This window comes from Primulina eburnea, chromosome 14, assembly GCF_022965805.1.
Source record: "Primulina eburnea isolate SZY01 chromosome 14, ASM2296580v1, whole genome shotgun sequence".
NCBI lineage: Eukaryota > Viridiplantae > Streptophyta > Magnoliopsida > Lamiales > Gesneriaceae > Primulina > Primulina eburnea.
In genome coordinates, this window is record NC_133114.1 from 18,555,801 (window position 1) to 18,627,889 (window position 72,089).

At 37.1% G+C, this 72,089-nt stretch overlaps 2 protein-coding genes across 5 annotated transcripts; one reads left to right on the forward strand and one right to left on the reverse strand.

Moving 5' to 3' along the window:
- Window positions 1-19,477: 19,477 nt before the first annotated feature.
- LOC140812859 (polyamine oxidase 1-like) lies at window positions 19,478-24,503 on the forward strand. The gene is made up of 10 exons (XM_073171226.1): window positions 19,478-19,666; window positions 19,821-20,070; window positions 20,609-20,725; window positions 20,857-20,918; window positions 21,006-21,160; window positions 21,956-22,099; window positions 22,883-23,032; window positions 23,231-23,485; window positions 23,650-23,731; window positions 23,839-24,503. The coding sequence occupies exons 1-10, from the start codon at window positions 19,615-19,617 to the stop codon at window positions 24,066-24,068; spliced, it is 1,497 nt and encodes a 498-aa protein (XP_073027327.1). The 5' UTR covers window positions 19,478-19,614; the 3' UTR covers window positions 24,069-24,503.
- Window positions 24,504-42,861: 18,358 nt separating this feature from the next.
- Window positions 42,862-54,302, reverse strand: LOC140812787 (monothiol glutaredoxin-S15, mitochondrial-like). 4 transcript variants are annotated; one of them, XM_073171143.1, is made up of 9 exons: window positions 54,164-54,301; window positions 53,163-53,225; window positions 52,821-52,921; window positions 52,498-52,626; window positions 52,222-52,321; window positions 51,584-51,650; window positions 50,870-50,948; window positions 43,081-43,152; window positions 42,862-42,956 (listed from the first exon to the last, which is right to left on the reverse strand). In XM_073171143.1, the coding sequence occupies exons 3-8, from the start codon at window positions 52,884-52,886 to the stop codon at window positions 43,129-43,131; spliced, it is 465 nt and encodes a 154-aa protein (XP_073027244.1). In that variant the 5' UTR covers window positions 52,887-52,921; window positions 53,163-53,225; window positions 54,164-54,301; the 3' UTR covers window positions 42,862-42,956; window positions 43,081-43,128. The 4 variants fall into 4 exon arrangements, with proteins under 4 accessions (XP_073027244.1, XP_073027246.1, XP_073027243.1 ...); XM_073171145.1 differs by having other exon boundaries at window positions 42,862-43,152; window positions 53,163-53,190; window positions 54,164-54,302; XM_073171142.1 differs by having other exon boundaries at window positions 42,862-43,152.
- Between the last annotated feature and the right edge of the window lie 17,787 nt (window positions 54,303-72,089).

A 72,089-nucleotide genomic window follows, 5' to 3' on the forward strand; every position in this document is an offset into this window, starting at 1 on the left:
CCGCATAATCATAATCTGGACATAAATCATTTCATGAAAACATGCTGTTAAAATATTTCATGCTTTAAACGAAATGCGTAAACGTAAAACTTACAGACCGAAGACGTGACTTCATGAGCTTCTCGAGATCAGTAGTAGTACAACTCTTTACAAGAACATAGGCTCTGATACCAACTGTAGAGGCCCGTATTTCGTATTTGAAAATTTGCGGAATAATTTAAAATTTTTCTCTTTAAATAAATAACATACCTCCTTCATAAAATAAATTGATAAAAAGATTTAATGTTTAAAGTAGCAGCGGAAGTAAATAATGTTTTCAAAACCACAACTTAAAATAATTCTTCAAGGTAAAAACTGAGTTCGAACATAAATAGCAAATGATAAAAATGAGGTCCTCAGGTTCCTACTACTGCCAACCCAAGCTAGCTCACTGGTCCCCGCCCTCGGCCTCGACCTCATCAGTACCTACAAAAATCAAGTCTAGTGAGTCTAAAGACTCATCATGCATATATCGTGAATAAAAAGTAAAATATATCATAAAATTTCATGCCGTGCAAAGATATCATATCGTAAAGCGTAACGTGAAAATCGTGTCATGAATAATTATAAATACGTGCATATCTGAAAAATCGTACGTAAAATGTTTGCTCGATAGAGCCCTGTCATAAAATAGCATATCAAAATTTTCTGTTGAGATAATGTTCTACGTGAGTGGCCCATAACATAACATAACATAACATGCGCGTCTGATCAGACTAAACCACAGTATACTGGGCGGTAGAGATCATCACAGCCCTTGGATTGGATATCCGAACCCAAACATGAACATGAACCGGTCGTAAGTCACCGGGTGAAGCAATAATCCCATAAGCGTGAGGTGGCCACAAGACATATTGCATATATCTCAAAAAATAAACATTTTATATTTTTATGATCGTAATATAATTATATTCCTGCTTTTACCAAATGGGTTGGATCATTCCTAGGCTCGCTGCGACCTAATTCTAACATGAGAAACATGCAACTATCTCAACTTGATCAACACTTCATAATCAAACCGCAAACGAGACGATTATGCCCAATAAACTTAGCATTCAACCATGGCTCCGTACCAACCCGAACCAACATTAAACCATCATTTATCCATGATTAAAATACACCTAAAATGATGAAATAATGTTCATAGTAACTGAAATGCACGAAAATGGTGAATGGAGGCCAAAATCGAAAAACGCTCTTTCGAGAGTCACTTTGGCACATTGCACCGTAAATTCTCGTACGACCTCTAAACTTAACCAAGTCACAAACGGCCAAAAACATGACCTTCCTAACTCATTTAGGCACTGTCTAGTCCAAGGCCATAGGCTAAAAGCCAACCAAGAACTCGAAACAAGCCCCTGAACCGAAGCTCAAACTGCTGTCAAAAAATGCAGCAGCGGCACTTGCTTGCATCGATTCGATTACGAGGCTATTGGCCATTGGGGCTTGAACCATCGACCAGAGCCTCTTCCCAACATCCTAATGGTTGTCTTGAACCATGGCTAAGGGCCCTAGGCCAACCACAATCAAGCAACTACCCAAGACAACCGAAACTTGAAACCGAGAACACTAAGAAAAAATTCGGTACCATGCGATTGTTTGGAACGCTTGCTATCATGTGTCGTTCCAGTGGTCATATGATCTACCATGGCTCAATCTAGACATCATGATATATTGCATGAACCATGGCTAAGGGCTAAAAAGAAAACCAAGATCCACCCAAACCCCCTATATTCGAAACTCACTCACGCAGAAAAAGAAAAGGGATCGAAGGGGCACTTGTCTTGTTTGTTTTAAAAACCGATGGGACCATGAACCAGGCCATGAAAGGTCATCTTGGTCACGTCCTAGACATGCTATGGAAGTGTTCAAACCATGGTTATAGGCCCAAAAGACAACCAAGATTCGAACCTCCTTGAACAATCAAAAATCCGAACACCAAGACTCAACTCGCAACGATTGAAGAAGTTGCTGTCAAATCCTTTCGTTGGGGGTGAATGGACTGCAACCAATGGACCAACATGATCCAAACTCACCCTAGTACATGCTAGATGCAGCCTTGGGAGCCTAGGAGCCGAACCAACCTACAAATCAACAAAAACCACGCAACCCAAGAAGCATGCAAATCGGCCGAGAAAATCTGTGCAATTTTTCGAAATAGTTGTTGTCTTGATTTCGGTTTTTGCCTTTTAAATCATGTAAATGTGATGTTTAAAAATCATTATATGGCTTGATTGAAGAGAAAGGAAACGTATATAAATGCCTGGATTTTGTTTGAAAATAAAACAAATTAATGCGACGACATGGCGCGGCAGAGACGGAGTTTTCTTCTCTTGTTTTTCTCTCTTGTTTATCCTTGAAGAACTCACGATTTTTCTGAAGTTTTTTACTCTGAAATTTCGAGAATTAGGAGAGGAGAGAAGGATAGGACATGAATGGGAAGTTTGCAAGATAAAAGGGAGGAAATAAATCTTGCTATCCTTTGAGTTTGTGAGATAAGGAATGATAATGATATCAAGGGATTTGAGGGATATTTATGAGGTGAATGGCCGATTTCATGCTTAACAAAATAAGGGAGAATATTGCTTAATTGTTAATTATTGGTGATTAAAATTGATAGAATTATCTTCCAAGAAAAGATAAGGAAATGAATTACGAATGGTGAGTTGAAAAACTTAATTAAATCTACAAGGTAATGGCCGAATTCTTGAAGTAAAATGGAAGGAAATATTTCTTAAATCTTGTATTTTAAATCTTTAAATTTTTATCTACCCATTAAGTATTTTAGTGAATTAAATAATTAATTAGTTTAGGTTAGTAATTATCTTGCATGCATGGCTAATTCTTTAAAATAAATTACTACCATGTTAAGTTGGAATTTCTTAATTAAAATAGGCCTAGATTAATTTATCACAATTGGTTACACAATTTAATTTAGGCTTTTAATTAAACTATTGGACATAAAGGAACTTATTTACTACTTATCTCTAATTAATTAAATAAATCCTTAAACTTTCTTTTACATTAAAATAAATTATTCTTTATCTTGAATAAATTCTATGAATATTTTCTTATTATTAAATTTTATCTTCATACTCCAACTCCAGTCCGGCCTTGCTTATTTAACTGAAAAGACAAAACTAAACTACTGCGTAAAATAACTCAACAAATTTAAAGAAAAGAATTTAAATCCTCATGCATAAAAATAATTTTAATTTAAATAATAGTAATTATGCATGGCTTATACGTAGTCTGATTTAACGGATTCTGCATTTCCACTCGATAAATGAGAATCACTTGAAAAGTCATTTATGGAGTGTTGTTCATTGTACTCTACAAGGAGCACCTATCTGCATGCTCGTACATTACAATGTCCCCTACCAATGAAACATGGTACTCACATCGTAGATAATAGTCTCAAACTCAAACGACATTTATCCTTCTTAGCAGTGGTTGAATCGACCAGGTAATGTTTAGAATATACAGTATTTCAAATATGAGTTTCATGGTACTCATTATATGAGCAACTCATATTTTATCTACTATTTGTGTATTCAAGTACTTTATATATGCAACTAGCATGGTTATACAGGTAAAGATGTGCCAAAAAAGAATTTTGAATATAATTAAAATAAATATTGTTTATACATAGAGTTTCAATGTGAACCTTCAGTCAACACTTGGCTCGACGAGCACCTACTCTAACATAACTGTGGTACTCGATGGCGGGGATATCAGCGACAGTTTTACCGTCCACTGAGTCTTTGCCTTACAAGTTCATATTCGTATTAGTCACAACCAACTCACCTCCTTCAAAATCATATGATCGCATTCATCACTTGTAAAATTCATGCATATACATGCATTTCTTGAAACCAAGCATGCAACGTATTTTCCAGCATCAACATAAAAATCCATATTCAATATCAACATATACATTTTAAATGAGCAATATTAGTTGTCAGAAAACTGCTAGGACTGCTAACCTAACTTAGGTGCTCAATGACCATTTTCCATTCAAACTTATCGTACACCTTAAAAACATGCTTTTAAACATTTTTTAGACGTAAAATCAAGCCCACGCTTGAACTTCTATAATTCTTTTAAAACTTAGACCGGAGTACCAATTTTAACCCAAATAAACTCGAAACTTAACCATAGTTCAGAGAGTCCTAACCAAACCCCGTATGACCCAATTAAACCATCAAAAACCTCGGACACATTGACATACCAACACACAAAACGAGACATGCTCACCAAAATCATTAACCCTCAAGTACAGGACTAGCGCGTAGGCACTGGCTGTGTCGCACTGCGGCGTTTGGTAAGCGCCTAGGCGCCATGCACAGTGGTGTGGCGCTCTAAGGGCCGAAGCTCAAACCTTGTGGCACCAAATTGGCAGCGCCGCAGCGCCACACCACACCTGCGCACAAAAACCCTAAATTTCCACCAAACCATCCTACGCCCACTCGGCCCGTACCAGGCTTGAACCAACCTATCCTATACCACAACTGACCCTTTCTGAACTGCCCTAGCCATGGCCCTCAGTCCCATGCTCTCAAATACACGTGAACCACCCGAACTCCCCTAAACCGAGCCACTACAAGAAATTCGATCGGCTACCAAGAAAACTTGCTCCAGATTCAATCTCGGCACTTAAGAAACATAAAAATCTGTTGTAAATCACGCCTCAACATCACAATCGGCAGCCACTTCGAACCGTGCATAAACCGTGAGCCATATGCATGTTTTTCAAAAGAATTTCATGTAAAAACCATGTATAATCCATTCATATCAGTAGATCTATATTACATCATGCTAATACAATCAAAATACATATAGACGGTGTGAAAGACAAGAAAAGAAAGGAATCGGGCGTGCCTTAGTATATAAGCGCTCAAAATTTCCAACCGACGAAGCGAGGTACGAGCGCCGAAGGGACGGGACAGTTTTCCTACCAAAATCTCCTTGCAAAATGTGTTGCTGCTATTCTTGAGAGGTGGGTGGCTGAGAGGTGAAGGGAGAGTGCTAAGGTTTTTGTGGTGAAAAATAAAGGGAAAATATAATACAAGAGGGGCCTATTTTTTTTTTTACCATAGCAACTTAGGCCCATCAACAAGCTATAACAGCCCATTAACGAGTAGGTAAAATATTTTATTTTGGTATGTTTTCAAAAATATTACCCGAGCCCTCAAAAAATCCTTCTTTTTGCTAGAAATCGCCTACCGATTAAAAGATGGTTCAACGTGTAAAAATATCTTAAAAATGTCCATTATCGAAAACTCATAATAAATACATCATATATTAATTAATTAAATATAATTATTTAATAAAACATTTTTCTTAATTGTCCCCAGTTTCTATTCCTCGTTCGAGCGTGAAATACTGCTAAAAACCTTATGTTATGCAATCAAGTAAAACATGCCATAAAATCATGAAATCTTGTCATAACCATGCACTAAATGCATTTAAAAATAATTAAATAAAAATCGTAATAATCCCTAGATTTGCATGCAGTCTGGTTACTTCGTTCAAATTTCTAGATCTTACAATTCCTCCTCTCCTTAAATTGAATTTCGTCCTCGAAATTTAAAACTTACCGAAAAGCTTTGGGTAGCGACTCCTCATCTCAGTCTCGGTTTCCCAAGTGGCCTCCTCCTCGGAATGATTGTGCTACTTAACCTTGACCATTTGAATCACTTTGTTCATGAGTCTTCTTTTCTGTCTATCCAGAAACTGGGTAGGTCTTTCCTCGAAAGACATGTTCGGCGTCAACTGCAGAGGCTCATAGTTCATCACATGTGAAGGATTCGACATGTACTTCCGCAGCATCGAGACGTGGAAGACATTATGAACTCCCGCCAGATTCGGCAGCAATGCAGCTCTGTAGACTAGTGTTCCAACTCTCTCGAGAGTCTCGAAGGGTTCTATGAATCTAGGACTGAGTTTGTCTTTCTTCTCAAATCTCATCACACCCTTCATATATGCCACTGTCACAAAATGTGGTCGCCCGCTGCAAACTCTATATCTTTGTGCCGCTTATCTGCATAACTCTTCTGTCGTCTCTGAGTAGTCTTTATTCTATCCCGGATCTTGACTACTAGCTCTGCAGTCTGTCTAACAATGTCTGAGCCCAACTTTGCTCTTTCACCTACCTTATCCCAATAGATCGGTGACCTATACTTTCTCCCATGAAGTGCCTCGTAAGGAGCCATACCTATCGATGCTTGATAATTGTTGTTGTATGTGAAATTCACGAGAGGTAAATCTATCTTTGAAAGTCGTCTTGTGCACATCCGTGTCTTTTACTCTCAGCTGGTGATATCCAGACCGTAAATCTATATTTGATAATACCGAAGCACCATGTAATTGATCAATAAAATCTCCGATTTAGGCGTAATGGATACTTATTCTTTACTGTCACTCTATTCAGCTCTCTGTAATCGATGCACAGTCTCATGCTCACATCTTTTTTCTTCACAAATAGTACTGGCGAGCCCCATGGAGAGAAACTAGGGCGAATAAATCTCTTGTCTAGCAGCTCTTGAATTTGATCTTTTAATTCTTTCATTTCAGCAGGTGCTAGGCGATACGGTGCCTTAGAGTTCGGCATAGTACCAGGCATCAATTCAATAGAAAATTACACCTCTCGCTCGAGTGGGATACCAGAAATATCATCAGGGAACACGTCTGGAAAGTCCTTGACAACCTCCAGATCCTCGATCGATCGACTATCAGTAGTGGTTACAAATATAATACTAGAAAGAAAACCTTGACAACAACAAATGTATGAAATGATGTGCGGAATTTGATTGTTTTGTGCAGCCTCAAAGATGAATGTTTTCCCATTGGGCGGTCTAATAGATACTGACCTCAACCGAAAATCAATAGTAGCCCCATTCAGTGTGAGCCAATTCATGCCGAAAATAATATCGAACACGGGCATTGGTAATACAATAAGGTCTGCCCGTATAAAATTCTTTAGCAATTTGAGTTCCGCATCCTTAACCATGCTTGTAGAGACCATATGTTCGTCAGAAGGCATTGTAACTCGGAATCTTGACTCTACGTCCACTGGTAAGATTCCCAATTTCTTCACGAATGATTCAGATATGAAAGAATACGTAGCTCCAGAATCTAGCAAAGCATAAGTAGCTACCCCCGCGAACAAAATTTGTCATGTGATAAGGGTAGTTTCTGGCTCCGCTTACTCAACGTACATCACATAGGCCCTTCTAGTCGTGGGTTCCCTAAGCTTTGGGCAATCAGCAGTCTTATGCCTCATTCCTCCGCACTTAAAGCACTTGTAGGTGCCCCACATGCACTTGCCATAGTGATGGTGATTGCACTCCTTGCAGAGTGGACTTTCCTCAGTCTTTGGGACGTTTTCTTTAGGTGGTTGTCCTTGTGGTTTGTATTGTCCTGGCCGCTTCGGTGGTCTCGTAATGTCCTTCAGTGATTGATCGGCTCGAAAGGCTTTAGCAATGAAAGTGGTATAGTCAATAGGATCAGTCAGCAGCACATCTCGACAGATAATCGACCTCAATCCATCCAAGAAATATCGTAACTTCTTCGCGGCATCATTGGCAATCAAGGGCATAAAATGACAACCCCTATCAAATTTCTAAACAAACTCAGCAACAGCAAAGTTCCCCTAGCAGAGACTCATAAACTCTCTCTCCAACCTCGAACGAACGTTGCCAGTGAAATATTTATCATAAAATATCCCCTTGAAATCTTCCCAAGATAGAGTCGCTAGATTCACCCCTCGCTCCGCTCCCTGCCACCATAAGAAAGCATCGTCTTTCAATAGATAGATTGTACAAAAAACTCGATCAGCGTCCGCCATATCCATATACCTAAGGATTACCTCTAAATATCTAATTCATCCGTCAACCACGAATGGATCAGTAGTGCTAGAAAAATCTGAGGGATCCATCATCCTAAATCTCTCATAGACAGTTTCAGGTCGGACCCTCGCACCATTTCTCACGTGCTGCTCTCGTAAAATAGCATTTTAACACTAAAAATTGCACAATTTTATCATAAATCATAAAATCTCATATTTTCATCATAAACGTTTTAAAATATCATTTAATATGCGTTATAATTCTTCGGGACACTGTCAAGCCTTTCGTACTACCCGAGACATAAAATGACCATTTTTCCATTGGCCTCTAAAATTCTCGATTTTTGACTTTTTCTCACTTTTATGGGCTCGAGACTATCCCAAACACTTATTTAAACTTAAATTTGACTTCTAATATTTTTTATTTGGCGTAAACTCCAGTTTTTGATTTAATTCTTTAATTACTAACTGTGAAGCGTTTAAATCTCAAATTAATTCAAAACTCAATATTTTCTGTCCAAACCTAAACATTAACTTTTTATACCTAAGATACCCTTGTGGACCCATGATTCGAACCATCTCCTTTGACCCTAGTCAATTCGAACCCTAAGCTCTAAGTCAAGCCACAGCTCCCTCTAACACCGAGCCACCCTCGAGCCACCTAGGACCAGACCCTCACCAGTACCTCTTGGACCCCTCTTGACCTATCCTAGCCCAGCGCACTAGCCCGTAGCCATAGCCAAGATGTTCACTCCCTTCTTTCATTTCATTAGTCGCGGCCCTAACCAACCAAGCCACCATGGACCACGGTTGCACCATACCCATCCTCGACCCTGAACCATCTTCCCTAGACGCTACTAGACCAGCCTAGACCCCTAGACCAGCCGCAAGACTCTCTCCTCCTGGACCTAGCCGCGCGCGTGCATGGGGAGAGTCCTAGGGTTTGTGGACTCTCCCATCTCTTGTGGCAGCCTGGTCCAGCCCTCCATGGACCCTCCCACGACTGCACCGGACCATGATGAGCTAGCTCCGACTAGCCCTAACCCTTACACGCAGCCCCTCTCTCGAACTCCCCCATGGCCGAGCCTTGTATCCCAAGGAAACCCTAGGTTTGTTTCATCCTAGCCAATCTTGACTCCAGCCTTCGTGTTTTCCCTTAACGACTCTTTTCATATCCCTTAAACACATCATATTGGCAATGTTTCCTTGGAATTCGTAACGTTTTTCAAACAAGTGTAAAATCATCAAAACTTTGATAATATTTGTTCTATCAAGAAACAGTTCATGCTTCAATATTTTTCATGCAAAGATAATTAAAACAAGCATAATATGATTTGAATGTTGCATCAAAAAATTTTAGAAGTGTGCCTTTGTATTTAAAACGCTCGAATACGCATTCGTTGGCGTGGGTGGCGAAGGGAGATGAACGGGCGACGAAAACTCCTTGATTTTTCCTCTTGAACTTTTCACCTTTTATGTGTGTGGAGTGTGTGAAATTTCGGCTGGTATGGAGGCTTATAACCCTAGGTTTTCTTTTTATAAATTTCAAAAATTGCATGTTAATGGGTTAAGGTTTTGGGCCTTTGTGTTTAGAGAACTTAGGCCTACTATCTTAGGTAAATTAGGCCCAATAACATCTATTTAATAAAAAATAAAAGTTTACAAAAATTATTTTTCAAAAATAATACTTTTGGTCCTTTAAAAGTCTATCGTTTGCCCAAAACAGGCTTTCCGGATAAAATCAAACTCGTCTCGTAAAATAATTTGGGCTCCAGCATTTTTAAAAAAAATTAATCATATTATTAAGCTTCAAAAATATTTATCGAAAAATATTTTATCTTGATCGTCCATGGTCTCTTTTCTCCAACCTATTATCGATTATTCAGATAAAATCTTCCATTATCGTGAAATCATACAATCTAATCATTTAATCATGCAATTAGACATTCAATCATATAATATACATCAAGTAATCATTCAAAATCAAATTAAATAAAGCAATTAATCAATTTAAATAATTTACATGCATGTGGTTTACGTGGATTAGCTTTTTGGACATTACATACACACAATTTATTATATCTATTCAGTTGAAGATCATTTTGTGATATTATTTCTTTGAGAGATTTTTGTAATTGACTTTAGTAGTCTTACTGATCATTTTGTTAAAGTTTGTGAGAGATATAGAAGTTTCAATTTGCCAAAAATAAAGAGATATACAAGTTTCTATTTGCCAAAAATAAACACAACTGAAGTGAGTTGTTGTAAATTGTTTGTAATCACAAAAGACTTCTAGTGAATTCTTCTTGAGAGGAAGAGAGGGTGACATGTGAGTTATTCAAATATCCGAACATTCAGAAACATCTTCGGGTTTGTTTTGCTTTATGTTATATCAGTTTGATAGCCCAACTTTTTTGTTATTTTATCTATTTATTGTGTTCAAATCATTTCAGTGAATCTTTTTCCTTACAGTACCCAACTGCTAGTTTATCGTTACCTAACCGACTAGAATTATAACTTAGCGTTGCTAACCCAACCGGGTTAATTTGAAAAATTTTGGAGATATTTTATTCATCCCCCTAACAATCTCCTGATCTTAACAAGTATGGCACTTCACAAATTTTTAGGGTTATAATTTGAAAAATTTTGAGATATTTTATTCATCCCTCCAAACAATCTCATTATCCTAACAACTATGGTACTTCATAAATTTTTATAATTGTGATATTAACTCTATTTTAATATAAATCATACAAATTACTTTTGAAAAATATAGCATAAGAACACAACACATGTATGTGATCATTAATACCATATATTAAGTCACATCTTCTTATTGTTATGGTCAAATTACACTAAAGTAATATTACTATTATACCCACACTAATTAATACTTTTTAAAAATAATAATATTTTTTTAATATATTGTACATATAGGCAACACGTGCATACAAAACTAGTATATATATAATATTAGTGTAACGCTCGAAAATCAATCTACGTAAACCGTATGCATAAAAAAAATTAAACTGCTTATTTATTTTATTTAATTAATTTTAAATACTTAAATGATATATTTTATGAGATTAAATATTTAATTGCATGATTTGACATTAGTTCATGAAATTAAAGATTTTATCCGGATATTCGATATTAGGCTTGAGAAAAGAGACCGAGGACGACCAAGATCAAAAGATTTTTTGATAAATTTTTTTAAAGCTCGATAATATGATTAAATATGATTAAATTTTCTAAAAATGTTGGAGTCCAAATTATTTCACGAATTGAGCCTTATTTTATCCAAGAAGTCGATTTTAATCAAACGAATGACTTTTAAGGACTCGGAAGTTTTTATTTTTTAAAATATCTTTAATAAACTTTTATTTTATAATTAAATTGATATTAATGGGCCTAATTCACCTAGAATTAATAGACCTAATTATTCATCAACTAAAAACATAAAAAAAAAACCCTAACTTCAAAAACCCTCTTTTCGAAAATTATAAAAACTTAACTAGGGTTCTAAGACTTCTAGCAGCAGACAACTTGCAGACACAAGCACACTTAATTTTTCAAAAATTTCAAGGTAAAAAAATCAAAGGCTAGTCGTTATCCGTTTGCTATTCTTCGGAACCCCGTCAAAGATACGCTTCTAAACTTTCTTTTTGCACCATTCAAATTATAATATGTGTGTTTTATTTTTTGATACATGAAAATTATATTGATCAAATTATATAATGTTTTGGGGATTATTTTCAAAGATTTTGATGTTTTTACGTTGTTTGAGTCGGGTTATGATTCCTAAAAGGTACGATGGCAATATGAGACATTTAAGTGACGGGTAAAGTGTAGATTTAGGGTAGGATGATGTTGCTCATATGAAAAATGAGTTGTGCTTTGGTGAAGCTAGAACCTAGGGTTTTCAAGAGTTTCATGGGGATTATAGGATGGCTAGGGGGCGGCTAGACCAGAGGCTCGATCAGACATGGTCAAGACCCTGTGAGGGCTGCGTCCTAGGACTAGGAAGAGTATTGCCATGGAAGGACTCGCTGATGAATGGATCAAAGGAGCAGAGGCCACCATGGAAGGAGTAGGGCTCGGTTATGGCGCGGCTAAGTTGTAGGGTGCGTGGGGCTGGTGCGCGCGGTCATGGGTTGGTCTTTGAGGGTCCAGAGGGCAGCATTAGGGTCTGGATGGGGTCTGGTCAAAGGTGGCACGAGGGTGGCTTAGGTTTCGGAGGGGCGTGGCTTGGCATGGGGAAGAAGGGTCGAATATGGCTAGGAAAAGATAAGGGGCTCGAACCGTGGTCATAGGGGTTGGCCATGGTTCACGGGGGTATTTTAAGGATGAAAAGTCCAAAATGTAAAATTTGGGAAGAAAATATTAAGTTTTGAATTGATTCGGGTTTAAAACGCTTCACAGTTTAGCTTTTAAGTAATTGAATCAAGAGGATCGAGTTTACGCTTAGGAAAATTAGTAGAAGTCAAAAAAACGTTTATATGATGGTTCGGGATAAGCTCGAGTTAAGAAACGTAAGAACAAGTCAAAAACGGGAAGTTCGGAGTCCAAGGGTAAAATGGCCATTTTACATCTCGATTAGTTTGAAAGATTTGGCAGTGTCCAAAGGAATCATAATACATGATAAATGATATTTTAAAATGTTTATGATGAAAATATGATATTTTTACGATATATGCTGCGACTAAACGATTTCCCCGAAAAATACTATTTTACGATTTTTTAAGGATACGATATTTTTTAAATAAAAGAAAAGAAAAAATATTTTGAAAGATGTGAATTTACGGTGAGATGGAGGATATGTGAGAGATTCGTTTTAAGAAGGAACAGTGAACTTACAAACGGGAATATCGTGAGGGAAAAAGCCCTAGAGAGAGGTTGTTTACAGGAGAAGACTCCAGAGAGAGGTCAACGATCGTATTTCCATATTTGACCGTGACGAGAGTTGCTGATGCCCTACCCCCAAGTACTTGGTATATAGAGAGAAGTCAACGATCGTATTTCCATATTTGGCCATGACGAGAGTTGCTGACGCCCTGCCCCCAGGTACTTGGTATATAGTTTGATCAATCGACCAAAGGATAAATGATAAAGAATAGTCACTTTCAAGGATCAAAATTCACCCAAAATGATATATGATGAGGAAATGATTTATAATGATGTATGCTAAAATGATTTATGTTGAGGAAGTTAAATGATATTACATGTTCAAATGATTTACGAAAACAATATATGCTTACGAGTTTTTACGCCTGCTTATTTTATTAAAAGATTTAGTTTAAAGTTGCATGTGCCTGTATATGTATTATTTGTTAGTATGATTAGAACGTGCTGAGTCATTAGACTAACTAGGTTTGAATGATTACAGGGGAGGATAATGTGGAGTGAGACACTGATGGTTGAGTGGATCGAGTCTGACAGTACTCTCGAGGGACATTGTTTTCCGCATTAGCTTTCGATTTAAAGTTTTAAATTAAAGTTTTGAGGATTATGTTAGGAAAGATTTTATGCTATGATTTGAAGTTTTAATGTTGAGTTTCTTTTAAATTGACGTACGATTTTATAGTTGATGATTTATGAATTTTTATGCATTTAATATTTTTAATTGTTATTTTATTTATTTTGGATGGATTCAAAGTTTTGAGGAAAATGTATATAAAAAAATTTTATCTAGTATTTATTTAAATTTAAAAGTAAAACACGTTTCAATTAGAGAATCAAGCGATCAGCTAAAAAATTTTTAATTCCAAATCGATCTTTCATTGAGACTGCACAATAATTGATTTTACAACCAGAACCATTGGTACTTTTGAAACGTGGGATAGAATTTGAGTGTAACATTTGATTTCATCTCTTTCACGTGCGAGATATTTTTCTTTAATAATATCTTATCTGTAGGAAGAATTCGATCGGTCATTAAAAGTTCATACAATTTTTTTGTTAATGATATGATAGGAGTGGGTCTCATGTGAGACCGTCTCACGGATCTCAATCTGTGAGACGGATCAACCCTACCCATATTCACCATAAAAAATAATACCCTTAGCATAAAAAGTAATACTTTTGCATGGATTACCCAAATATAGATCCGTCTCACAAAATATGACACGTGAGACCGTCTCACACAAGCTTTTGTCGATATGATAGAGTTTTAGTATGTTTGAGTCTCGATTTCGAGACGTTGTTCAAATTTCGGACCTTAATGTAAAATGAATTATAAGTTGTTTCTTTTCTATCTCGAAATTGTTCGAACTTCGAACCTCAATATCTAATTCAATTATAAGTAGTCTCTTTTCTATGTATTAAAATAAGACAAAAACTTATGTGAGACGGTCTCATGGGTCGTATTTTATGATACAGATCTCTTATTTGATTCATCTAAGAAAAAGTACTACTTCTTATGCCAAAAATATTATTTTTTATTGTGAATATCGATAGGGTTGACCCGTCACACAGATAAAGATTCGTGAGACCGTCTCACAAGAAACTTACTTTTAAAATAATAGGAGATGATTTTTAAAAAAAAAAACACACACACACATATAAATGACCTTTTTAAAAAAAAATATGTCAAGATTTTTTTTTTTATATTCCTAAAGGATTAAATTAAAAAAAAACGTTTAACATATTTTTGTTTGTTCCACTGTTACACGTCTTCGATCATTGACTCGTTTCCACGTTTTATTTTGACTTCAAACGCGATGATTGGTTTAATTCATATATTTGTTTTTTTTATTTAAAGAAAAAACGCACAATTTATACCGACTGCCCTTTTATTTATAATTATTTCCATTATTATTTTGTAAGCTTTTAAATTAATTTTGTATAAGTCAATAATCCATGGTACATTGCCCAAAGTTTTAGGACACAAACTTGTGTCAGACGGTTTCACGGGTCGTATTTGTGATACGAATCTCTTATTTGGATCACCCATGAAAAAATATTGTTTTTTATGCCAAAAATATTACTTTTTATTGTGAATATGGGTAGAGTTACCCGTCTCACAGTGTCACATGAGACTCACTCAAATTTTAGTACAATTTTTTTTTCGTTTTACCTTGTTAGATAAATAATTCTTCGTTTTTAAAAGAAAGTGCAAATATATATATGGCATTATATTTAATTTAATTAATTCTAAAGCAAAAGAGAATGTTCGTCTGAAACGGGTAATATACATCATCTAAACAATAATTAAAAAATATAATACAATAAATACAAATATTTTCAATATAAGTGTTCATAATTTTATATAAAATTCACATTCTTCGAAAATAATTAGTAACAAAAAATCAGTTGTACAAGAGATATATTATAAATAATAGATTCAAACAAGAATACATGCAACTAGAGATGTCGAAGAGTCAAGGTATAAAGAGTACCAAAATTTGTACTCGTGTTCAACCCAAAAATACCATTTTGTACATATGGATCAGCTAAAATGGGTATGGGGTTGGTATGTGCATTAAATCTTGTACTCGTATGGATACAAGTGGAGCAGATCGTATATGACATGATCCATTATTTGACCTGTCACGCCTCGAGACCGAAGCGTCGGTGACATCCGGAATTGTTTAACAATTATTTGAAAACAATAAGCCTCGTATAAAAACAAACCATTCTTTTTATAAATAAAGATTGTTTTTACAGTGACAATGGAAATTACATCAGAGTTGCGGAAGCAAAATAAATACAAAGGAAATACAACTTTTTATCCTGGATTTCTCATGTGTTCACCAACCCCAGAATGCTTCTTGCTCTTCATCATTAACTTTTTCCTCAGTCTTATCTGAGAAAAGATGTAATAGATGAGCGTTTTGGGAAACACTCAGCAAGTGGAGGCAGGTCGATTTCCACGAATACATATTGAACTTAATTTTTTTAAAACATATTTTTAACAAAATTTCAAAACTTATTTCTTTTAACTTATCATAACATAACCGAATCAAATATGAGATAAAGGTTATCAGACGAGTCATAGCAGTTCAGAAGCAAATCAGAACAATTCAGAACAAACAAAACAATGTTACTCTTCTCATTTTCTGTAGTCAAATTGTCCCAATATGCTAGTCATCTAAGGGGTGAGGCCAGAACACGGTTTTATACCCACCGATGGGGGCCTGAACAGAATTATAATTATCGTTCCATATCTAATTTGAATTGTAACATTGTAACACAGACTCAGATTTATCGGACAGAACTTTTCAGAGTTTTGACAGAAATCTGCAGGGTCAAAGAATATTGAATTTCAGAATAAACTTAACAGTCATCAATCGAAATTTTATATTATGTAATCACCAAATTTCGAAAATCATAATCACTAATAAGCATGTCATGTTATTTTTATACAAGGTTTAAAATACAATAAACTACGTAAAAAAAAAACCCACTTACAGTGTTTTGAAGTTACGGTTTGAATGTGCAGAACTTGGTCGAACGAACTTGCTGGATTCGGCACAAGTGATGACTGAATTTTTGGCAGAGTTTTCTTACAGTGTTGACAAAATCCTCCAGTACGAAACTCCGGGACGAACCTCCTTTCTCCTTGCTAAGTGATGGCCGAAATTTTTGTAGAGAGGGAGGGCCAAAAATTTGAGAGACTTTGGAGGGATTTTTGAAGTGTAATTTTTGTGAGATATGAGATGGTATTTATATAAAAATGTTGGCTTTTAACCTCCCATTCAGCCGATTCCCTTGTTGCCCAAGCAAGGATTAATTGTGGTCAAGGTTAACTCAAGCACCAAGGGTCATATATATTTTCTAAAGGGTCATTTCTTGCATAACTAATTTGTCCAATCTCTTATCTCCTCCTTTAGCTCTCTTTTTTAGCCTTCTAGGACAAGCATAATTGAGCTTAATTGAGCAGAAAGACTTCTCCGATGATGATTCTTTGATTGATGCGATTTCCTATAGCATAGTTTCCCGTTGAGCTAAATCCCCGAGCTTCAGAGCTACTTCCTCGAGTCAAGTTAACTGAACAATTAAGTTAATATTTGAGTTTTATATTTAGAATGAAAGTTTTGAGCTTAGTTTCGAGTTTTTATTTCTTACATGATTTGCTCTGGAAATTCCAGGTTCTCACACGACGTGTTTATATTTTAAATATGAGTATGCCTCTTGTTAGATGGTTCCACGAATCTTTATTCGGGAGACGAGTCAATCGTCCACATATTTTCAATAAAAAGCAATATTTTGTTAGAGAATGTCCAGCGAGCCAACTTGTGGGTTGAGCTTTATTATATAAAGTATCATGAGATCTACCTCTCAACATAAGATCGTGAAACTCGTTAGGAAGCATACTGCATATTTTAAACAGGTCTTTAGTCAAATCAGCTGCCTAAAATAAAGATAAATATCACTTGAGCTGAGACTAATATATGTGATGTAAACATCATATTTCATTGATAAAGGTATTGAGATGTCGATTTGTACAAGTGAGAAATCATTTGATGATTCACTGAACAACCCTCCCTCGGTTGTCCAAGAGGTAATCATTTATCAGTTGAATAGTTCGCGGTTATGGTTGTATACCATTAATCCTTTGACCCAGGATAACATAGAGGTTCTACGTATTAGTATTCACTTTGATCCGTTTACCAACTTCATTGAGAGTCATTAGTTTGCGAGGTTGGGTATATTTTCGAAATACATAGGAGCAAAATACATTGTAGTCAAAGATTCACCGTTTTCCTACTGTTGAAGATATCATATGTGCTTTAATGAGTTAATAGTACAAGGAATCTCTGTCTAGAGTAAGACATGTGCATTTTGGATAGGTGTTTTTCTCGATTGCACATACCATGTCACTATTATTACTCAAATATACATTATTTCGTTATCGAATTCATATGCAACTCTCGATATGCCAATGTCTATTGATTTGATCTGAATATGTGAGTTGAATGGACCGTAATGTACACTAACTATAACTTAAAGTTCTTGTAGGTACTATCAGCTATACATAGGAGATCATGAGGTGATGCTACTTGACGCTTTTACCATAATCCGATGGGTGCAATCGAAAATGAGTTCTGACATTCTTAATCAAGGGATAATTAGAGTAAGCCCGAATAAGAATAAATGTTATTTTGAATCATATGGAGGTGTGAACCTACAACTAGTTGTCCATGAACCATTGAGAGTTATACAAATATTAGATTTTGTGTTCCCGTCGAGATAGTCAAAGTTCAAGGAGTTGAATTTGGCGACTGTGGTTTGATGGAGATCAAACAAAATGCTTATAAAAGATTTTATAAATTGACTCAATATGATAAAGAAGTGGAAGCTAGTTTAGCTACTAATTGAGTAAAAATAGTTGAATTGTATGTCTTGCTGAAAGAGTTCACAAAACTAGCAACTGCCAAAAATGGATCAGTGAAAATTTTGATGTTCGAAATTTTTAATTTTCATTATATGAACAAGATTTGTATCTTTGATAAATTGGCGTTGTCAGATCGTCGATGAGAATTATAACAAGTTCACAATTATTCATTTAATGATATTGAATTTTACTAATTAAATAATAGTATTAGTAATAGTGAATACTAATATGTACAATACTCTAATAAAATATTCTAAATAGATATATAATAATTTACTAAAAAGTTAATTAAGAAAACTAAATAATGATTTTTAAATTTTAATTAATGTGTCCATGCATATAGCAAATGTGTCTATGTAGACGTATTAATATTTATACACACATACTTTATATGGAAATATAAGATGTGTATATAAAAATATATCATGTATTATCAAAATTTGATTTATATATATATATATATATATATATATATATATATATATATATATATATATATATATATATATATATAATTAAATGAAAATTAAGAGTCCCAAAGACAATAAGATTAGGAATCTTAGTAACATAGGACTTCTGTATTTTTAATAAATATGTTATCAAAAGTTGATAACACAACACAAGGCATAAAAATACACAACAAAATTCCTCCTCTCCTCCTAAAAGTATCGGCCATTACGAAACAAATTTTTAAAACTTTCAATGCGTTTTAGGTGCGAGAAAACTATACTCCAAATTTTTTTCATAGATGACTCAAACATATTATATTTATCACAAAATTGACTCATAATACCGTCTCACAAGAGCTTTTGTGTTTAAATACATACTATATGTTAATGTTTCTAGTCATATCATTCTCTAATTTGTTGTGGAATAATGCAAATTAATAACATAGAAAGTTATATCATTTGATAAATTTTATGTCATTGTTTGTTTGTAGGTAAATTGTTCAAGCACCAAAAATATATCAGCTTATATCCTATTATGTTTGACTAGTTAATTTGATTAATTAATTTTGTAACAAGATCCTTATTGAATTAATTTTTCTTATAACCATGCTAATAAAAAGTATGTCAAAAAGATTATAAATATAATTGTTTAATTAATTGATCCCATAATCTAAAAATCTAACAATCCGACCCATTTTCTTCTCTACTCAAAATTGGAGTGTGCCTGCTGTTTAATATTTTTAGTTAATTTAAGCCGAAAAGGAAAGATGTCGGAAAGAGTCCAAACCAAGAAGATAGAAATGCAAAGGATTCCTCTCTATAAATAGCCTCTGTCCATTGTTTTCCATCATCACGAAACTCAAATACACCAAATCTCTCCGTCTTCTTCATCAATTATTCTACCATTCACATTCATTTCACTCTCCTCTTTCGAATTTTTCATGGGTAACCCGAATCGATGCTCGGTTATCATTGTCGGAGCCGGAATTTCAGGTACGTACGTACATATTTTAATTTATTGCAGTCCAGTTCCTTGATGCCCAAAAGTCCTTCAAACGTGACAGGAATCTTTAATTTCTTTGAGTTCTTTTGGTTGAATTGATTTGATTCTGATGAATGATTTGCATGTGCTTGTGATTTCACGTAGGGATGACGGCGGCGAAGGTTCTGGCGGAGAATGGCGTGGAGGACGTGGTTATACTGGAGGCGTCGGACAGGATAGGCGGGAGGATGAAGAAGGAGGAGTTCGGAGGCGTGACGGTGGAGCTCGGCGCCGGATGGATCGCCGGAGTCGGCGGGAAGAAATCGAATCCCGTGTGGGATCTCGCCCGCCAACACAACCTCCGCACCTGCTTTTCCGATTACAGCCAGGCTCGATACAATATCTACGATAACAGGTAATTATTTTTAACTTAATTAATTCCAAATTACATATTCTTAATTATATATTTTTAAAAGATTATATATATAATAACATTAGTGACTTATAAATTTTGAAATTAATGGTGATTTTAATTTCGACATTTTCCAGCTTTTCATATGCGTACGCATACACACACACTTTTTTTTTCTCTCACTCCACTTAATATTTACTAATATCCGTCTATGCATGCACATACGTTAAGCATATATAATTTTGATATACTGTTCATTTCTGTGTCACTTAACACTATATATTTATATATGTTTACTGTGTGGACACATAGATGATTACGATTAATTGGACAATATATCAAAATTGTTAATATATATATATATATATATATATATATATATATAGTTAATCTAAAATTTACCAATCTTAATCAATTTATTTTTAATCATAATTTATCTGGTTATCTTATAACTATTAATTGTTCTTGATAATGACACTCGTTAAGGATAGGATAATTAATTCCTTAATAATTAAATATAATAAATTTTTTATTTGTTTAGTGGGAAAATATTTCCAAGCGGTGTAGCCTCAGACTCATACAAGAAGGCCGTGGATGCCGCAATTCTGAAGCTAAGCTACGAACAAGCCAATCAAGAATACAATGACGAAACGGCATCGTAAGCCTTAATTTATGAGTCATTTTTCTAATAAAAAGAATATAATTTTACAGGATTTTATATTATATATATTCATTTTGAAGAAAAAAATAATTGGTTGGTCCAAATTCCGATAAAATGTAATGTGACAGAGTTCCAAAGACTCCATTAGAGCTGGCGATTGACTTCATTCTGCATGACTTTGAAATGGCAGGTCAAAATTTTATTTATCTTTTTTAAAATAATTAGTCAATAATAATATAAATATTATTATTTTTAAAATTATATTTTGAATATATAGAGGTGGAACCAATTTCGACGTACGTAGATTTTGGTGAGAGGGAATTTCTGGTGGCAGATGAAAGAGGATACGAGTCCTTGCTTTATAAAATGGCGGAGACCTTTCTTTGTACCTCCGAAGGTCGAATCTTGGACAATCGTTTAAAACTCAACAAGGTTAGTTTAGGTTATTTTCTCGTATTATATATGTACAATTTTGATATGATATCTAATTAATCGTATCTACGTATGTGTATATCGCTGAGTGTCACTTTAGTGCTGCGTATCAAATTATATATATGTGTGTGAGTGTGAAATTAGATTTTTAATTTTTTTCTATAAAAGTAGGAGTAAATATATACTTTGATGGAGACTAGGATTGTAGCCGAGTGGTCTCATTCGGTTAGATTAGCTGGTTCTTCTCTCCGATTTCGATCCTCCTTCCTGCGTGTTGTAATAAAAAAAATATCTATATAGTTTGATGTGATTGTTGAGGACAACTTTGCTTTTATGAATCTTGAAGAGAAGCTTATTTTATGATTTCCCATAAATTTCTTTTTCTTATAAAATTGATGGATAGAAAAAAGAAAACGTGTTGCAATAAAATTTAGAAAAATCTCTTCAATAATTCACAAGGTGTTCGTTTGTGTGGAGGGAAATGGGAGTTGGAGCTATAATGCTTAGTTCATCTACAATTCTTGGGGGTCCCCAATTAATTAAATTTTTATTTAATTTTCTTTGTGCAACATGATGTTTCTTAGGTAGGCCGTCATATCAAATATTTAAGAAAATAGAAAAATTATAATTAATTCTTGAACTTATCCCAAAATCTCAAATTTTGTCTTTTACTAATTTGTTTTAATATGTTGACATTTCTTGGATTTGCATACATCAAAATACTACTGTTTCCCTGTCAATCTGTATATGAACGAGCGAATGAATGAACCTTTGATTCGACGAAATTCGGCTCAGGTAGTCCGGGAGTTGCATAATTCGAGAAACGGGGTCGTGCTGAAAACCGAGGATGGTTCGGTTTACGAAGCCGACCACGTGATCTTGTCCGTGAGCATTGGTGTTCTCCAAAGCCAACTCATCAAAATCTTACCACCTCTCCCAGTAAGCTCCTTTCTCTTCTGGAAATCTTTAAAAAAAAAAAATACATTTTATAATTGATTATTCATAACTTTACTAACTATCAATTGTATGTTAAGCATTATAATTATCCAATAATGGTTCCATGAAATTGAAAATTATATATTATTATTGTAGTTTTTATTTGCTTATGGTCCCAATTGGGTTGGACTACCTAATCTTATAAATGGGTGCATGAAACATCACTAACATTTTTTTTTAAAGCACATTAAATAAAACTATAGTTTTGTTTGATAGATAGACTCACATTGAAAACGAGACCACTTCACGAGACAAATTAAAGTCGGACTCGTTAAACATGATAAAACAAACTGTTATTGAACCAAACTTGAGCTATTCACAAATATAATAATTTCAAAACGAGCCGAGTTTAAGTCTAATATCATTCCACTCGACTCGTTTTAGATATGTAGTTGAGTTTCGTAGTAGCAGTATCTATAGGCTGTCCCTCAATGGATCCAGAAGTTTTTTTTGGCTCTTTCAATATTAAATTAAAAGCAATGTTTACGTGTAATCAAAAAGCTGTCCGCAGTTGGTGGCCAGATAATCTTTATTTAAATGGTAAACTATTTGTTTAGTGTAATTCAATTATGCTTTAGTCTTTATTTGTATAGGTGACAGATGCAAAACGTGTATATACATTAAATTTTAATATAAGATATGATAATAATGTATAACAAACTTTTATATAAGATATATATATATATATATATATATTTAATATAATTAAATTAAACAATGTGACAGAAATGGAAAACAGAAGCCATAGCAAGTTGTGATATTACGGTGTACACAAAGGTATTCCTCAAATTTCCAAGCAAATTTTGGCCCACTGGTCCTGGCAAAGAATTTTTTATCTACGCCCACGAACGAAGAGGATACTACACGTTTTGGCAGGTAAATTATTAGTATTTTTTTATTATATTATATTTTTTTTTTTTGAAAAAAATTATATTATATGATTTTCATGTGCATTATTAGTTAGCGGTTTGCTGCTCTATCTGCTCAATATTAAATTAAACCATAAGAAAATTTAATGTATATTTTTCAGTTGAATATGATTTTAACGACTAGCTAACCTTATTTTATGATCAGCACATGGAGAATGCGTACCCGGGATGCAACATTCTCGTCGTGACTTTGACAAACGGAGAATCTAAACGAATCGAAGCGCAATCGGATCAAGCGACGATGGAAGAAGCCATGGAAGTGCTGAGAAACATGTTTGGTCCCGACATTCCGGACGCAACCGACATAATCGTCCCTCGCTGGTGGAACAATCGTTTTCAGAGAGGAAGCTATAGTAACTACCCGATTTACGTCGATACTCAACTTGTCGACGATATTAAGGTTTGTACCTTGCTTTTTTTTTTTTATTCGTCAGTTTAAAAATCTCACTGTCATAGTTGAAACCGATGCTCTATCAATTGTTCATGGATTAAATTCCTCAATTCCGGATTCCTCTTTAGGATTTGGTTTATATATAATTTGTAATGCATGTGATCTTGTTTCAGTGTCCGGTGGGTCGGATATTTTTCACCGGTGAACATACTAGCGAGGAGTTCAACGGCTACGTTCACGGGGCTCATCTCTCAGGTGAACTAATCATATATATACACACACACACAACACACTCACACAAATACATATATAGACGTTGTAGATATAGATATATTACCTTAACTATGTTTCATATCAAGCAGGAATTGAAACGAGCAACGCTTTGCTAGAAGAAATGAGGACAGAAAAGAAGCGAAGAAGCGAAAATCGAGCTTTTCTATTAGAACCATTGTTAGCACTGACGGGATCTTTAACGTTGTCCCAACCCGAACCAAGATCAAGCTTACATACAATTGATATTCCTCAACAACTCTTCTTACAAGCTACCAAGATTCAAACCGCCAAGATTCGACTTCCGGAGGCTATCTTATGACTATATGGACCTATTTGTCCTGAAAATCTTAACAGTCTGACTGATGATGATAAAGAAAACGTTTGGATAGATTCTGATGAGCAGCACAACTCGTTGATGCGTAGGTAAAGGATCGGGGACGAAAAACACATCGCGGATGTTGAATTTGCTTCTGTTTTGTTGAAGATTTTGAAGAAAGATGAGTTTATTAGAGGAAAGGTTACATGTTCTTTGGCAATGTACATAGTTTTCTAAATCTGGTTTGGTCATTTGTTGTCTGAATGACTATAGTTTCTTCGTTTTATGAGTTGCATTGTTTGGAGAATTTTTTTTTTTTTGTAATTTTATCGTTGTACAATTAGTTTTGAATTACCAAATTAGCTCGATGAAAATCTATTCATGCAAGTTCATTATTATTTGAAAAAAAAAATGATTTAAAGTTGATTATGTGTTTCAGATATATTACCAAATCCGTTTTTAGTAGCTCCTTTATATTAAATTAGTAATGAAATAAATATTCTAGAAAAATAATTATGTATATATAAAAAGTGTATTAATTAAGTGAGAAAAAATGAGATAACAATATGTGACTCGAATATAATGATATCAATTGTTATTTAAATTAAATCAGAATTACATATCTGTGTGTAATATGAGAAAATAATCAATTTAATCATCTATTTTGTTTTGTTTTCTTCCTTTACTTTCTTATAGTTTTGCTTTTTGTTGGTTTTCAGTCTTATTTTATTGGGATTCTAATTAAGAGCCGAGCATATCAACAGTTTTCCGCCACCAAATTAGCACTGCGACAACATATGATCGAATTGTGATTGTTGAACTTGAGTTGAATTTTGCAAGAGTTTTTGAGGACTTCTCAAGATCGTCATTGACTTTGCACAGTTCAAGATCATTTCTACTCAATTTCAAGTCGAGACAAACTGCCTTTTTAACTCATCATTTTCTTTTGAAAGAATCGAATTTGTCTCGTTTCTTTTAAGCCAATCATCATACAGCTCTCCATACATCATCTGGACAGTCTCTAGCGTAAGCTCTTCTTGGTCATACTCCTGAATTTCTTCACAGTCCAAGTTCCCAAGAAATTTTGCATTAAGGCATAATGAATTTAAGATTGTGTTGCGGCCCGGTGTTGCAACAGCAGTGGCAACACCAAGTGGATTGACCTGCAGTTTGCATGTATTTTCAAATGGCGGATAGTGATGTAAAATCATCTCCTTTATTGGATTTAAGATATTCATTAGAATCTTCATCACTCAAGGAAACTGCCATGTTTTTAGTTTTGCGGAGTCGATTGGCACACACTCATTAGCATAATGCTCACATCCAGAACACTCTCTACATTGTTTGGAGTCCAATCTTTTAGTTTCTAGTTGAGCCATCACTTCATTTCTCGGTTTAAAATACCGTTGAGTAGGTGTAGGTAGTTTATTTCTGTCAGAAAGGCCAAAAGAAGGTTTCGGTGGTTGCATAAATTTCTTCGTGTCTCTCATTCTCTTCAAGTAATCACCGAACTTCTTATTAATCAAAGAGATTAATTCCTCACCGAGATCAGATTCCTTTGATTTATGAATCAGATTGTTGAAGGAGTCATCAGAAGCTTGCAATGCAATGGCCTTCCCTTTATCTCTTTCTGTATATCCAGATTCATCTCAAAAGTCCTTAAAGAGCTTATCAAATATTCCAGATTCAAAGTAGACGTGTCCTTCGATTCATCAATGGCACAGATCTTGATGTTAAATCGTTCAGGAAGAGATCTTAATACCTTACTGACGAGCCTTTCATTAGGCATAGGATCACTGAGACTAAAGGCTTCATTGGCTATACCTCGAAGTCTTCGATCATATTTAACAATAGTCTCATTATCTTCCATTCTTAGGCTCTCAAATTTAGAGGTCAACATCCTCAGTTTGATTCTATGGACATTTTCAGATCCTTTGCAGTGCTTTTGGAGAATGTCTCATGCTTTTTTGGCATATGTACAATTTGTGATAAGGCTGAATATATTGACATCAACAGAGGTAAAGATGACATTGAGTTCCTTTGAGTCGAAATTTGATGACTGAACTTCATCATTAGACTATGCACTCTCAGATTTAACTCGGCTGTCACCATCAGCATCAACAATTCTAGGTGATGACTAACGTCTAAAGCCCGTTTCCAAGCCCTTTCCTCGATGAATTTATGACATCTTCATCTTGACTTTCTAAAACGCATAATTCGATCCATCCAAAATTGGTGGTTTGAAGGCAGCACTTGAAGCCAATGCTTTCATTGAGCTATCGTTATATTTCCTGTAAAAACTACAATAAACCAGAATCAAGTTGTAGAACCCGTAAATCAGTCTACGTATAAGCCATGCATAATTCTAGATTTTTAAATTGACTTCATTGCATAATTATTTTAAATGCATTTCTCGAAGTTAATTATTTTATTATTTCAGTTCAGTAGTTTGATTTTTAGCATTTCAGTTATTTCAGTGAGGCCGGACCGGAGTTGGAGTCTAGAGATAAATTTAAGATTTCAGAAAATATTTCCAGGATTTAATTTAGCTAGCAAGTAAGTTAATTTAAGTTAAAAAGGAGGTTTGAGAATTTATTTTAATTATTTGAGGTGAGTAGAAAAAATTAGTTCATTTAAGTTCTTAATTAAGGAATTAGTTCACTAAATTAATTAAAAGATTAGTGAGGCTTTTAAAGGTTAGTGATTTACTAAGTATTTAACATTCCCCTTCATTTTTAATTGCAAGAATCGGCCACCCCTTGGAGATGCACTAACTCAATTGCCAACTCAACACCTTTGACCTTTTCTTGGTTAATTAATTAGTAGGATAATCTTTTATTTTTGGGAGCACCATTTAATTATTATTTAGAGCTTATCCTAGCCTTTAAACCAAGGTATATTTCGGTCACTTGCATTCTAGATCCATCCAACAATTTGTTGCTAGCAACAACATTTCAAATTTGAAAGGAGGGGGAGACTTGGTCTTGCTTTCCTATCCCTTTTATTGTGGATCTCCCCTCAATATCTAGAACCACCCTCTTCCCTCTCCATCACCGAAAACAGCAGCTCATTTTCAGATCTAGAACCGTGAGTTTTCAGTAGAGCTTTAGGGTGGAAAATCGTGTGCATCAAGAGAGAAAAGAAGGAAGGAAAAGCGCTCCACTCCTCCGCGTCGTAACGTCTCGTTCTTTTCGTTTTCTTTCAAACGAAAAATCCAGGCATGTACATATGTTTTTCTAAACCTCAATCAAGTCATATTAACATTATTTTCATGATTCATGACCACCCTTCCATGCCAAAAACGAAATACAGCACAGAATTTTTAAGGAAACACATGCAGATTTTTTTTGAGTTCTTGAGCAGCTTTACGGTTTCACTTGTTGTGATGTTTCAGGTGGATGGCTCGACTCCAGGCTCCCAAGGCGACATCTAGGCATGTACTAGGATGGATTAGGACCACTTTGGTCCATTAAAATCAGCCCCCATGCATGAGAGAAATCGAGATGACAGCAACTCCCCTTTGCTGTCATTTTTGTGCTTCAAATTTCAGTTTTTGTTGTCATGGGAAGAGATCTGATCTTGGCTGCCCCAGGGGCTTATATCCATGGTTAGATCACTTCCCTAGCATGTCTAAGACGTGACTAAGTCGCCCTTTTGGTGGCTCGGTCCATGGCTCCTCGGTTTTTAAATCAAAACAACAAAACAGCCCCTCCCCTTCTCGCCCCTTCGGTTTTTGACAGCTGGTGTGTCTTGGCTTGTTTGGGTTAGATTTCGAGTCATGGCTGGCCTAGGGCCAGTAGCCATGGCTAGGACCCTTCCCTAGCAAGCATAGGACGTGGTCAAGTCGGCCATAAGTGGCTTGAGCCATGTCCCAAGTCGTTTGGACAGAAGCAACACAAGTGTCCTCTCGGCCCCTTCATTTTTGACAGCAGGTTTGCATTTCGTTTTTGTGGCTTGGTGTGGATCTGGTTCGGCCTTGTGCCCTTAGCCACGGTCCATACCACACCCCAAGATGTCTAGGTCGTGCCACGGTAAATTGATGGCCACTGGAACGACGCAAGACATCGATCAAAGCAAGACACTACGCACTACACAGCTGCTGGATTTTTTTGACAGCAGGTTGCTGTGCCGGTGCGAGGGCTCGTCTGAGTTCTTGGTTGGCTTTTAGCCTATGGCCTTGGACTGGACAGTGCCCCATTGAGTTAGGAAGGTCATGTTTTCGACCGTTCGTGATTCGGATCATTTTTGAGGTCGTTCGAGAATTTACGGTGCGATGTGCCAAATTGACTCTCGATAGAGTGTTTCATGTTTTGGCCTCCATTTCACCTAGATTTCGACCCTCATAATTTTAGGAGCATAAATTCATAATTTTAAGCGTATTTTAATCATGACGTCACGTTGGTTCAGTGTTGGTTCGGGTTGGTTTAAAGTCATGATTAAATACGAGGTCGTTAGAAGTATTTGTCGCATTTTAGAAATTTAATTTCATCAATTTGCCAAAGAAAATCCATTGCATATTTTATGGCATATTTAGGTCGCAGCGAGCCTGGGGACGATCCATTCCAGTTGGTAAAATTTCAGGATATTTTCATTATCGTCAGTTAATTATTTACGTGCATGAAAACAGAAAATGATTATCTTTGAGATTTATGCGATATAGCTTGTGGTTCATTCACTATGTGGGAGCATTATTTATACGGTCGCCAGTGACCGCTCAGTTCAGGTTGGTACCATCGGGTCTTCAGTGACCGCTCAGTTCAGGTTGGTACCATCGGGTCTTCAGTGACCGCCAGCTCAGTTTCAGGCTCCCCGGTAGTCAGTTACCGATCAGTTCAGCTTAGTGCAGTGGCCACAGGCGTAAAACATAATCTCAACAGAAAATTATATCAGTTATTTCAGTACAGGCTCCAAGGAGCAATTATTTTTACTGTGATTATCAGTTCCGCATGCACGTATTATAATTGCTCAGTACCGATTATTTTCAGCATGTCTCATGGCATGATATTTTATCCCATGCATATTTTACTTCAGATTTTTACTCGTTACCTGCGACATATGCATGCTGAGTCTTTAGACTCACTAGACTTGATTGTTGTAGGTACTGATGAGGCCAGGGCCGAGGGCGGGGACCAGTGAGCTAGCTTGGGTCGGCAGTAGTGGCACCCGAGGACCTCAGTGCAGCAGAGTTTATTTTATTCCGCAAACTAAATTTTTATCAGTCATCAAACATTTTTTTTTATTGTTGTTGTTGGAAAACAATTATTTTCTTCCGCTGCTTTTATTTTTAAACATTGGACTCGATTCATCAGTGGATTTTATGAGTAAGGCCATTTAAGTTCATTCAAAAAGAAAATTTTTAATTTTCCGCAAATTTTAAACCGAGAAGTTTTAGGGCCTTTTCACAAGTACTTAGTATATCAAGCGTAGGCTCTGATACCGTTTGAAAGGGTGTTGTTGATCATAAATGCACAGGAAATAAATATATTGTTTGCATCATATTTTTAGTGTTGTGACACAGTGTTGTCAACACTAGTGCACAACATGCAGCGGAAGTTAATTATAAACAAAAAAAAATACAATTTTAATAAATAAAAGACAAGTTTAAATTACGCCTCATGGCAAAAATTCATTAGAAAATTATGTAAATCGTTTACACAATACTAGTGAAAATAACAAAACTAAATTCCTTGACACTCCAAGGAATTAAAATGCATCAAAATAAATCAAACTAAAAACTAGATACATAAACCGAAGTTGCTTAAAACATATAAGAGAACACTATTCGATCAACACTCTATGTCAGTGTTGTTCTTTTAGTGTCTTCAATATCAATCAGCAACACGGTATAAACGTGAACAAATCACTCAAATTCTTCAAAATTAAAATTATATTTTATGCTTTCTCTGCAAAAGTTAGTTGTCCAAAACCCTCAAATGCACCACGTCCACGGCTATAAGCCTTCTATATTTATATCTCATGCTTGACCTAAAAATCATTCCATAAAAGAGTTCTAGAACATATGGAAAAAAGATTTTCATTAGATATAAAAAAAATTTAAACAAGGAAAAAATATTTTAGAGATAAAAATCATATTAAAATCAATATTATAATATCTAGAGATAAATCAAACAAGATCTTTTAATATAGAAAAGCAAAATCTTAAAGTGATATTATCAATTTAACAAAAAATAAATAAGGAATAACATATTCTTTTCAAACTTTTTTCAACTAACTTGTCCGATTTTAGATTTGGTCCATTAAATTTTTTAAAGTTTGTTTTTTTACACAAATTTTTAATGTTTGACTATTTTGGTTCAATTACTGATGCGACATCAAATAAGTAAGCAATTTACGATGACACCTTAGCATTTTTTGTCATGTCAGCATTTGTCGGTACTAAATAAACATTTTTTAGTGTCACGTCAATATTCCAGTGAAATATGACTGAAAGTAACAAAAAATTGAAAGTTAATTTTTCAAACCCAAACTTTGAAAATTTAATGGACCAAATCAAAATGAAAATAGTTAGTAAAGCAAAAAAGTTATTCCCTGTTTCTTAACACAAACTAACACGATACAATGTGTAATCAAATTAAATGTGTGAAATTAATTATTTACGTAGGATTTTTTTTTTATCATTTTCAAATCTATAGTGATTTATTATAACTCATGGATCGACATCGGAACGATCTTTTTTTTACCTACCAATATAAATCAAACGGGTGAGTGTTTTTTACACCACTCTTATATGATATGATGATTATAATATAAGATTAAAGTTCTCATCACAACTTAATTATTGATCCATTATTTTTCATGAAAATTTCAACGACGGCTAAAGAATTCGCTCACTCGAATGGAATTAAATATCAAAATTAACTTGAAAAGACGGTCTAGAGCACAATTAGTAGTCGAAGAGACCTGTAACAGGAGTCGCCATATTACTACAAAGTAATATCAGAAATTCAGTGCAGTCGCAAACGTGACGATAGAATGCAAGCCCACATGCAAGAAGTTGTGCCGGAAGGATGCCAATGCACGCTGCGTTCTGTCGTGCGTTGGGGCACTATTTTACGGCGCTTGTGAATTCCGATCACCCTATTGCTCCAAATTCTACGTATGTTGACCCCTAAATTAATTATTTTTATTACGCCAACAAGCCAATACAACATTTGTCGTTTATTAAATAATATTAAATTTTAGAAAGGGATATTTTTTTATAAAATAAAACTTCAATTAATTTCGGTCTGATTTTGAAACATCTACTACTCGTTTTTCTTAAAATTCCATAAACATTTAAAATAAACATCTTATCATTATTATATCATTCAAGGCACTGTCAAGACGTTTACTATTTTTCAGGTATAAAATGACCGTTTTACCCTTAGACGTAAAATTTCTCGATTATGACTTTTTTTTACTTTCGTTGACCCTAGACCATCCCAAATAATTATTTAAACTTAAATTAAATTTATTATATTTTTATTTAGCTTAAATTAATGGCTTTTGATTTAATTTTTTAATTATTAATTCGTAAAGCGTTTTAATCCCGAATTATTTCGAACTTTATTATTGAATTCTCAACTTTTAAACATAGTTTTTTTATTACCTAATTTACCTTTGAGAACCATGAACCACCCCCATGGACCCACGGTTCAACCCTTAACCTTTTAAACCCCAATTCCGAACCCTACAAAAAAAACCCTCGAGCCATCTTTTGGATTCTTCGAGCCGTACTCGAGCCAGTCCTTGTCCAGCCTATCTAGAAACCCCTTTGGACCCCCTGAACTCGACCTAGCCCGCTACAGCCCCTGCACGATGCACAGAAGCCGTGTGAGTTGCCTTGTATTTGCGCCTAGAACTCTAGTTAGACAAAGCTCCTTCGCCCGTGTAATGCCCCGAACACTGAGTGATCATTCTAAATTGATAGATATGCTATGGATAATGTGCATAGAGATAAGAAATAAGAGATGAAGAAGTTTGGCTTAAAATATAGAATTATGCCATTGTAATTCGAAGTCACACCGCACCTGCAGTGCTTGTAGACACCGCACCCGCGGTGCAATGGGCAGAAAGTTGGTAAAATTCCCGTAGCCACACCGCACCCGCGGTAGGATAACACCGCACCTGCGGTGGTGCGACCGCACCCGCGGTCGTGCAGAGACCGCACCCGCGGTCCTCGAAATTCAGAAAATGCAAGATGTGCCGTGAGCACAGCGCACCCGCGCTCCTTAAGTCACCGCACCCGCGGTCATGCGTGGAGATTGAAAAATAATAACACTTGTACATAACCATGCAATATGATGTGCTGGTCGCTTCTCCTTCATCTCAGAATGCTGAGACCGAGAGTTTGACAAGGAGAAAACCTTCATTTCCTTTCCATCTTAGACTTGTGATTTTGAAGGATTTAGCCATCCGATTTTCATTCCGAGTTGAGATTCTTGTTCCTCGCGTTAAGAGCTATAAGGTGATGTAAGTTTCATTCGATTCCTGCATGATTTGAGATATAGGTGTTGGAGGAACTTTAATATGTTCATAGATATGTGTTCTTGTGATGAGTTTGAACATATATTCGAAACCGGATCGAAGAAATAACATTGTATGCATTTATTATGAATTCCAGCATGTTTAGAACTAAATTATGCAGATTTTGGATAATAGCATATGGCTATGATGATGATTACGGGTTGAGAATTAAGATGTATTGCTATATGTTGTGAGTTGGACTGATCGGTATTGAGAAATCATGTCGTTATGCCGTCAGATTGTGCCAAGATTACGTATAGAATTAGATAGGTGTTGAATGGAGTTGGGAATTGATATTGTATGTCTGTACATTGCCATTTCAGATTTGGAGTGACAGAGTTTATATCCCGACTTCGAGACTTCGATTTAATTCAACAAGAAAGGTATAAACCATGTTGTTTGGGAAGCCACAACTCAAATAAGATATTATTTGAGTTTCCCCAAATCAAAATCACATACTAGAATTGTTGTATTTATTTGTAACATGTTATGACTTGTTTATAGAATTATATTCAAATCTTTTTACAGGAGTTTGCTTTGATTATAGCATTGTATTCAAGCATGTAAGATTATTATGATATTCAGATATGAATACGAGCATGCTTTGTTACAGGTTGATAATCATTGCATTTAAGATAGGAGAGTCGTTGACAGTCATTGTCAACTATCTAGATGTTCGGTGTATCTCAGCGTAGGAGTAGTCATTACTCTTATTGCAGCCGTTGATACAGTTCTGACCGAAATCTAGGAATAAGACGTACAGTCACCCCGATTGGGAGGGTAGGTGACAGCCATTGACGTCTTATTCACACCGGGATCCCTAGAGTTCTAGTCGAGTCGAGTCCAGACATGGTTTGATTCGCATTGCATTGCCTATGCATATGATGTTATTTATGATAGCATGTTTCATGTTTAATTGATTATATGCATGTATACATGTTTATATTGGGATTTGTTCTCACCGGAGTTTCCGGCTGTTTTTATGTCTGTATGTGTGCATAACAACAGGTGGGGCAGGATCTGGGTCACGCAGAGGATGAGAGATGGACATAGCGTGGTGATCTCGGGCTTAGCAGAAGGACTAGTAGTTGTACTTTTATCATGTACTGTATTTAATTACTAGTTGTTAACTAAGAATGGAACAAGACATGTTTGTACCGTACGTTTGTACATTATGTTTGTTAAATAAATAAAGACTTTATGTTTGTGTATATACATTAGATTTAATGTGAAAAGCGAAAAATTTGACCCACTTTTATATTAATGATCCATTGAATCCCAAAGAAAAAGTTAGAGCCCGGGTCCCCACAACAGGTGGTATCAGAGCCATAGGTTCTGTAGACTAAGATAGGATAGAATGAGCGGGGTAGATAGAGTCTTCTTCCTTGCTCTATGATGTGCTAGCATGTTTATTTCTTTTCTTGTTACATGTTGTTCGTTATTTGATTGATTACAGCATGTATTGGTTAAGACTGAATCAGAACCGATTCTAGATCAGAGGTAACTGACTAGAGGAGGGCTGAGACAGTTGTATATCTTGTATTCTAATCAGTTGAATTATTAGATACATGCCTCCTAGAAGAGCCGCCGTTCCTTTACGACCACCAGCGCCAGAGCAGGGTAGCACATCCGGAGATACGATGGACGTCACTGCTACGCCCATGGAGACTCTATTAAAGCGATTCCAGTCATTCCGACCACCGACCCTCAAGGGTACAGAAAATGCAATCGAATGTGAAAGCTGGTTGGAGGATATCGAAATGTTATTCGAGTCTCTGGAATATAGTGACAAGAAGCGAGTAAAACTCATTGGCCATCAACTGCAAGACGTGGCTAAGTATTGGTGGGTGAATATAAGGAGAGCACTAGAACAGCGTGGCACTGAGGTTACATGGAAAGCATTCAAGACAGAGTTTTATCAGCGATTCTTTCCTGTATCCTACCGTAAAGATAAAGGCGCTGAATTTGCAAACCTGAGGCAAGGGCAATTGAATATTGAAGAGTACGTTGCTAAATTTTCTTCCTTACTTCGCTTTGCACCTCACGTTTCAGGTAATGATGAGGCCATGGTAGATCAGTTTATAAACGGCTTAAATCCTGATGTCTTTACATTGGTTAATACCGGGAGACCCAATAATTTCGCTGAAGCATTGAACCGTGCCAAAGGAGCAGAAGCAGGGTTGCTGAGAAACAGAGTGTTCCGTATGTGGCTCCGAGTCCAAGACCGCCACTACCTCCAGCACAACATCCTCCTAGATTTGATAGCGGCGGTAGTAGCAGCGGGCGGAAGGATCCGTTAAAAGCAAAGGGCAAACAGTTTAAGAGGGCAGGGAGCAGTTCTTCGAGCTCCAGCGGGTCAAGACAGAGAGGTCTTGGCCAGGGTTTAGAGGCGATGAGTGGATATTGCAGTACGTGTGGAGGTAAGCATGCCACAGAACAGTGTCAAGGTGTAGTGGGCAGATATAACATATGCAAGCAACCGGGACATTATGCCAAGGTCTGTCCTCAGAAAAGTGGTGCATCGAGATTCCAGGCTGCAGGGTCGTCTGCCTCAGTGACTCAGCCCGAGAGGCAAGCTTCATCTGTTCACTCATTTCAGCCGCCACCTGCACAGATCCAGCCTCGAGCCAGAGGTGGCCAGACAGGGAGTCAGCCTCAGAGACAACAGGCTCAAGTATTTGCCTTGACTGAAGAGCAAGCCCAGGATGCCCCAGATGATGTCATAGCAGGTAACTGTTCTCTTTGCGGTTATCCTGCTTATATATTGATAGATACGGGTGCATCGCATACATTCATTTCAGAACGATTTGCATTATTGCATTCTTTGTCTGTTGAGTCTTTGTTAGATGTGGTGTCTATTATTTCTCCGTTGGGAAGTGGTTTGATAGCTGTGACCACGGTTAGACATTGCATCTTACGGTTTGAGGGTCATGAAATTGATCTAGACTGCATAGTACTCGGGTTAGATGATTTTGATTGTATTGTTGGAATTGACATGTTAACAAAGTACAGAGCCACCGTGGATTGTTTCCACAAGATTGTCAGATTCAGACCAGAAATGGCAGAGGAGTGGAAATTCTACGGAAAGGGTTCCAGATCTCGGATTCCCTTGATTTCGGCTTTGTCTATGAATAAGTTGTTACAGAAAGGAGCAGATTGATTCCTTGTGTATGCTGTAGATATACAGAAATCTAGCCCGACATTGGCAGATTTGCCAGTAGTACGAGAATTTGCAGATGTGTTTCCAGAAGAGATTCCAGGGTTACCTCCAGTGCGAGAGGTAGATTTTAGTATCGATTTGATTCCAGGTACCACTCCTATTTCGAGAGCTCCGTATAGGATGGCACCGATAGAGTTGAAAGAATTAAAGGCACAGTTGGAAGATCTTCTAGCCAAGGGATATATCAGACCTAGTGTATCTCCTTGGGGCGCTCCGGTACTATTCGTGCGAAAGAAAGATGGATCGATGCGGTTATGTATTGATTACAGGCAACTGAATAAGGCGACGATGAAGAATAAGTATCCTTTGCCTAGAATTGATGATTTATTTGATCAGTTGCAGGGATCCTCTGTTTATTCTAAGATTGACTTGCGATCCGGATATCATCAGCTTCGAGTTCGAGATGTAGACATACCGAAAACAGCATTTCGAACCAGGTATGGGCATTACGAATTTATTGTCATGCCTTTTCGTTTAACAAATGCTCCGGCGGTATTTATGGGACTGATGAATCAAATCTTTCAGAGGTATTTGGATGATTTTGTTATTGTCTTTATCGACGACATTCTGGTGTATTCTAAGAACAGGAATGAGCATGCAGAACATCTCAGAATTGTGTTGCAGACACTGAGAAATGAGAGACTGTATGCCAAATTGTCAAAGTGTGAGTTTTGGTTGAATAGAGTTGTCTTTTTGGGACATATCATATCTGGAGATGGTATTTCTGTAGATCCGAGTAAAGTGGAAGCTGTGCTCAGTTGGCCGAGACCGACTTCTGTGCCAGAAATACGCAGTTTCATGGGTCTAGCAGGATACTATAGACGATTCATCCAAGATTTCTCCCGTATTGCCAAGCCAATCACACAATTGACACAGAAGAATGCGCCATTCTTATGGTCTGAGGAGTGTGAGTCGAGCTTTCTAGAATTGAAGAAGAGGCAGACCAGTGCACCTGTCTTGATGATTCCTTCAGGTACGGGTGATTTCGTTATATATTGTGATGCCTCTCACAGAGGTTTGGGATGTATTCTTATGCAGCGAGGTCATGTGGTCGCCTATGCCTCAAGACAATTGAAGACTCACGAGACTCGATACCCCATTCATGATCTTGAATTGGCGGCTATCGTATTTGCACTAAAGATCTGGCGTCATTATCTTTATGGCGAGAAATTCGAGATCTATTCAGACCATAAAAGCCTCAAATACTTGTTTTCTCAGTCAGAGTTGAACATGAGACAGCGTAGATGGCTTGATCTATTAAAAGACTTTGATTGCGAGATCAAATATTATCCAGGAAAGTCGAATGCAGCGGCAGATGCCTTGAGTCGAAAGATTTGTTCTCTATCCTTATCGACGATAGGTGTTACAAAACTCGTTGAAAATTGTTGTTTCTCTGGATTAGAATTTGATACAGATAAGAAGCCACTACGACTCGCTACTATTCAAGCTGAGCCAGATCTGATCCGGAGGATCAAAGAAGCATAGAGAACAGATCAGAATGTGCAAAGATCGATTCAAATGGTCAGATCAGGACACTTGTCAGAATATCAGGTGCATGAGCATGTTTTGTATGTCAATAACCGTCTTGTTGTGCCAGATGTTTCAGACTTGAGACATCAAATTATGTCCGAAGCGCACTGCAGTCGGTTCAGCATCCATCCTGGTGGCAGAAAGATGTATAATGATTTGAAGACACAGTTCTGGTGGAAGCAGATGAAGACAGACATCGCCAAATATGTGTCTAAATGCTTAAATTGTCAACAGGTGAAGGCCGAGAGGAAGAAGCCCGGAGGGTTACTTCAGAGTTTGTCTATTCCTGAATGGAAATGGGACCACATTTCCATGGATTTTGTGACGAAATTACCCCGATCTTCCCGCGGCTGTGATGCGATTTGGGTCGTTATCGACAGATTGACCAAATCAGCTTGCTTCATTCCATACAGAATGACTTACAGACACGATCAGATGGCGGAGATATATATTCGAGAGGTAGTCAGATTACATGGTGTGCCGAAGTCTATCGTATCAGATCGTGATCCACGATTCACTTCACACTTCTGGCATAGTTTACAGCAGGCCTTAGGTACAACATTACACCTGAGTACTGCGTATCATCCTCAGACAGACGGACAGTCAGAGCGGACTATCCAGACTTTAGAGGATATGTTGAGAGCCGTGGTGCTAGATTTTGGCACTAGTTGGCAAGATTCCCTACCTCTTTGCGAATTCTCTTACAATAATAGCTACCAGACGAGCATTGAGATGGCACCGTTTGAAGCTTTATATGGTAAGAAGTGCAGATCTCCGCTATACTGGGATGACATCTCCGAGGTACCAGAACTTGGGCCAGATATGATTCGTGATATGACAGAGCAAGTGAAAGTTATTCAGAAAAGGATGAAAACGGCGCAAGACAGACAAGCGAAATACGCCAATATCAGACGTAGACCGTTAGTATTTGAGCAAGGAGACAGAGTGTTTCTAAAGATTTCCCCCTTCAGAGGCGTTGTCAGATTTAGCAAGCGTGGAAAGTTGTCTCCTAGATACGTTGGTCCTTACGAGATTTTAGAAAAGATTGGCGATCGAGCATATCGACTGGCTCTTCCTTCTTCTCTATCTGGGATACATGACGTCTTTCATGTATCGATGTTGCGTAAATACATGCCTGATGTTTCTCATGTCATTCGTCCTGACGAAGCTGAGCTTGACCAGACTTTGAGCTACGTTGAACAACCGATACAGATTCTTGATCGAAAGGAAAAGAAGCTCAGAACGAAGACTATTCCTCTAGTAAAAGTCCAATGGAGTCGACATGGCATCGAAGAAGCGACTTGGGAAACAGAAGCAGATATGCGCCAGAAACATCCTGAGTTATTTACTTGATGTAAGTATTTATTCAGTTTTAGATGGTAATGCTGTTTTAGATACTCTAATTGATTTATTTCAAGTTCGAGGACGAACTTATGTCTTAGAGGGGGAGAAATGTAATGCCCCGAACACTGAGTGATCATTCTAAATTGATAGATATGCTATGGATAATGTGCATAGAGATAAGAAATAAGAGATGAAGAAGTTTGGCTTAAAATATAGAATTATGCCATTGTAATTCGAAGTCACACCGCACCTGCAGTGCTTGTAGACACCGCACCCGCGGTGCAATGGGCAGAAAGTTGGTAAAATTCCCGTAGCCACACCGCACCCGCGGTAGGATAACACCGCACCCGCGGTGGTGCGACCGCACCCGCGGTCGTGCAGCGACCGCACCCGCGGTCCTCGAAATTCAGAAAATGCAAGATGTGCCGTGAGCACAGCGCACCCACGCTCCTTAAGTCACCGCACCCGCGGTCATGCGTGGAGATTGAAAAATAATAACACTTGTACATAACCATGCAATATGATGTGCTGGTCGCTTCTCCTTCATCTCAGAATGCTGAGACCGAGAGTTTGACAAGGAGAAAACCTTCATTTCCTTTCCATCTTAGACTTGTGATTTTGAAGGATTTAGCCATCCGATTTTCATTCCGAGTTGAGATTCTTGTTCCTCGCGTTAAGAGCTATAAGGTGATGTAAGTTTCATTCGATTCCTGCATGATTTGAGATATAGGTGTTGGAGGAACTTTAATATGTTCATAGATATGTGTTCTTGTGATGAGTTTGAACATATATTCGAAACCGGATCGAAGAAATAACATTGTATGCATTTATTATGAATTCCAGCATGTTTAGAACTAAATTATGCAGATTTTGGATAATAGCATATGGCTATGATGATGATTACGGGTTGAGAATTAAGATGTATTGCTATATGTTGTGAGTTGGACTGATCGGTATTGAGAAATCATGTCGTTATGCCGTCAGATTGTGCCAAGATTACGTATAGAATTAGATAGGTGTTGAATGGAGTTGGGAATTGATATTGTATGTCTGTACATTGCCATTTCAGATTTGGAGTGACAGAGTTTATATCCCGACTTCGAGACTTCGATTTAATTCAACAAGAAAGGTATAAACCATGTTGTTTGGGAAGCCACAACTCAAATAAGATATTATTTGAGTTTCCCCAAATCAAAATCACATACTAGAATTGTTGTATTTATTTGTAACATGTTATGACTTGTTTATAGAATTATATTCAAATCTTTTTACAGGAGTTTGCTTTGATTATAGCATTGTATTCAAGCATGTAAGATTATTATGATATTCAGATATGAATACGAGCATGCTTTGTTACAGGTTGATAATCATTGCATTTAAGATAGGAGAGTCGTTGACAGTCATTGTCAACTATCTAGATGTTCGGTGTATCTCAGCGTAGGAGTAGTCATTACTCTTATTGCAGCCGTTGATACAGTTCTGACCGAAATCTAGGAATAAGACGTACAGTCACCCCGATTGGGAGGGTAGGTGACAGCCATTGACGTCTTATTCACACCGGGATCCCTAGAGTTCTAGTCGAGTCGAGTCCAGACATGGTTTGATTCGCATTGCATTGCCTATGCATATGATGTTATTTATGATAGCATGTTTCATGTTTAATTGATTATATGCATGTATACATGTTTATATTGGGATTTGTTCTCATCGGAGTTTCCGGCTGTTGTTATGTCTGTATGTGTGCATAACAACAGGTGGGGCAGGATCTGGGTCACGCAGAGGATGAGAGATGGACATAGCGTGGTGATCTCGGGCTTAGCAGAAGGACTAGTAGTTGTACTTTTATCATGTACTGTATTTAATTACTAGTTGTTAACTAAGAATGGAACAAGACATGTTTGTACCGTACGTTTGTACATTATGTTTGTTAAATAAATAAAGACTTTATGTTTGTGTATATACATTAGATTTAATGTGAAAAGCGAAAAATTTGACCCACTTTATATTAATGATCCATTGAATCCCAAAGAAAAAGTTAGAGCCCGGGTCCCCACAGCCCGAGCCACCACCCTCACCCTCACCCTCGTGACCCTCACTAGACCACCCTCAGAACTATCTTAGCCCAACCCTGACCACCCTGGCCGAGCCTTGACTCCATATGAACAGCTGCTGATCTGCTTGGCTCGAGAAGAGTCCTATCTCGCAAAGACTCCTCCCCAGCCGCTGTGCTTGAGTCCTAGCGTGGCTAGGACTCTTCCCCCTCTCACCCACGCCTGGCTCGAGCCTTGGTGCCGCCCTGGACGAGCCGTGCGCTGGTTTACTTCCTAACCGAACCCTTGTGTCCCAACGTGTGATTATTTCGTTCCAGCTTATTCTAGTTTCATGTGCAACCTTAACCGTGTATCATGTGGCCCTTAAAATCGTGTAAGAACATCCCATCATGATCCCATAACGTGGCAATCCCTTCATGCAATTATAACATAAGTTTTTGAATCATGAAAACATGATTTAATAACACCACAAGCATAAAACGAAAATATTCATAAGAAAATCTTGTTTTTCATGCAAACGATAATCAAACACGTAATAAGGTGTGATAGATGAGAAAAAAGAGATTTATGGTGTGTCTTTGCATATATTACGCACGAAAACGTTGTGACGATTCAAAGAACGACGACGTAAAACCTATACTGATTTTCCTTCCGAAAATCGATGCTTCTCCTTCAAAAATACGTGTGGTGTGTGTGTTTTGGGGGAGGGGAGAGCCCTTGTAATTTTTTAGGGTAAGAGGCGTGAGTTTTGGGGTTTATATGGTAGGGTTTAGGCTTTAAATATTTGATAAATATTAAGTGTACAAGCCTAGACCCATTAACATGATACAATAGACCCATTAGTGCATATTTAAAATATTTCGTTTAGGAAAGTTCGTGAAAATTTTAGCCGAGTTCTCGAAAAATCCATATTTTAGTCGAAAACCGAATACCGTTAAAAATTACGTCTCGACGTATAAAATCACCTCAAAACTCCTTATTCTTAAAAATATCATATAACATCAACCTTATTTTAAATAATAAAAAACAATTATTTAATAAAAATATTTTCCATTTTTCAGCCTTTGGTCTACGTTTTGGATCACATCTCGAATAACTTTTAAAAATGCAGTTTACATGCATTCGTGTAGAAAGTACATTTTATACATGCAACCATACACATCATATTCAATTTATGCTAATTAAAACTATTTAATTAGCTATTTTTTATTTCCGCTAAAATTGCATTTTAATTTTAGACCTTACAGATTTGGACACAATCAGAAGATGACAACATGACGGTGGATCGAGTTCAACTGACTCAAATGACTCCACTACTTGGGCCATCGATTAAACCTATTTCTAAATAGAGAATCTGATAAACAACGGACAACGTTTTATGTTTGAATTTATGAAATGCGGTTTCACAAGTAAGAAAATAATCTTAGAGGAAAGTGCATATACCACAATTCACATTTATTATAACATGTGAGGTCTATGATTTTTTTAGACCTTACACATGAGAAGGAATAAGAACAGTTGGACGCAAATGCAGCGTCCCATGGCTAAATTTCTTCACATAAAATCGAGTTATACGTTGCTTTAGAGAAATCAATATTATTTTGTGCTTGGATTCAAGAATAAAAAATCCATTCAAATTCTCTGACTTGTTTGAATGAACTACATTCAAGGGAATTTCAAATCCAATATCCATAAAGTTAAGCATTTCAATAATATTATGGTGAATTTCGTATATCCAAATTCTGACTGCAAATATATTTTTGGTTACTTTGATTACATTTCTCACATCAAATACGACTGCTTTAAAGATATTTGAAATCCATTTCTCACATCTCCTCCTCCAAATCAAATCCACATCAATCCAATAGGGACCTCACTTTTTTGGTTACTTTGATGACACTACTGTCTTTCAAACTAATGTAGTTTATAATATTGCTTATCATCGTGAACTCTTCCACTCTGTTTAATGACTTAACAAATTTTTATTTGTTGTGATGCAATGACATAAGATTCACGTCTCCATATCCAAATTCGCCTGCAAAGATATTTTTATCCCAAGGTAAACAGCTCAGGGGTGACGCCAAAAAAATTGGAATCATATTTCAAAGCACCTCAAAACATGACATGAGAAATCTGTAACAAATTAAAATTCTCTTTTGCTGAAAGTGAAAAGGTCTCTTCTCAGAACCATCCACAAAATCAAATTGCAAGAAATTACTTCTGCAAAAGACAAGCCACCACATTTGCTTGTTACTGCCAATTATTCCCTTATTCATAAAATGATAGGTGGTAGAAGTAAAAGTGTAAGCATGGTTTCATCTTACAGAAACAAATATATACCTACCACTCACTAGGCAAGCCGCTGCTTATTTATTTTTTTCTACGACGTCGTTCAATTTTTCTTCAATTCACCAGTCTGCGTATGGGAAAACAAGAAGAAGGTTTTAGAGCTCTTTGACCAGAAAATTAAGACAAAAACAACCATGCAGGGCTTCGATATCTACATGGAGCCAGACTAATCAGGCACCTAAAAGTGTTTCAAAGTAGAGTTGTGTGGCTACCACAAACAACTTTGGTTCCTTTATTCAAGTAACAGAATTGATCCATCATTGTATCAAGAATAGGCAATTGGTGTCCCTAACACGGTCTCAACGGCTAATTGTATATTTTGTTCCGAATGTTACCACAAACAAATTCGGTCCTCCATTTGATTCAAGTAGTAGGATTGGTCCCTCATTATGGCATAAAAAATAGACAATATGTATCAATACCATCACTCACCTTCCTAACAATAACACACTCTTCAACCTGAATTTGAACATTTTTATAAGCGAACTATAGTTTCTTTTCAAATCAATTTCTGTCACAACTTCGCCAATATTCTTTTAGCAACTTGGCTCAATTGCTATTAATTTTCTCAATTTAAATGAGAGATTAATTTTGCCATTTGTGAAACACAGGGGACCAAATACTTTAGTGGTAAACATTAGGGATGAAAAGCAAGTGTATGAACCCCTAGTTTACATCACATGCAAACACCACCTGTGATGACCCGAATCTTTATTTCGAATGAAGTACAAATTAAGAGATAATTAGAGAGTTGTTAATTAAGCATTATTAAGGAATTGGTAATTCAGGATCAAGCTGTTGGGATCCACCGAATTTTCTAAACTAGTGCGGATGCAGCCTATAAATGAAAATAAATGGAGCTGATTTCTTTTGTTTCTCGCAACGCATTCTTTAGAGAGAGTTCTAGCCATATACCTTAGGTTTTCTAGCCAGTTTCTAGGGAACTTTGGTGTCAGGAAGCTTCGGAGCTAGTGTCGACACGATCAGGGGTTGGTGAACTGAGATCCAAACATCACCAGCGTGCTAAAGACGGACATAGGTACAATCCTAAAGCCTTAAATGTGATTTAAGGATCGTTAGGGAGAACCTTGTAGTATGTTTGGTAATTCAGGATCTATTTTGATAGTGATTTCATTATGTTGGTATTGTCTAGGTTCAGAGCTTTCTGTCAGATTGTTTTAGTGAGGTATGTGATGTACTTGATGTACTGACTGAGATATCCAATCGTATTATACACACTTATATGCTGCATGATACATGTTTTACTGCTTTGACATATTATACATGACATATCATGTTGAGCCTGATATCTTATGAGATATACCTCGTTTGTTGGGGTCGCTCAGCCCTATTCTGTATTGTGGACGATGGGTATCGAGAGCTACAGTGTCCGACAGGACCCACGGGGTCTGATGACTTGGACATTGTAGGTCCACGTCTTGATGAACAGTGTGGGAGCCAAAACATGCCTAGGGCAGATCAGATATTACACGCTCAGGCGCCTCTAGACTGAGCATGAGATTCTTGACTTGATCCTTGATATCAGAGCATATTGCAATTTGCATGCATCATTTTGCATACTCATTCATACATTCTAGTATTGGGCGATTGTCGCTCACGTCCTTGTTTTCATCTTGGACACCTCATTCCAAAGGGAAGGTCTTAGGTTGGATGGTTCGGACGGCCAGGGCAGTGGCTAGAGCAGTTGGGTTTTCGATGGTGATCAATTGGAGATTTTATGTGGTTTATCGTTTTAACGTTCAGAATTATGTCTTTCAATAAGGTTGTATTAATGTTTAAAACTGCTATTATTGTTCTGCTTTCGTTTGCGTTGTAAGATAATTAAGTATTTGGTTGTTGTTATTAAGTTTAATGTTACATGTTCATTAGTCTGTTTAGTAGTGGCTCAGGGTAAAGGCGCTACATTTTGTGGTATTAGAGCATGCAAAGATTTTTGAGGCATTAGTAATTTCGTTTTGAGGATTTAGAGGTTGATTTTGGTTTCCTTTCAGATGTCAGGAGATGGAAGCAGTCACGGAAGTGTGGGACATGGCTGTTATGGCGACGATGAAGGTGGCCGAGAACATCGTCGTAAAGATCGTGACGGAAGGTGTCACTGAGATCATAATGAAAGAAGACGTAGGAACCGTGTCGACATTATGGATTTCATGAAGATTGGACACCTCCACCGTTGATCGGAGATGAGAATGCTGATGTTGCTGTAGCTTGGGTCGATATCATGGAGCAGTGTTTTCGAGTGCTGCACTATGACGAGGATGAGAAGATGGAGGTAGCCGATTTCATGATCCAAGGAAAAGCTCGGAAATGGTGGAAACCTGTTTCTGCAATTCTAGTTCAGCAGCATGCGCGGATTCGTTGGAAACATTTCCGTCAGGTATTCATTAATCATCACTTTCCGCCAGCTCTTCGTCAGGCGAAGAAGATGTAACTGTTGACCATTAAGCAAGTAGATTCGAGCATTGAGGATTACCAAAAGCGTTTTACGGATCTGTTGTCGTACGCTCCTCACATCAGTGAGAATTATACAACAAAATATTCTTACTTTTTGAATGGTTTGAACCAAGAGATTTTTGATCGGGTTTCTGTCTGTGACGATCCTACTTCGTACGAAGGATTAGTGAATCGTTGTCGTCAAGCCGAGATCAGTATTCCTTAGGAGGAAGGCTATGCAAGCTAGCAAAATTTCTAGTTTGTTGGGACCGAGAGGTCAGTCTTTCAAGAAGTCTGTATCTTCTTCTTCTTCCGGTTCTGGAGGGTGCAAAGCTTTGGTAGGACAAAACTGCAATGTGACCACTTGTGGAGGCAATCACCAAGCGGAGATAGAGCAGGTACCAGGAACCGCACCTATCTCCAGATGGCCTTATAGATTGACACCAACGGAGATGAAAGAGTTGAAACAACATTTACAAGATCTTCTTGACAAGTGGTACATTAGACCCAGTGTGTCTCCTTAGGGAACACCAGTGTTGTTCGTTAAATAGAAAGATGGGTCTATGCGACTTTACATATATTATCGACAGTTGAACCGAATAACAGTCAAGAATAAATATCCGTTAATACGGATTAATGATTTGTTTGATCAACTGCAAGGACTTCAGTGTACTCGAAGATCGATTTACGGTCTGGATATCATCAACTTCGAGTTCATCAACGTGATATCCCTAAGAATGCATTCGTACAAGGTATGAGCATTATGAGTTTCTAGTGATGTCGTTTGGTTTGATGAATGCTCCAGCAGTATTTATGGATTTGATGAACCGAGTATTCCAAGAGTATCTTGACAAGTTTGTCATTGTCTTTATTGATGACATACTGGTATACTCTCGTAGCCTTAAAGAGCATGCACAACATTTAAGAATTGTGTTGCTAACCTCAAGGAATCACCAACTGTGTGCTAAGTTGAACAAGTGCGAGTTTTGGCTCGACAGAAATGTCTTCTTGGGACATGTTATATCCAAAGATGGGATATCGGTTGATCCTAGCAAGATCGAAGCAATGTTGAGTTGGGCATGACCGGAATCAGCTCAAGAGATATGAAGTTTTCTAGGTTTGACAGGTTATTACCGGAGATTCATCTCAAGATTTTCTCAGATTTCCAAACCATATCTGACGTGTAAGAATATGCAGTTCGAATGGACACATGATTGTGAAAATAGTTTCAACGAACTGCGTCAACGCTTGACAACTGCACCAGTTTTAGCTCTGCCATCTGGATCAAGAGGCATCACTTCAAGGACTTGGGTGTATTTTAACCCAAATGGTCATGTGATTTCATATGCATCCAGACAGTTGAAGAAGCATGAAGAGAATTATCCAGTTCATGATCTAGAATTTGCAGCGATTGTGTTTGCTTTGAAGATCTGGTGACATTATCTCTGCGGAGAGAGATTTGAGATTTTTACAGATCACAAGAGTTTGAAGTATATCTTCACTCAAGCAGAGTTGAATATGCGCCAAAGAAGATGGATGGATTTGTTAAAGGATTATGATTGCGAAATCAATTATCATCCAGGATCAAGCGAAGCTTACAGCTGATGCTCTTAATCGCAAGGTGAGATTATCTGCACTTCAGACAAGTTTCATATCAAGTGTAATCCAAGATTGTTGTTATCTGGGATTTCACTTCTGTCGTAAAAAAGGAATGGAACACATTCGAGTAACGAGCATTTTATCTTAACCGACGTTGTATGCCAAAATCAGAGAAGCTCAATTTTCTGACCCGAAAGTGAAAAAGTTAGCAAGGTTAGCTAACGGAGACAACACATCTGGCTTGCGTTCCAAACAGATGGAACTTTGTGTCTGTCAGAAAGAATCGGTAGTTCCAGAAGATTCTAAATTAAGAGACGAGATTTTATCTCAAGCCCATAGGAGAAAGTTGAGTATCCACCCTAGAAGCATGAAAATGTATAAGGATTTGAAGACCAAGTTTTGGTGGAAAGGTATGAAGAAAATTGTTTATCAGTTTGTAGCCAAGTGTTTGGTTTGTCAGCAAGTGAAAGCTGAACATCGACGACCAGGAGGATTACTTCAGAATCTTCCTATGCCTGGGTGGAAGTGGGAACATGTGACGATGGATTTTGTCACCCACTTGCCAGTTTTCTTCTAAGAATTGTGATGTCATTTGGGTTTTTGTGGACCGACTGACTAAGTCAGCACATTTCATTCGTATAGTCGGGAATATAGTTTCGATCGCATGGCAAGATTATACATCCAAGATATTCTTAAATATCATGGAGTGCCAACAAGTATAGTCAGTGATAGAGATCACGCTTTATTTAAGGTTCTGGGAAGTTTTCAAAAAGCGTTGGGAACGACATTGAATCTGAGTACTGCCTATCATCCAGAGACAGATAGTCAGTCTGAGAGGACTATTCAGACACTCGAGGACACTGTTCCGTGCGTGTGCTTCAGGATTTTGGACCAGCATGGCATGATCACCTGCGCTTTGTGGAGTTTGCATATAACAATAGCTACCACAACAACATTGATATGGCTCCATTCGAAGCATTATATGGTAGACGTTGTCGTACTCCATTGTTTTGGGACGAAGTAAGAGAACGACAAGTGCAAGGACCTGAATTAGTGCAACAAGCGATTGACGTAGTGGAATTGATCAAGAAGAGAATTAAAATTGCACAAGATCATCAATCGAGTTACGCGAATACCAAGCGTAGACCTCTACAGTTTCAGTCAGGGCGAAAAAGTTTTCCTTAAAGTTTCACCATTCCGCAGGGTGATGAGGTTTGGACTCAAAGGAATAGCCCCAAGATTTATCGGACCTTTTGAGATCTTGGAATGTGTTTGAAATTTGGCATATCGATTTGCTTTTCCGCCGTATCTGTCCAAGCATTCATAATATCTTTCATGTATCGTTGCTACGACGGTATGTAGCAGATGAGTCGCACGTTCTTGGCCCGACAGATGTTCAACTTGAAGAAGACTTGACTTATGTCGGGCAGCCGCTTTTAATCTTGGGTAGGAAAGAGAAAAGGCTCAGAAACAAGACCATTCCACTTGTTCTAGTGCAATGGCACGCTGAGGTACTGCAGAGGCGACTTGAGAGTTAGAGAGTCGTATGCGCTCGGAGTATCCACATTGTTTTGAATTGTATCCTTGTAATCATGAATTGTATTTTATTCAGTTGTATTGTACTTTAGTCCTGATTTCGAGGAGGAAATCTTTGTAAGGAGGAGAGTACAAATTAAGAGATAATCAAAGAGTTGTTAATTAAACATTATTAAGGAATTGATAATTTAGGATCAAGCTGTTGGGATCCACCGGATTAAAATGGAAAACCCGATCTACTTCAGATTACATTATCCCAAGAAATCCAACTAGACAAATGAGATTCTGACCCAAGAAATCCAACTAGACAAATGAGATTCTGACGCGTGGCAGATAGATTGATTCAGATTTTCTGAACTACTTCGGATGCAGCCTATAAATGGAAGTTGTTTTCTTTTGTTTCTTACACCGCATTCTTCAGAAAAAGTGTTAGCCATATATACCTTAGGTTTTCTAGCCAGTTTCTAGGGCACTTTGGTGTCGAAAGTTTCGGAGCTAGTGTCGACTCGAGGAGGGATCGGTGAACTGAGATCGAGACATTATCAGCAGGATGACGACGGACGCAGGTATAATCCTAAAGCCTTAAATAGTGATTTAAGGATCATCAGGGAGAACATTGTAGTATGTTAGGTAATTCAGGATCTGATTTGATAGTGATTTCATTATGTTGATATTATTTAGGTTCAGAGCTTTCTGTCAGATTGTTTTAGTGATGTACGTGATGTACTGATTGAGATATCCAAGCGTAGTATATACACTTACATGCTGCATATTTATCTATTGCATGTTACGTGTTTTACTGCTTTGGCATATTATGCATGACATATCATATTGAGCCTAATATCTTTTAGTTTTAAGATATACCTCGTTTGTTGGGGCCGCTCAGCGCTATTCTGTATTGTGGACGATGGGGCATCGAGAGCTACAGAGTCCGACGGGACCCGCGGGCTCTGATGACCTGGACATTATAGGTCCACGTCTTCATGATGAGTGTGGGAGCCAAAACATGCATAGGGCAGATCAGAGACTACACACTCAGGCGCCTCTAGACTGAGCATGAGATTCTTGACTAGATCCTTGATATCCGAGCATATTGCATTTCAATGCATCATATCAGTTTGTATACTCGTACATTCTCGTATTGGCGATTGTGGCTCACGTCCTTGTTTTCATCTTGGACACCCCATTCCACGGGGCGGGTCTTAGGTTGGACGGTTCGGCCGGCCGGCCAGGGCATTGGCTAGAGCAGTTGGGTTTTCGTCGATCCAGTGGAGGTTTTATGTGGTTTATCGTTTTCTCGTTCAAAATTATATCTGTCGATATGGTTGTATTAATGTTTAAGACTGCTATTATTGTTCTGTTTTCGTTTGGGTTGTATGATGATTAAGTATTTGGTTTCTGCTGTTTAATTGTTGTTATTGTTATTAAGTTTAATGTTGCATGTTTATTAGTCTGTTTAGTAGTGGCTCGGGTAAGGGCGCTACACCACCTTAAGAAATTGGACTGAGTATGATGGTAGGGATGTAAAATGTCCAATTTTGGCAACACCGGTGTTGTAAATGGTGGTATGCGGTAGCGGAGAGGTCAATGACCCTTGGTGCCTCTACTGCCTACGCGGTTGATTTTTTTTTTTTACTATTTTTATACATAATTATATAATCATGCAATGCAACTTATGCAAGTACAAATAATCATCATTTTTTTATGTAATATATTTAATTAAATGATGCTTAAGCATAAATAAGCTTACCGATTTCAAGCTCTAATAAAAAAGTTATATGTTGATTATATTTCATCTCTTCAACAAGTTTAGTAGACGGCAGTGGACGGTTAGCGGCAGCGATGGTGGGTGGTTCGAGGCAGAAGGGGGGGGGGGGGGGGGGGGGGGCGGGGTTGTGGGTGATTGGGTTGGTGGAGCTATTATGTTTTAGAAAGAGAAAGTGTACTGCATTAATAATAAATTTTTTAAAAAGATTGTCTTTGATTGCCTTGCCGCCACTACTCATTTTCTACTGTCTACAAACCGCTTAAGGCAAAGGCGGTGTGGTTGATGGCCGCCATTTAGAACATTGGGCAATACTAAGGACCAAAGTTATCACATGCATGTAATGCAGCATCAAATACGTTTTGTTGGTAAAGTTTTTTGAACAAGAGTTGTAACTATCCTAGATTTGAAAATCAAAGAAAAAAAGGCGAACCTGATGCATGTTAAGAATGATATCAGATCCTCCAACAAACTCCCCATTGATGAATATTTGAGGGAATGTCGGCCAGTGGCTACAATAAATTGTGGCATGTGTTATTATATAACATAATTTCTGAAATAATAAGACAAAGAACACGTCTCTATTTTTGTTCCAAGAATATGTAAATAGGTAAAGAGTACAAAATGGCATATGAGACTATGCAAACTAGTTGTTCCAAGAATATGTAAATAGGTAAAGAGTACAAGATGGCATATGAGACTATGCAAACTAGTGTAGAACCAAGTCTTGTGAAGAATTTCGGAGGATACCAAGGAAAGTAATATATGCCATTATGTTGTGCCCGGTAAAGTTGCAATCAGAATCTCGCACAACCATTTCAACATGAGGCCCAAACACGTGTAAAAAATATGTAATTTATCTTTCCTTCAAAAGTATATGCAATTTATTACAATTACAAAAAATAAATGCTCATTTACTCTAAAAAAAACATATAAACTCATCAGCGCACATCCCAGAGCGAGTTGAACTATTAACTATTAATAATAACTATATGGGTGGAAGGGAAAATCAGGGAAGCCGCATATGGTGGTGGTAAAATATTTTCTTCAGTAGCAATCGTTTCTTTCAAAGTTGATATTGCATAAATTCAAAATTCTAGCCACTCAGTTATTCCCACTAATAAAAACATGAACCGTAATAAATTACCTGAAAGCTTTTACAGCATTCTTTAGTTCAAGGTCTTCTAATATATTTCTGGCACTTAATGGAACATCTGCAAAGCCAATTTCAACTGATAACAGGGTCGAGCATAAAAGTGTAGCAGAAACAATCATTCCACGTGAAGACTGAAGACAGTTTAAAACATAATGAGCATATCACTTTTGGTTGAGCAAATGAACCCAGTTCAGCTAAGTTACAAAAAATGATTAATAAAAAACCGTATGGCTAATAAATCAATCTCTTGCATATAATTCAGAGAAGAGATGATCAGCCATAGCCATCATACGAAGAACTCAAATATATCATACCATTTCATTATGGAACCCACCGACCTCCGAGCAACGTTAAAATTCAGGATTAAAACTTTGATTTGATATCAAAAAAGAAAAAGCACTATTTCCGACGAAATCTGCCAAATCCAAGGCGGGATTTATGCAGAAACCCCTATAAGTAAATTAAAATAAATAGCAGAAATTACAAAAGAGTAGGATGAGGCTAAGAACCCTTTTGGATAACAAGATGGGTGAACAAATTAAAGAAATACGAATGAAAACAACTATACAAAATTGCAATTAAACACATTAAATTGAGCATTTAAAATTTCAAAAGTTTGCATTTCTTACTATATTCTTTCAAAACTCTCACTGCTAATGCACTAAATCCACATCGGGGAAGATCAGGCACCCCTTTCATGTATATCATCACAGGGTTTTCCTTCAAATCCTGTGAATCAGAGATAGCATCACTATACAGATGTCAACCCTTGTGCACATAAGGCAAGGCTATTGAAAATGCCTAATTGGACAATAAGAAAAGAAAATAAAGGATGAAGAAATTGTGAACCAAGTACAAGTACTTTATTATATAGGGATTGCATAAAAAAACATGACACAGTGTACCTGCTCGACTATGTCTTTTATAGAAAGACCAGAACTCTCAGTTTTAATAGTGGGTCTAAAATCTTCATGCGTGTCATCAGGCACACCAGTAGAAAAACTAAGAATGCTCTGGTAGAAAGAACCAGATGCCTACAACAGGAATAAAACAACATTAGATGAAATTTGGCAGTCAGAAAAGAGACTCATCCATACAAATAGATGATAAGAGTCTTAATAGCCTTTGTACCAGCAGCCAAGGACCAAGAATCTAAATTTAAAAAATTATGAAACACTTGAGAAATTTTGGAAAAGGGTGGTCCAAGTGAAAAAACGTATACACTTACAGTCAAACCCGAGACTGGAAAAGGTGCAACACCTCTACGAATTATATTAGCCAATAACCTCACCATATTTGAGTGCTTAGTTCAGTGTCACCCTCTTATAGCTGCATAAAGTATCAAAAAAATAAAAATGTTTCAGATACTAGGAAAATTTGCACCAAGACATAGCAATAGAAATTTACAATGGATAAGCCAAAACTTCAAGATTAGACAAAGTTAAATATTTAATGTGCATACACAAGTTCAAGTTTCAAGTTAATGGTTAAGATATCAGTTCACATTTCATAATTAAATAAAGGCAATTCAAAGAATAAATAGCTCTTTCTTTTTAAGTCAGCAGCATACCTGAAAGCAACCGACAGCCGTCCCCTTCCTGTCCCAAGCCCAAATCAGAAAACTAATGACAGACTATTTTTTCAAAGTCACAGTTAAGAATCAAAATGTCAATAAAGCATCACCATGTAGCACAGAATAGCATAAAAATACTAGTTACAGAATTAAAACAGTAACATCTTACAGCATACAGTGATAACAAACAAAAACAAGACATTGTTACAAACAATAGCACAACAAACTGATATATTTCCATGCGGTCTTTAACTCTATGAAACAAAGTCATGTATCTATTCAAACTAATTATTTAAAAATTAACACATCCTTGGTTCCTAAAGAAACGCTTAAAATTTAAATTGTTATAAAGACATAGTAGAACAATCGCTTCCAGTACAGAGTTAAACAAAACAGAAGTTTCTTAAGTTCTAGGATTAACATAATCTTAAAATGCAGGGAAACAACAAATTTGTTAAAAAAATTCATTGCCCTTTTAGCGGATATATTGCAATTTTGATTCAAATGAACCAATTGCATCATCCAACCCATTCTTAAAAGAGTCACTCACAAAGTCACACCAAAAGTCGTAAGAACGAGAAATCATTTATTACAAAATGCAAACTCCACACTTTATTATTTCATACTTTATATTGAGCGTGAATCTTAACAGAGATTTGAAAAAACCATTATTAATTCATAGAAAATCCTAGAACGAGAATGAAGATATACCCTAAAAAAATCCTTGCTTCATGTAGAAAGATAAAGATTTCCTTTTTCTCCCCCCGCCCCCCCACACCAAAAAAAAAAAAGCTGCTGGAGCAACGCAACTACTAACTCAGGAATATCAAACAGACCCTTTTCCCCGAGAAAAAATTATTCATTGCAAGATCAGAAATCCACATGAAAAATCAAGTACCAGTCAGAACACAGCACGATTGCAATTCGAAACACGAACAACGCAACAGTAAAAAAGGTAAATTGACTAAGAATTAGAAATGTGATAGCAAGATTCTAACCCAGAATATTGATTTGGATAGATTCGCTAAGGCCGAATATTTTCCACTGCATCAGCACCTAAGCAAAGATGGTGAGACACGAGGCGGCCATAGCATTTGAGAAGGATTTCGTGTCACTTGTACCAAAAAGCTCCTTAATATTTATTTACAAAGTTATTCCGATATTTCCAATAATTTTAATTTAGTCCTTTCAAGTAATTTTTAGGATTAGTTTTTTTTTTTTTTTTTTTTTTTTAGGATTAGTTTCTTATTGTTAAAAATAAAATTTACGGTTAAAAATAAAATCTCAAACTCACAAAATATATTAAACTATACACTTTATAAAATTTTCTCCACTCACTTGTGCATATATTTCACAAATTAATAGACCTATTTATAGAATTTCTTTCAAAATAATTCAAAAATAATTGTATCTTTACATATATCATCACACATAATTTTCAATATTTTCAACATTCCCCTTGTAATAATGATCCTGATATAATGATTGTCTCCATTAAGTATTTTTATACTGCCTAATTAAAAACGTTACTAGGAAATACTCATTGAGATAAAAATCATAGTAAAACCATATGATAAAAAAACTTGAGCGAAAGAAAAAGAGTAAAACAATGGATGCTTTATTCTGATGTCCTCATGACAATGAATATGCGATGAATGTGTATTATTAAAATATTACTAGGAAAAATCAAGTGGGACAAAATCCTAGTATAGGAAAATAAAAAAGTACGAAAATAAAATAGTACGAAATTCCTTATTGCTTGATAACTGTATAGTTAAAACCTTGCTATGAAAAACTACATGGAAATTGACTCTTTTTCTTGTACAATGATTTGTTAAAAGTTAATGTAGGTGATAACTTTTTCATAAAATTGATGCCATTATTTTCAATTTTTGTTATTCTCTTTATGCAAATCCATAATTTCACTATTGCACTTTATGAAATATGACGATGTATAAATTGCGCTTAGACGTGGTTCTTCAAAACCAAATTCTTCTCTATCTTCAAATCAGTGAAATGTAACACCCGAAAAAAAAATTCTACGTAAATCGCATGAATGAAAACTAGTTAAACTGGCTATTTATTTTATTTAAATGCATAAATGGTAAATTTTAATATGATTAAATGATTAATTGCATAATTTTACATGAATTCACGAAATTAAGGATTTTCTGTTTGGATATTCTCAGTCAGACAAGGGGAGGAGATCGGAGATGAATAAGGTGTAAATATTAAATATTATATTTATTTTTAAGCCAAGAAAATTAGTAATTTAAATTACTTACGAATTTTACTATTTTAAGGTCTAATTTAATTATCAGACGATTTATAAGATTTTAAGTATTTTAAAATATTAATTTTTGAAAAGTGAGGATTTAATTCTTGAAATTGTTGTGAAATATTTTATACTGATTTTTATGCCTTAATTTATTTATTTAATTAGTATTTAAGTGGAAATTCAATATTTTTTATGACAATTTTTGAAGATAGAAATATCAATCTTTTAAATTGGAGTTTATCTTGATCTTGGTATTTAAATATTTAAATAAAACACGGGGTTAACTTAATTATCTGATTAATGTAAATTATTTATTAGAATTTGTTTAAACCTAAACTATGTTTAAGTATTTATTAGTTGGCAACTCACACACCCAAATACAATCCACGTCAAGGACATGTTTTGAATCTTTTTTTCGCATCATTCAAATCATAATATGTGTGTTTTATGTTTGTTTTTAGCAAGAAATTATATGGGACGATTTATTTATCATTTGAACGTTTATTTTAATGTTTTAACGTTTTTACGATCTTTGCAACACACTATGATTCCTAAAAACATCACTGCCATATATAGATGTTTAAGGGTTAAGAAAAGAGTTGTTTAAGCACTAGTCGATGGATGGATCGAGGTTTAGAGAGTATGCAGGGATAGGAACGTAGACAAGCAGATGAGAAGGATGGGTCGTGGTCTGGAAGGGGCCTGGTCCAAGGTGGCTCGAGGGTGGCTCGATGAAAATAGTTGTATGGCTTGAAAGTGGGAAGATGGTTCGGTTGTGTCATAGGGGTTAACAGTGATCGAAATGTGGGTTCGCGGGGGTTGGCTCGTGGCTCACGGGGGTAGTTTAGGAACAAAAAGTATATGTTTAAAGTTTGGGATGAAAATAGTAAGTTATGAATTTATTCGGGTTTAAAACGTTTCACAAGTTAGTTATTAAGCGATTAAATGAAAAGGCTCAGGTTTACGTCTAAGAAAAATATTAGAAGTCAATTTTAAGCTGATACAATGATTTGGGATAGGCTCGAGTCAATAGAAGTAAGAAAGAGTAAAAATCAAGAATTTTAGAATCCCAGGGTAAAATGGTCATTTTACGTCCCATGTAGTTTGAAAGGCGCTGGAAACTGAATTTCAGATGTTTGACAAATTGAGCTCCTAACTGACCTAAAACACGTTGCCATTAACTGAAGAAAAACACACAGATTTTCGAAGGCAATTGAACTACGCAGACAAACTGACTGATCAGTTGGGAACTGATCAGCTACTATAGACAGTTGTGAGCTTCTCAACTACATTCTATCAGCTGATACCTCAACTGAACACGTCATCAGTTAAGACATTCAACCGACAAAAGCTTACAGCAACAAGAAGTTGGATCGCCGCATTTCAAAAAAGCAGCAGTGTACGACGGTCAGAAGAATGTTGACGTGGCATGGAACAAATATAAATGTTCAAATTGTATTTAATATTACCGTTGGAGGGAATCCTATAAATAGCAGATAAAATCAACTGAAGAAGCTCTCTAGAATCTTTGAATCCTCGAACTCTTGAATCCTTGAAATGAGAACACTCGAAATCTATTCACTTACTCTGCTGAAATTTTAGTAAACAGAAAAGCTTGCGCTTATTTATTCATTCATAGCTGCTAGGCTATAATTTGAGCTTTCAACACAGACTGTATTACTCGATCTAGAAGAGATCAGTTGTGTTAGATTTATTCAGTTCTATTGAGTTCTGAAAACAAGTTTGTAACTAAGAGTTTCAGTTTGGAAATGTTAAGTCCAAATTGAAGTGGGTCTGTACAAGTGTTTGTATCGAACAAAGTCTTTTAGTGTATACCATATCCTTGAGATAGAAGGGGTGACTAGGAATATTTGAAATCTCCGAACATTCATAAAATCATGTGTCTTATTATTTCAATTTATATTCTATCTGTTAGTCAATTTATTTCTGCGCATCTATTTGTTAACTGATTGATATTGACTTACAAAATTCCCGAGAATCAGTTTATTATCAAACTGACTCATCAGTCGAAAAGGTTTTGAAATTTTAGAGTGTTTATTCAACCCACACCCCCTTCTAAACACTCTTTCACCCTTAAATGATCATATCAAGTGGTATCAGAGTGGTTGAATCTTGTTCCAGAATACTTCCTTATACAAATTGTTCAATATGTCTTCATTAAACAAAATTCAAATGTTCTCCAGATAAGACTTTGATGATTGGAAAATCAGAATGCAGGCTCATCTAGGTGCACATGATGATGACATGTGGTATGTTATCACAGATGGAACCATGAAAATATTGAAGGCAAACACAGCTGTAGCCATAACTGATGGGGCACCACATCGTATTGAAAAACCCCGAGATAAATGGACAGCTGAAGACAAAAAAAAAGTCAACTTGGACAAGGTGGCTAAAGACATCTTATATAAAACACTGGATAAATTCACTTTCAGCAAGATAAAAATGTGCAAAACTGCCAAGGAAATTTGGGAGAAGCTGATTCAACTCTGTGAAGGCAATGAGCAAACCAAAGAGAACAAGCTATCTGTTGGTGTTCAAAAGTTTGACAAAATCAAAATGAAGAATGATGAATCCATGCATGAGTATGATGAAAGAATCAGCATCAATTATAAACGAACTGAATGCACTTGGAAAGGTGTATTCAAACAAAGAGGTAGCACTGAAGGTTGTCAGAGGTCTTCCCAAGGAATGTGATGTTAAAACTATGGCAATATGAGAATCAAAGGACCTGAACAAGATCGAACTTCATGACCTGTTTGCGGACTTAAAAGCCTACGAGTTTGAGTTGAAAACTAGAGAAGGGGAACCTTCTACATGCTACAACTACCTTAACTGCTGTCAAACTGGAACCAACTGGTTCAGTTGACAAATCTGCTGATCAGCTAAGAAATGATGCTATGTCATCATCCGTCAAAAAATTTGGAAGATTCATGAGAAGAAATAAAGGAAATTTCCAAAGACAGTATCAGAAGAATCATTCCAAAGAAGAACCTAATACTTGCTACAATTGTGGTAAAACTGGTCATTTTATTGCTGACTGTCCCAAGCCTAAGAAGGATACTGGTGGCTCAACTGAGAAAGGAAAGAAATCCTATGAGCACAAAAGAAGATCGAAAGATGAAAAGATATCTTACAGAAAGAAGCATGAGGTGCTTCTAGCTGAGGAAAGCAAGTCAAAATGGGCAGAATATGACAGTGATGATTCAGATTCTGATAGCTTGAGATGCTCCAGTGACGATGATGAAGAAGTCAAGTGTCTAATAGCTGATGACACAAAACTGGAGTCAACTAGTCAACATATATTTGACTTTAGTTCAACTGATTTCACACGTGATGAACTTATTTCTACACTTCATTACATGGTAATTGAATATCACAAGCTTACCTTATCTTTTGAGAAGTCCAGAGCAAAGAAAACTGATCTCATAGACAACAAAACTGAAACTGATGAATCAGTTGATCTGTTGAGTCTCACAATGGACATTACTGGGCTCAATGCTGAAAAAGCAAGAATCAATCAATGATTCATCAGTTGATGCTTGAAAATTCAAGGCAAACTGAGCTTATTAAAGCATGGAACAAATCATCTGTTGCATTAGCTGAAATACAAGAGAAAAAAATCAGTTACTGATAAAACTGGTTTAGGGTTCAACAACCAAGGTGAAAATTCCACTAGTGATACTCAACAAGAACTGAATATGAACAAAGGAAATACATTCATTTTGTAAAATTAGTTATGGTACAAGAACAATCATAGCCAAGTAAACAAGTTATAGAGCCTATTGAAAATAAGGATACGGCAAGAAGATATGGTGTTGGTTATAGCCCAAAAAATTCGACTGACCCACAAATTCAGTCATCAAAAAGGTTCATTAATAAATAATTGAACTATTCAAATGGCTACTCCAATTACTATAACAGGAAGACTGTTCAAAGATATAGGCTGAATAACCAGTTGAAGAAGGCCAAAACTCATATTGCTTCATCTGCACACTACACATCATGAACACACAAGCCAAGAGAAACTATCTGGATCACAGCAACTGGAAAGTCAGTTAGACTAATCCAAGTCTGGGTTCCTAAAGGACTAATCAATTTAGGACCCAAGTAGTTGTGGGTACCAAAATTATATATTGTGTGTGATTGTAGGTGACATGCACAAACAAAGAATCAATATGGTATCTGGACAGTGGTTGCTCGCATCATATGACAGGGGATGCAAGTTTTCTATCCCAACTGATCAAATACACTGGTCCAAACATTAGTTTTGGAGACAACTCCGAAGGTAAAACTGTGGGTAAGGGTAAACTTATCCATGGTAACTTTACGATTAAAGATGTTTTACTAGTTGAGAATTTGAAGTATAACTTGATTAGCATCAGTCAGTTATGCGACAATAAATTCTCAGTTCAGTTTGACAGACACGTTTGTTTAGTTAGAGACTCAACTGATGAGGTCATCCTAACTGGCAATCGTTGTGGGAATACTTACTAAGTCAGTTGGACTGAATAACCTTATACACCAGTTTGTTTTAAAGCTTCCAAATCTTCTAAAAACTTGTTGCGGCATAAGAGATTGAACCACCTAAACTTTAAATCTACTGTCAATTTGAGTAACCATGATCTTGTAACTGGTTTGCCCGAAATAGATTTTTCAAAAGATAAATTTTTTTCAGCATGTCAGTTTGGTAAACAAGTAAGATCTTCATTTAAAAACAAGGGTTGTAAATCATCTTCACGATGCTTAGAACTGCTACATATGGATCTTTTTGGTCCTATACCAATCACGAGCTTAGGGGGAATGAAATACACTCTAGTAGTCGTGGATGACTTTTCAAGATTTACTTGGATTATTTTTCTCAAATCCAAAGACCACAACTGATAAAGCTTTTCAAAAGACTATTAAATGAAAAATCAGTTGTGATTGATCGGATAAGGTCTGATCGAGGGACTGAATTCATCAATCAAAATCTTTCTCAAATTTTAGAAAATTCTGGAATCAAGCATGATCTCTCAGCAGCAAGAACTCTTCAGCAAAATGGTGTAGGCGAGAGAAGAAATCGGACTCTTAAAGAAACTGCTAGAACAATGCTTGCTGATTCTGGTATTTCTCAAAGATTTTGGGCAAAAGCAGTAAGCACTGCATGTTATACTCAGAACATATCAATGATTAACAAGAATAATGTGAAAATACAGTATGAGATCTGGCATGGACGCAAAAGTGTGGTTTCCTATTTTAAAATATTCGGTTGCAGATATTTTATTCTTGACAATGACAAAAATCATTTAAATGCCTTTGATGCTAAATCTATAGAGGAAATATTTCTGGGATATTTTTCAGTTAGTAAAGCTTATAGAGTTTTTAACAAATGCACTTTGAATGTAGAAGAGTCTATTCATGTTTTATTTGATGAATCTGTGCTAACTGATAAGCCAACTGATCCAGTTGAGCTAGTTGATCGATTTACGATATCAGTTTGGAGGATGATAATGAAGAGGAGAATCATATTAATCGAAACATCCTTCAAAAACCAGAACCAGAATTGCTGGATCAATCAGTTGAACGAGAAATTATTACTAATAATCATTTGGTGGAGCAAAATAATAACAATCAGCTACCAACTGATACAGCAGCAATTGAAACTGAAGAGAATATTCAGTTGCCAACTGAAGCAGTTGCTGAGATGGATGCAACAAATACTGAATACAGATGGAAGAAATCACATCCACCATAACTGGTGATAGGTAACCCATCTGATCCGGTAAGAACTCGAAATCAAATGTTTAATTTATTTGTTCATTATGCCTTTGTTTCCCAACTGGAACCAAATAAAACTGATGAAGCTCTTGCTGATCCTAACTGGATAAATGCAATGCAAGAGGAGCTAAATCAGTTTACCCATAACAATGTCTTGAACTCAGTTCCAAGACTAGTTTATAAAACCATTATAGGTACAAATTGGGTATACAGAAACAAACTGAACGAATATGGTTCAGTTGTGCACAACAAAGCAAGACTTGTAGCACAAGGGTATAGGCAAGAAGAAGCAATAGATTACGATGAAACTTATGCACCCGTTGCAAAACTGGAGACAATCAGAATGTTCCTTGCCTATGCATCTTTCAAGAACTTTAAAGTCCACCAAATGGACGTGAAGAGTGCATTTCTGAATGGTCAGTTACAGGAAGAAGTATATGTGGAACAACCACTAGGTTTTATCACTATCTTCCTGATCATGTCTATCATTTGAACAAAGTCTTATATGGTCTTGAACAAGCTCCAAGAGCTTGGTATGAATCTCTTTCAAAATTTCTAACTGATCATGATTTTACTACTGGATCATTTGACAAGACTCTGTTCAAATTCACTAAGAATGATCACATTTTACTTGTGCAAATATATGTTGATGATATTATTTTTGGTCAACTAACCCCAAATTATCTGAGAAATTTGCCAAGTTAATGCAGGAAAAATTCGAGATGAGTATGATGAGTGAACTGAAATTTGTCCTCGGTCTGCAAGTGAAGCAACTGGAAACTGGTATCTTTATCTGTCAGACCAAATATACAAAGGAATTACTTAAGAAATTTGGCATGAAAACATGTTCAGCTGCAAGTACTCTCATGAGTTCTTCAATCAAATTAGACAATGGTCAAGGGGGAATATCAGTTGAGACGACATTATATAGAGGTTTAATTGGTTCATTATTGTACCTAATTTCTAGTCGTCCTGATATTGTATTTGTTGTTTGCATGTGTGCTAGATTTCAGGCAGATCCTAATCAATCGCATTTTTCAGCTGCCAAACGTATTTTAAAATATCTTAAAGGCACACAAAATGTGGGTTTATGATATTCTAAGGATTCTTCTTTCAATTTAGTTGGATATTCAGATGCAGATTATGCAGGATGTAAGGTAGATCGTAAGAGCACCAGTAGATCATGTCAGTTCTAGGAGACAGACTGATCTCTTGGTTCAGCAAGAAGCAAACATCCATAGCAACTTTCACAACTGAAGCAAAATATCTTGTTGCTGGAAGCTGCTGTGCACAACTGATCTTGATTCAGCGACAATTGAAGGACTATAGAGTCATTGCAAAAGAATCACCAATATTTTTTGATAATACAAGCACGATTGCAATTACATACAACAGGCTGGGATACATCTCAACTGAACAATAAGCAGCTGACATCTTCACTAAACCATTACCAGAGACTAAGTTCTCTAATTTTCGAAGTATTCTTGTTTTAATTGTTTTATCTTAATCTTTGATGATGATATGTCAGTTGTCATTTCCTTTATATATTTGTTCAGTTAGTCATTATCAACTTTCATTTTAGTAACTGTTCAGTTAGTTATTTATTATCAGTTGTCATTTTTATAATAGTTGTTCAGATAATTATTATCAGTTCATTTGTAGAAAAGGAAAGGACAATGAATCGAAACAAAAAAAATTTTGATGATAAAATCGAAACCAAGTTACATGATCCATTTGTTCTCCAGCGACATCTTGCCAAACAGTCAACCAGTTAGTCAAATCATGACTATTGATACTCCCGAAGGATTCTGTAAAAGAAATACTTTCAAGCAAATACCACTCCTTCTTGAGAATCAGATGAATCAACACATCATCTTTTACAAGCTCGGAAATATGATCGACTTCCGCAAGTCTTTTATACTTCCTTGCAGTTGATCTCTACTTCGCAGTAGCATGAAAATCACCACTATGAATTGATTGGAAGTCATGAACAGTGGTTCAAACGAACATAACTTTTGAAAAGACGTACTCCTCAAGAGCCTTCTTCAGTCTTTCAAAACGATAAGATGTCCATGAAGGATGAGGAACGTTGGAACTACTTGAATAATCCATCAGGTTTTAGATATTATTATCAAATAACAATGGTCTTATTTATATACAGATCTTAAAGAGACATGAGGAAGACGAAGAGTCATCAGTTACCAAAATGGACTTAACTGATCCAGAATAAGTTTCTCTTACCCTTATTTTATTTTATATGTATTTATTGAGGGGGAATATCGAATATAAATGGTTAACTGAGAAGACAATAGTCAATTGGTCCTTAATTGAAATGATCCAGCTCATAACTGGTCACTCAGTTGCTAACCAAACTGATCTTCTCCAATGTTAACTGATAAATCGTTAAATATTTCATAATAAGTGATGTGAGTGTTTATTATGCATTAAATGTACGTCTTTCAATGAATAGTGTTTCAAATCGTGGTACCATGTATTCCACTTAAGTTCTACACCCGCTTTACACACACGTACACATGATGTCACTTAAATTTTCATGGATTGACACGTGTCCAAAAATTTGAAAAGTCACATACAAACGTACTTATGCCCGCCTCATTTCAGTTCTTCTTCTTTTACGTGCAATCTCAACCTACAGAGCAAATCAACATTCTAAGCTTTTTTTCACGCGCTTTTTTTCACGCAGAAAATCAACTTTCCATTGCAACCAAGTTCCCGTACACCTACTGAACGCTATGGCCATTGACTTCGATTCAGTCATGTCTGTTCAGGACGAGGCTATTAAAAGTGTGTTTATCAAGATTTAAGCTGCTGGATTGAAACCATTTCTGGGACTTTCTTTGTAGTGACCCGTTCCAGAATCACCTACTAGGCAAGAACTAAGCATGCAATTAACCTAATTAACAATAATCAGAGATAACAGCGGAAATAGTCAACAAAATAATGGTTATACAACCCAATCGAAGTCTAGAATAACTCAAAAATAAAAATACCCAATACAACCATATCGAATCAAAACAATACCGATAAACTAAACCAACCAGCTACTCAACGTCCTCCTCCTGCTCCTCCTGAGCTGTCCAACCTGAGGCCTGCCCCGTGGGAATGGGGTGTCCAAGATAAACAAAACCGAGGACGTGAGCGATAAGAACGCCCAGTACAAAAGTATGAGTATACAGACCTATATGAAATGCACATGCTATGATCATGATACCGGGGTAGTCAAGAAACAGGAGTCACAAAGGATCTCAAAATGCTCAGTCTAGAGGCGCCAAGTGGATAGTGCCGCGCGGTACACCTCTGGGTCACTGCATCCACTACAAGACAGACGTGGACCTAAAATGTCCCGGACCACCGAAGCCCTCCCGACCCGTCGGCCACTGTGTACTCTCGGTGTCCATGCGTCCACAAGACAAGACAGGGCTGAGCGGCCCCACAAGATATATAGCTTATCTCGAAAGAGATACAGCTCAACAGTAAAGGCTATCTCGAAGAAGATACGGCTCAACATGAAATGCAACGTGCAGTAATAAACGTGACATAATAGCATGCATCATATGACATATATCAATGCACCACATAATCATGCAACACATATAAGAATGTATACTCAACCAGGATATCTCGGATAGTACTTTCGTACCTCTATCACAGCAAGCCTAGCCTTACGCAACACCGCTAATCAGGTCTAGCACAAGCCTACGCATCAAAAGCACCCAATGAACAATACTACCATGCTAGACTAGCAAAACCAGCACTCCCTAGTACTACCAAAGGTTTAGGGTTTACCTTCGTCCGTCGACAGCCCTTTGATGTCGATTGCCTCGTAACTCAGACGTCGCTACGCTACCACTCCTGGCAGCTCCTGGCTATCGCTCGACCAACAACTACCCTAGAACCTTCCAAATCTCTCACTAAAGACTCAATCTCAAGAAATGGCAATACCAAAATGAGGAATTCGAGCACTATTTATAGGCCATGTTCGGATCCTCCGAACAACACTTCGGAACGTCCGAACGCTACGTGTCCATTGGCTCTTGACAGCTCATGATCGGATCCTCCGATCATACACTTCGGACCGTCCGAACATGCATGGAAAATGACGTGTCGATCAACACTTGACACCTATGATCGGATTCACCGAACTACACTTCGGATCGTCCGAACTCTTCGGTGCTTCCGAACCCTCTTCGGTCCGTCCGATCATGACCATAGCCAAAATTACACCTTAACCTTCTTAATCACCATTAATCCGTTAATTACCCAATTTGGAATTCGGGCTACTACATTCTCCCCCCCTTAAAAAGATTTCGTCCTCGAAATCAAGTTTATAGAATGAACAAAACGAAAATAACAACATCATTACCCTCAAAATCTAAAGGACAACCCATCACTAGACGCTTAGCTAACACCGAATGACCCATCGGAGTAGAAACAGAAAGAATGACGTCTATGATCGTCCTGGTCACCCCATCGACCTACACTCCCCTGACTACTCCCGTCACCAAAGTGGTCAGCCATTGCTATAACATAGAATGGGGAAACTAGTAAATTGGTCAACGGAAATCCCAAAACAGAAATCTATATCCCAAAATCGTATGCATGCTCTGATACCATAAATGTAGTGACCCGTTCCAGAATCACCTACTAGGCAAGAACTAAGCATGCAATTAACCTAATTAACAATAATCAGAGATAACAGCGGAAATAGTCAACAAAATAATGGTTATACAACCCAATCGAAGTCTAGAATAACTCAAAAATAAAAATACCCAATACAACCATATCGAATCAAAACAATACCGATAAACTAAACCAACCAGCTACTCAACGTCCTCCTCCTGCTCCTCCTGAGCTGTCCAACCTGAGGCCTGCCCCGTGGGAATGGGGTGTCCAAGATAAACAAAACCGAGGACGTGAGCGATAAGAACGCCCAGTACAAAAGTATGAGTATACAGACCTATATGAAATGCACATGCTATGATCATGATACCGGGGTAGTCAAGAAACAGGAGTCACAAAGGATCTCAAAATGCTCAGTCTAGAGGCGCCAAGTGGATAGTGCCGCGCGGTACACCTCTGGGTCACTGCATCCACTACAAGACAGACGTGGACCTAAAATGTCCCGGACCACCGAAGCCCTCCCGACCCGTCGGCCACTGTGTACTCTCGGTGTCCATGCGTCCACAAGACAAGACAGGGCTGAGCGGCCCCACAAGATATATAGCTTATCTCGAAAGAGATACAGCTCAACAGTAAAGGCTATCTCGAAGAAGATACGGCTCAACATGAAATGCAACGTGCAGTAATAAACGTGACATAATAGCATGCATCATATGACATATATCAATGCACCACATAATCATGCAACACATATAAGAATGTATACTCAACCAGGATATCTCGGATAGTACTTTCGTACCTCTATCACAGCAAGCCTAGCCTTACGCAACACCGCTAATCAGGTCTAGCACAAGCCTACGCATCAAAAGCACCCAATGAACAATACTACCATGCTAGACTAGCAAAACCAGCACTCCCTAGTACTACCAAAGGTTTAGGGTTTACCTTCGTCCGTCAACAGCCCTTTGATGTCGATTGCCTCGTAACTCAGACGTCGCTACGCTACCACTCCTGGCAGCTCCTGGCTATCGCTCGACCAACAACTACCCTAGAACCTTCCAAATCTCTCACTAAAGACTCAATCTCAAGAAATGGCAATACCAAAATGAGGAATTCGAGCACTATTTATAGGCCATGTTCGGATCCTCCGAACAACACTTCGGAACGTCCGAACGCTACGTGTCCATTGGCTCTTGACAGCTCATGATCGGATCCTCCGATCATACACTTCGGACCGTCCGAACATGCATGGAAAATGACGTGTCGATCAACACTTGACACCTATGATCGGATTCACCGAACTACACTTCGGATCGTCCGAACTCTTCGGTGCTTCCGAACCCTCTTCGGTCCGTCCGATCATGACCATAGCCAAAATTACACCTTAACCTTCTTAATCACCATTAATCCGTTAATTACCCAATTTGGAATTCGGGCTACTACATTCTCCCCCCCTTAAAAAGATTTCGTCCTCGAAATCAAGTTTATAGAATGAACAAAACGAAAATAACAACATCATTACCCTCAAAATCTAAAGGACAACCCATCACTAGACGCTTAGCTAACACCGAATGACCCATCGGAGTAGAAAGAGAAAGAATGACGTCTATGATCGTCCTGGTCACCCCATCGACCTACACTCCCCTGACTACTCCCGTCACCAAAGTGGTCAGCCATTGCTATAACATAGAATGGGGAAACTAGTAAATTGGTCAACGGAAATCCCAAAACAGAAATCTATATCCCAAAATCGTATGCATGCTCTGATACCATAAATGTAGTGACCCGTTCCAGAATCACCTACTAGGCAAGAACTAAGCATGCAATTAACCTAATTAACAATAATCAGAGATAACAGCGGAAATAGTCAACAAAATAATGGTTATACAACCCAATCGAAGTCTAGAATAACTCAAAAATAAAAATACCCAATACAACCATATCGAATCAAAACAATACCGATAAACTAAACCAACCAGCTACTCAACGTCCTCCTCCTGCTCCTCCTGAGCTGTCCAACCTGAGGCCTGCCCCGTGGGAATGGGGTGTCCAAGATAAACAAAACCGAGGACGTGAGCGATAAGAACGCCCAGTACAAAAGTATGAGTATACAGACCTATATGAAATGCACATGCTATGATCATGATACCGGGGTAGTCAAGAAACAGGAGTCACAAAGGATCTCAAAATGCTCAGTCTAGAGGCGCCAAGTGGATAGTGCCGCGCGGTACACCTCTGGGTCACTGCATCCACTACAAGACAGACGTGGACCTAAAATGTCCCGGACCACCGAAGCCCTCCCGACCCGTCGGCCACTGTGTACTCTCGGTGTCCATGCGTCCACAAGACAAGACAGGGCTGAGCGGCCCCACAAGATATATAGCTTATCTCGAAAGAGATACAGCTCAACAGTAAAGGCTATCTCGAAGAAGATACGGCTCAACATGAAATGCAACGTGCAGTAATAAACGTGACATAATAGCATGCATCATATGACATATATCAATGCACCACATAATCATGCAACACATATAAGAATGTATACTCAACCAGGATATCTCGGATAGTACTTTCGTACCTCTATCACAGCAAGCCTAGCCTTACGCAACACCGCTAATCAGGTCTAGCACAAGCCTACGCATCAAAAGCACCCAATGAACAATACTACCATGCTAGACTAGCAAAACCAGCACTCCCTAGTACTACCAAAGGTTTAGGGTTTACCTTCGTCCGTCGACAGCCCTTTGATGTCGATTGCCTCGTAACTCAGACGTCGCTACGCTACCACTCCTGGCAGCTCCTGGCTATCGCTCGACCAACAACTACCCTAGAACCTTCCAAATCTCTCACTAAAGACTCAATCTCAAGAAATGGCAATACCAAAATGAGGAATTCGAGCACTATTTATAGGCCATGTTCGGATCCTCCGAACAACACTTCGGAACGTCCGAACGCTACGTGTCCATTGGCTCTTGACAGCTCATGATCGGATCCTCCGATCATACACTTCGGACCGTCCGAACATGCATGGAAAATGACGTGTCGATCAACACTTGACACCTATGATCGGATTCACCGAACTACACTTCGGATCGTCCGAACTCTTCGGTGCTTCCGAACCCTCTTCGGTCCGTCCGATCATGACCATAGCCAAAATTACACCTTAACCTTCTTAATCACCATTAATCCGTTAATTACCCAATTTGGAATTCGGGCTACTACATTCTTCCCAAGAAATATACCCTAAGGAGATTCAAGATCTTTATGATAACGGATTCATTTCTGCTGATGGAAATATCACTAATACTATCAACAATCAGCTACTGATGATAGATGAAGATTCATTCAGCAACCTCTTTCAGCTGCCAAGTGATGGGCTAGTAAACTTCTCATAGGTAAAATCTTCTGATGTTGAGGAGATGCAAACTCTACTGTCGGCTGAAGGTCGGAAAATCAAAGTTTCCGATCCAAAGAAGGAACTAAAGCTGGAAATCCAACTGTTGGCTGAAATTGTAGCCAAAGGGCTTCCAGCAAAGGCATGATCCTTTGCTGCACTTACTTTAGAGAAATTCCAAGTCATGTAATGCCCGAGATTTATATCCTGTTAATCCAAGATGATTAATTGAATTATGAATTGATGTGTTTATGAAAGGAATGGATCGAGAAAGACACAAGAAAACATTAGACATGTGCGAGGGCAGAACACCTCGCGCATATGCGCGACACGATGCGCGCATATGCCCGAGATGGGCAGAGAACCTCGCGCATATGCGCGAAGAGAGTTCACGCATATACGCGTGCTGGAATACTTGACAAACACGGAGACAGTAGGTCTCGCGCATATGCACGGGGTCAGGGTGCGCATATGCACGAGCAGAGAATGTGATATGCATGGAGACCAGTAGGTCTCGCACATATGTGCCGGGGGAGGTCGCGCATATGCGCGAGACGTGCTTCACAAGAGGTGAGACACATGGCTTGGACATGCAATATATATATAAATTCCTTCATTGTTAATCAGAATCAGCAACAAGAATAACCGAGAGTCTCTGGAAGAATTTTCAATTCCTTGAATCGTAGATTTGCGATTGTGCAAGATCCACCCGTCAAAATTTCGATCCGAGTACAGTACTGTGTTCCTCTCGACAAAGGCTTCAAAAGGACGTAAGTTTTATTATGTTTTGATATGATTTGAAAATATGATATTGAAGGAATCAGATATGATTAATATATGGTGTTCTTGAGATATTAGACATCGTATAATCGAAACCGCATTGAAGAACGGGTATCGTATGAAATTGTTATGATTTTTCAGATTGATTTGATTGAGATTATAAAGATTTGGTATCAGATTGTGTTTTTTGATTGATTATGAGTTATTGGGAATGGTAGATACTGATTTTGTATTACCGGTATTTCAAGATTGCGATGTTATGCCGTCGAAACAGAATTAGATTGAGTTCTGATTATATATGGTATTGATTGGGATATATGTTGATATGGTATTCCTAGAATATGTTATTCCAGATTGATATCGAAGGCTTCAAAGACAGAACAGAGCCAAACCCCAACGAAAGAAAAGTATAAATCAATGTCAACCGGGAGATACGACTCGAGTTAGATTTGACTTGATTTTCCCAAAACCACATACTTGTTTGTTATTGTTTTAATACATTTGTATTACTTGAATGTATATTCTTATTCTATTGACTTATAGAATAACAGAGAAAAGAAGATAGATATTGAGAACAAGTCATTGGCAGAGGTGCCAAGTATTGGGCAGAGGTGCCTAGACATTGGATGTTTGATTATATCAATGTTGCTTAGGAGTAGATCGACTTCTATTGCAGAGATTCGATATAATATATCAACGTCCAGAAACCGGAATCCCTAGACTAGTCTAGATCAGAGTCGAGTCAAAGATATGAGTTTGATTTACAGTTTTATATTATTTCATGTTTCAGATTGATACATGTTGTTGATAATTGTTATGCTTTCTTATATGCTTTTATATGATTAAATGTATACGTTGTTTATACTGAGAATTATATTCTCACCGGAGTTATCCGGGTGTTGTTGTGTTTGTATGTGTGCATGACAACAGGTGAGACAGGATCAGGGTCAAGAAGGATGAGAGATCAAAATTAGCGCAGAGCTCCGAACCCAGAAGTAAAATAGGTTTCAGCACTTGATGTATAGTGATTGAACCCTAGTTTGACATTAATGTATTTTGTATGAGACTTGTACTTTTACTTTTAATGTTTATATCAGATTGATTATAATATGTTCCACACTTGTATTTAAAAAAAAAATTAGACCCAGTTTATTTAATTGATCAAATTATTTCTAAAGACGATTAAGAAATGAATTAACGTCCGGGTCCCCACAGCAGGTGGTATCAGAGCCGTAGGTTCCTTAGACTGGAATAGACGAGACTGAGCGGGGTAGATTGAGTTTTCTTCCTTGCTTCTGTGGTGCTAGCATGTGATTGAATATGATGTTGAGTTACATATGTTATATGGTAATATTACAACATGTTTTACTTCTTTAATACATGTTTACCTGATTATCTGATTTGATTGGAACTATGTATTATTGAGAATGAATCAGAACCGATTCTTGATCAGAGGTAAGATGATCAGAAGAGGACTGAGACATATTTGTCAGATTTGATTGCTAACCCTTTTGATAATCAGATATGACTCCGCGAAGAATCCCAAAAAGGGTAGTACCTCGGCTAATCCGATGGATGTGACAGCAACACCGATGGAAACACTAGTGAAGAGATTTCAGTCATTTAAACACTAGTGAGACGTCAGTTGACTGTGAGAGTTGTCTAGATGATATTGAGATGCTATTTGATTCATTGGATTACACTGATGAGCGCCGAGTCAGACTAATTGGACACCAGTTGCATGATGTTGCGAAGATTTGGGGGATCACGACAAAGAGGGCTTTGGAGCATCGAGGTACGACTCTTACCTGGAACATTTTTAAGACTGAGTTTTATCAAAGATTTTTTCCAGTATCGTACAGAAAAGACAAGGGAGCAGAGTTTGCTAATCTGAGACAGGGTCAACTGAACATTGAGGAATATGTGGCCAAGTTTTCTACCTTGTTGCGATTTGCTCCACATGTTGCCGAGAATGACGAAGCTGTTGCTGATCAGTTTATCAATGGACTGAATCCGGAGATCTTTACATTGGTGAACACTAGGCGACCGA

Coding starts and splice junctions, on each gene's coding strand:
- LOC140812859 (XM_073171226.1), top strand. CDS start 19,615: ATGGGTAACCCGAATCGATGCTCGGTTATCATTGTCGGAGCCGGAATT. Junction 20,919..21,005: donor GCATGACTTTGAAATGGCAG/GTCAAAATTTTA, acceptor TTGAATATATAG/AGGTGGAACCAATTTCGACG. Junction 23,486..23,649: donor AACTTGTCGACGATATTAAG/GTTTGTACCTTG, acceptor ATCTTGTTTCAG/TGTCCGGTGGGTCGGATATT.
- LOC140812787 (XM_073171145.1), bottom strand. CDS start 52,886: ATGGTGAGGTTATTGGCTAATATAATTCGTAGAGGTGTTGCACCTTTT. Junction 50,949..51,583: donor AATGCTGTAAAAGCTTTCAG/GTAATTTATTAC, acceptor AATTTATTGTAG/CCACTGGCCGACATTCCCTC. Junction 43,153..50,869: donor TCATTCTTAACATGCATCAG/GTTCGCCTTTTT, acceptor TCCCATACGCAG/ACTGGTGAATTGAAGAAAAA.